General features: G+C 42.7%; 1 protein-coding gene across 1 annotated transcript; it reads left to right on the forward strand.

Annotated features, from left to right (window-relative positions):
- Positions 1-729: 729 nt before the first annotated feature.
- Positions 730-32,753, forward strand: LOC126284424 (flexible cuticle protein 12-like). The gene is made up of 3 exons (XM_049983342.1): positions 730-770; positions 15,630-15,748; positions 32,355-32,753. The coding sequence occupies exons 1-3, from the start codon at positions 756-758 to the stop codon at positions 32,614-32,616; spliced, it is 396 nt and encodes a 131-aa protein (XP_049839299.1). The 5' UTR covers positions 730-755; the 3' UTR covers positions 32,617-32,753.
- Positions 32,754-72,089: the final 39,336 nt, after the last annotated feature.

A 72,089-nucleotide genomic window follows, 5' to 3' on the forward strand; every position in this document is an offset into this window, starting at 1 on the left:
AGTTAGTCCTTGTGTTTCAGCTTACTCTCTCACGATGTACATGTGTATTGGTGTACGTAGGTGACCAGTTGAAGTCAAAGTCTTACAATAAGCCTTTGTATCTGATTACCAAAGAAATGTAAAAAAAAAAAAAAAGTTTATCAAATAAGCTGTTCATACCTAGAAGGGTTTTCTGTAACACAAATAAAAAGTGTAGTAGTGGGTGTTCTTCGGTACTGTTTATCTATTTATTTTTCTCCGAGTACCGATAGGATACGATAATTGCTCTGGTGCGAAATTCAGATACCTAGTCATTCATTTCTCGAGCCACAAACAGGCAGACGCTACCCAGTAGTGACACAGATTGTACCCTCGCATTTATTTTAGGGAAACACTGTGTTTGCTGTTGCTTAAGCAGAATTACACTCTATTGTTTTTTCGAGCTCCATTATCATGACACTTCATCTCTTAGATTTAACATTTGGAAGCAGAAAACTTTTTTTCTGTGCGTGGCAAGATTAGCTGGGTACAGCAGTAAGACCGCAAGAAATTGAAGAGCTCCCTAGTAATGGATACTTATGTTGAGCAATTTCAAACAAGTTTCGAGCACAACGTCTTGTAAGACGACTAGCTCTGCCCATGCCTCCCTACCGGTGAGTTGGTGGGGGAGGAGGGAGGCGGAGAGTACTGGTCGATTCTCTCCGAAGACCTTATATAATACAGCGCGCGCATCGTAGGTCACTAGTCCCCCAGTCCCCTAGAAGGCTCCAGCAGAAATGGATATCGGCAGGGTGAGTCACCCGTATATATGCTGGTTCTTTTGTGATAACCTCGTTAAGCAGTCCATCTGCTACCGTTACTGTCGTAGGTATTAGCACAAGACTGTCGTTTTGCATTTTAAAGGACTGGAGGACTTCGAACACAATTTACATATTCACTTATCACATTTTTACAAGTAACATATGTCACAATCTGCAAGTTGGTTTATATTAACTTCTTTTTATTTTATTTTTGTGACCTGTCCAAGACATTTTACTAAATGAATTGCAGTATTTTGTTTGAAACGCTTTCTCAGATTCATTATGTATCTATCAAATAATTAACGCTCTACTTAACGAAAGGAATAAACAGGTTGTTGTGGCACGTAACTCATAAATGTAGACAGTGGACAACGTTATGAGAGGAGAGATTCATAAATGTATATCGACAAGATACGGTCTTACGTCTACAAATGTCCATCGTATAAGTAAAAGACCAATTTCACTAACATCAAGGAATGCACTTGGTTCATGTGAATGTTCTAACCAGTATCAGTACACGAACAGCAAGAGAAATATCTGTAAAGAAATATGTGTATGAACATTCCCTCCCTGCTCACAAAAATAGCAACCTTAGACCTCACATTATAAATTACAACTCCAGTAATACTTCGTGGACAGTAGTTAATAGCCAGGTGAGTATATTTTGTGCCTAGACAGTAAGGAGAATTCATCTTCGAAAAAAAAAAAAAGCAGCATCCTGAAACGACACTATGAAGTCGATTTCATTTGAACTTCTACAACTCGTGGAGAGAAACTTCTCAGTTTACTCATTTATGTTCTTTTTGTTATTAAGAGTTAGGGGGAAAGCAACACCCCGCTGCACCTACAATCAGTACCATTCTGTAGTATTGTATTCTGGTGTAACTTACTTATCGTTGCAAGAAATTTGCAGTAAGGCTACTGCTTTAAGTTGACTCACGAAGATATTGTACAGCAAAGCTAGTTCGAGCACCTCATCATAGTATATGTATTCTCTGCATCAACTCGCTTTAAACAGTTCGTTAGAATTGAATTCAACCTAGGCATTCGTGAACAATGATGATTTGTTACTAACGGGAAGTTTCTTTTTATTGATGCCGCTTTTTCACCTCTGGAAATTATTTGTTACTGTGAAAAACATCAAGAACCATCGTGGTTCTGAGTTTGCTATAAACTGAAGAATTCCTTGTAATTGGCCACGTAGGTCGTTCCAATAGACAGATGAAAGCAACGTAATGCAACCTGCAATAAGAGCATGTCTAGTGCAGCTCTCCACTAGAGGATAACTTTATTTTACAGTTCACTAAACTGAACATTTAGCTCTGCCCTGTAATTAGTTTGATTTAATGTGGCTGTCCATGCTACTCTTTCCTCTGCGAGCCTCTTCATCTCGCAATAACTTTTGCAACCCATCTCCGCTTACTGTATTCATCTCTTGCTCTCCCTCTACGATTTCTAACAACCACACTTTCCTCCAGTACTAAGTTAGTGATGTCTTGAAGTCCCAGAAGTGTGCTATCAACCGATCGCTTCTTTAGGTCAAGTGGCACCACAAATTTCTTGTCTCCCCAGTTGTTATTCAGTACCTCTTCATTAGTTACGTGACCTACCGACCCAATTTTCAGCATTCTTTTGTGGCAGCACATTTCTAAAACTTCTATTCTCTTTTTGTCTAAACTGTTTGTCGTCCATGTTTCACCTCTATAGATGGCTACACTCGATAGAAATACTTTTAGAAATGAATTTCTAACATTTAAATCTATTTTAATTGTTAACAAATTTCTCTTCTTCAGGAAAGCTCTTCATGCCATTGTTAGTCTTCATTTTACATCCCGTTTACTTCGGCCATCATCAGTTCTTTTGCTGCTGTAATAGCAAAACTCGTCTTTTAATTCGACTGCATTCCATTATCCTTGTTTTGGTTTTGTCAATTTTCCCCTTATATCCTCCTTTCAAAACAACGTCCGTTCCATTCAAATGCTCTTCCAACTGCTTTGCTGTCTCTGGCCGAATTACAATGTTATCTGCAAACCTCAAAGTTTTTCTTTCTTTTCCCTTTCTTATGTCTTTCCCCTGAACTTTAATTCCTACTGCTTGTTCAACGTACAGGTTGGATAACATCAGGGACAGGCTACGAACCTGTCTCACTCCCTGCTCAGTCACTGCTCCCTTTCATGTCCGTCGACTGGAGTAGTATTTATTCATTTATTGCTTACTTAGCCCTACCTGATTAGGGCCTAAGGCCATCTCTTACAGTTAACCCGGAACAGCACATACCAAGGAAATTACAACAATAAATTCGCCAAACCGAAATACTACCATTGGATTGCCATAGGGTACAGTCTGACTCATCACTCCATATCACTCGTTTGCAGTCAGCCTCCGTCCAATGGCTTCGCTCTTTACACCACTTCAAGTGTCGCATAACAATGACTACAGAAATTCGTGGAGTATGAAGAGATGCTCGAACACTGTGTCCCAGTCTTTTTAACTTGTAACGAACAGTCATCGTGTCGATTGCTGGAAGCACTTTGGAACTCATGGGTCATTCTTTCCAGTGATTTCATACGATTTCTTACAACGACTCTTCACAATGCTCGGCGGTCCCTGTCCGTCACTACGTATGGTCCGCCTGTTTATCGTTTAGCTGTGGCTGATCCTTCGCGTTTCCACTTCACAGTCACACCACCAGCAGTCGACATTCAAAAACCCAGTAGTTCACACGCTTTCAAATCTAAACTGAAGAGCATCCTCGCGGGCCACTCCTTCTAGTCTATGATGATGATGTTTGGTTTGTCGGGCGCTCAACTGCGCGGTTATCAGCGCCCGTACAAATTCCGAACCTTTGCTCAGTCCAAACTCGCCACTTTCATGAATGATGATGAAATGAGGAGAACAACACAAACACCCAGTCATCTCGAGGCAGGTGAAAATCTCAGACCCCGCCGGGAAACGAACCCGGGACCCCGTACTCGGGAAACGAGAAAGAGACCGCGAAACCACGAGCTGCGGACTCTAGTCTGTCGAGCAGCCTCTTGAAAAGTTAAAGTGATCCCTACGTTATAATGTTGACTGCGTTTTCATAAACTTGTAGTCTGTCGTCCTTTTAGGATTTATAAACAATTTATTTTATCTATTAATACTTTTCTGTTGTAATTTCATGTACTGACACGTTCTGTGGCTATGGAGATTTGTTCCTTACTTTGGTCATGCGCAACTAGACATGTAAAATAAAATTAATAAAATATTAGCAGCTGTGGAAGGGTTTTAGATCACACTTACGACTTCTTACTCATGTTATATCGAATGACTAGTCCACATACGAAGTCAGTGAGCTCTCTTGACAGACACATTCTGCTGTTACTGGTGCTCTACTGATAACATAACAGCGTCCGCCTCCTTTTATAGTGACTGTCCCACATCTAATAGTTAGTTCTGCATTACGTAGGGGCGCCCAGATTAATTTGATCGGGGAGTGTATGAGCGGTAAATTTCATGTGCACTAGAATTCTGCCATCATATCCGGGTGATGTGTGGGCTGTGGTGTACTATAATCAAGCACAACACGTGTACTGTAGGTCGCGACTGAATGCGAGCTGGAAATGATGGGTACTCCGTGGGTAATGGGAGGCCGCTCTGACTTCCCGTCCACCACTGACGGCTCATATGTTGTCACCATCAGCGGCAGCTGAAGAGATGTTCTGACATTCCCAAACAGCGTTCTTTTTCATAGGTTTCTTTTAGTGAGTGTTTTATAGAGTCAAGTATTTCATCCCTAGTACAATGTGTTCACGAGCTGTGTCTAACAAGGGGAAACAGTCGCTTTTGACTGTTGACTGCAATGCATACAGCTTCTTCGCCGCTAAAGACTCTGGGGTTCCTCCGTCGTGAAGCTGCTGATCACCAAGCGTTTGCCATCAGGGTTTTCGTCCGCTGAATTGGTATTTGTACGATTTTCATATTCTATTTCTCCGGTACTTACATTTCTGGAAAATATTCCCCTAGCTGAGACCTAGCGAACCGACGGTTGAAAAGCTAACAGTCCGCTAGTTGTTACTATATTGTACTAAAATAATTATCATTACACTACTACACTACTACAGAACCAAGAATGATAGCAAAAGTTTAAATATTACTTATGAGTGTATTAGGAATAATCGGTGATTAAATTGGCAGATGACTTGGAGACATACAGTGAGAAAAATTTAATACAGTGATTTACCTTTTCTAGCAGCAGCAACGATTCTAAAGAGGCAGGCCATAGATTCGGAATGAGCTCGGATGACAGATACTGGTATCTGGGAATCGTCTTACGGGACCAGCACCTGACGTTATGAGCTGAAGTATCGCTGGGTAAACGATGAACTTTCGCACGTTGCCGATGCTGTCGTTACCTCCCTCGCTACAAAGATTGTTCGACTCTTGCTGTGGTCGTCAAATCCGTCAGATCCCTCAATCATTGCAAACACCTGGGATGCCCAGAAATTGGCATGGTTGAGTAGAAGCAGCACCCCATGACCCGATGTTTGCAATGGTTGAGGGATCTGACAGATGTGACGATCACAGCAAGAGTCGAACACACTTTGTAGCAAGGTAGGTAGCGACAGCATCGGCAACGTGCGAAAGTTCATCGTTTACCCAGTGATACTTCAGCTCATAACGTCAGGTGCTGGTCCCGTACGACGATGACGGCTGTATCCTGCTACCGTTCGTTATCCACGTAGCGTCCGTTTCACTGTACAAGTGATCGGAATACTGACTAATCCTGTGTCCAGTATTGCCGTCGGATCGACCGCTGTTCACGTGCCTGTCCCTGCTGTCACGTCACGTGAAACTACAGGGGTAATTGCCGTGCTAACAGTCTTCGGTGTTCCACATGCCATCGTGCTGTCCATTTGGATGAACACACATCAAAAAATGCGTTGCATCACCTCGGTTCCGAGAATTCCGGAACCGGTACAGAAAATTGGAATAGAGATCAACATAAACATCATATCTGCCCTTTTTTTGCTCGTGAAACCACATACTGCACTTGTACCACCTTACAGCGTGACCTTCAGAGGTTTATGGTCCAGATTTCTGTACACACCGCTACCTCTAATACCCAGTAGTACGTACTCCTGTACTGATGCATTCGTTGTGAAATACTATCCACATGTTCATCAAGGCACTGTTGGTCCAGATTGTCCCAGTGTGCAACGGCGATTCCACGTGGATCCCTCAGAGTGGTTGGTGGGTCACGTCGTCCATAATATTTTTAATCTATCCCAGTCATGTTCGATAGGGTTCATGTCTAGAGAACATGCTGGTTAACTAGTTCAACGATATCGTTATCTTGAAGGAAGTCATTCAGAAGATGTGCACGATGGGGGCACGAATTGTCGTCCATGAAGACGAATGCCTCGTCAGTGTGCTGCCGATATGGTTGCACAATCGCTCGGAGGATGGCATTCACGTATCGTACAGCCGTTACGGAGCCTTCCATGACCACCAGCGGCGTACGTCGGCCCCACACAATGGCATCCGAAACTAGCTGGAAACCTCCCCCTTTCTGCACGCAGTGGAAAGTGTGTCTAAGGCGTTCAAACTGACCGGATTGACGCCAGACACGTTCCCGACAATTGTCTGATTGAAGGCATATGCGACACTCATCGGTGAAGAGAACGTGATGCCACTGATGAGCGATCCATACGGCATTTTATTGGACCCATCTGTACCGCACTACATGGTGTCGTGGTTGCAAAGATGGACCTCTCCATGGACGTCGGGAGTGAATTTGTTCATCATGCAGTCTATTGCGCACAGTTTGAGTCGTAACACAACGTCCTGTGGCTGCACGGAAGGCATTATTTAACATGGTGGCGCTGCTGTCAGGGTTCCTCCGAGGCACAATACGTAGACGTCATCCACTGCAGTTATAGCACTTGGACGGCCTGAGCGAGGCATGTCATCGACAGTTCCTGTATCTCTGTATCTCCTCCATGTCCGAACAACATCGCTTTGGATCACTCCGAAACGCCTGGACATTTTCCTTCTTGAGAGCCCTACCTGGCACAAAGTAACAATGCGGACGCTATCGAACCCCGGTATTGACCGTCTCGGCATGGTTGAACTACAAACAACACGAACGGTGTACCTCCCTCCTAGTGGAATGACTGGAACTGATCAGCTGTCGGACCCCTTCTGTCTATTAGGTGCTGTTCATGCATGGTTGTTCACATGTTTGGGCGGGTTTAGTGACATCTCTGAACAGTCAAAGGCTCTGTGATACTATATCCATAGGCAACGTCTATCTTCAAGAGTTTTGAGCGTATATTTTTCGCTGAGAACGAACCACATGCTTACTTGAAGTACGTGACTTGGCTGCACGCGTAAGCAACAAGTCTGGCCTCCTGCGTGCTATTGGAGTGGGGCTAGGGTCTGAAGGCGCTGATTGTGACCCTCCTTAAAAAAATGCAGTCCATATTCGTATTACAATTGTGGCACATTGATTAACGAGAGCACCAGTATCGAGAAACGATAAAGTGCAATCCTCTTAAGCATTACTCCTGCGACTGGCGATTTCCGATACAAGTTTACAGGCGTCTGCCCTTTTTACGCAAGCCTCTCACAAACAACAATCGTTTCAGTGAAATGTCAGCGCAATATAAAATTTTCTTACGCATAAAATCTACATCTGCTTTCACGGATTAGTTTCGAGGAAGCTTCTTAGCTCCATCGCTTTCTGAACCCACCTATGGTCCTCGCAACTGTAGGGTACATATTGCAGACATTTTTAGTGTATCTGCCATCCTGTTCCTGTTTGCAGGTTTCTCCCATTTATGCTTATATGTGTCGATTTTTTCTCGTATTATAAATATTTTAAGGTCGTTGCTAATGTCTTTGTTTCTTAGTCTACCGCCAATTAGCTTAGGTGCGGTCAAGAATTCGTCCCATGGGCCAGGCATTGACACAAATTCCGTACAACTCAACCTATCTGGCACATTTTCCTCCACCACCACGCCACGCTGTCTGAGCAATGCACTCTTACTGTGGAGGATTTGGTTTTATATTTCACATTCCCCAACAGTAGAGACAAAAACCAAAGCAAAGATTCAATATTATACAATTATTTTTGGCCTGCTGAAAACGTATATATATATATATATATATATATATATATATATATATATATATATATATATATATATATATATATATATATATAAGGAAAGTCGTTCTCACACATGCCACCTCATTATGGAGACATCGAAACTCTGCGTTCGTTAGGAAAGAAATGTGCAATGTGCACGTCCTGGTCAGTCAGCTACATTCAACTGAAACGTCTAACGGTCTCTAAAACAGCTGAGAGATTGGCAGTGCCCTCAAAGCGTGTAAAAAGCAAAACTTGTAATTTTTGCAAGACCGCAATGAATTCTTCAAACCTCGCTTTTTCCTTAACGCCAGTGAGCTTAGGGAATTAGCCTCTGTCAGAATGTGTCCACGCTACAACGCGATTTCCTCTTTAAATGCAACCCCGCCGGCCGCTGTGGCCAAGCGGTTCTAGGCGCTTCAGTCCGGAACCGCGCTGCCGCTACGGTCGCAGGTTCGAATCCTGCCTCGGGCATGGATGCGTGTGATGTCCTTAGTTAGGTTTAAGGTTCTAAGTCTAGGGGACTGATGGCCTCAGATGTTAAGTCCCATAATGCTTAGAGCCCTTTTTGAAGCCATCCCCAACAAAATCAGAAATAAGTTGTTTGTCCGCTTGCAATGCCCTGATGTCGGCAGGGCTAGCGAAGCACACTTGAAATACGAGGTCAGCAATACATTCTGAGTGTTCTAATTTTTCTTCCACACCTCATCTTTTCTTTAAAAATTGAACAATAACGAGTTTTAAATTTAAAAATCGGTCTACGCATGCCGCTTGATTTAGGCAACGCACTTTACAGTAATATATAAAGCCTCTATAGTCTTTGCTCAGCTTCATCGAAAACTGTAAGAAATATGGGCGACCATCAGCTCTAAAATGGAACGAAGACAATGGAAATTTGAGCAGGACCGGGACTCGAACACTGATATCCGCTTAGCGCTGCTTACTGCTCACGATAAGCGGAAAATTGTGTGTTGCTAGTGAATTAGTACGAAGGACTGAGAGTGTATCAACAGAACCTTCGATTAGCCTTGTTTGTACCTGAGCTGGCTACAATGCCATACATTAACACTGATGATGATTATGTTTGGTTTGTGGGGAGCTCACCTGCGCAGTCATCAGCGCCCACACAAAGTCGTAATTTTTACAGATTACAATCTTTACACAGTCCAATCCTAGTGACAGTCACGAATGATGACGATGAAATGATGAGGACAACAAAAATACCCAGCCATCGGGTGAAGAATATGCGCGTATGGTGTATGTTTACGGCTTCTGCAGAAAGTAGTGCTCCTCCTGCTATCAACGAATACCATCGATGCTTTCAGACTCGTCGAGTTCCTGATCGTAGATGGTCTGCCACAGTTTTCAACACGATATGTGAAAGAGGTATTCTTACAGTTTCCCATTTTTCTTTTGAACGTGTAGTTCAATAACCTGTTCGACAACTGCAACATGTTGTTGAAATGGTGCAGCGTAGTCCTACTGCCGGCACAAGGCGACTTACCGCACATACCGCTGTCCAACAAACACGTGTATGGCGAACATTACATGCAGAAACTAGTAGCCGTTTCACAAACAGCGTCTCCACAGTCTTCACACTGGTGACAATGTCACAGACTTGACTTATGTGACTAGTTAAACGAAAATCGTCATTTGCTTCCATTAATACCATTCGCTGCTGAAGTCACGTTTACACGGTATGCCGCCAACAACTCACGTAATAATCGTTGACGGTAGCAGGAAAATCCACGGGCTACAGTGGAAACCAGTTTCCAAGTTCACTTTTGAATTTGTATTTGGCGCAGCTTGATCATAACATGTTAACAAACCCAGCCATTTTAGATGAGCGAATGACTGGACAGAATGCTAGCTTTTTTTGTTTTGTTTTTTCTTTGGCTCTTCGAGAACGATCCGTTGGCCCCACTGACTGCAATGACGAAGCTTGTCCACGTTTTACGAGGCGTGTTGGGGAACATGTCAGCCGCACTTATTCTGATCGTTTGGTTGGTCATAGTAATTCAATTAACTGGCCACGAAGACCACCGTACCTTACGCCATTAGATTTTTGTTTATGTCAAAGGATGCAGGTTGAGGAGTACAAACGAGAGGTCAATAAGCGACATGAACTGCTTGGTCGCATCAAGGGCTCTTCTGTCGTCGTTATGGAACGTGCAGAGGCACTCAGACGAGCAACACAACATCGTCTCCCACAAATTCACAAATATATTGAAAATGACGGTGAAATATTAATGACGGTGAAATATTAATGACGGTGAAATATTCGAACATTTATTCTGAACCGTGCTGCATGTGTAATGTGACATCTGCTATCACGCTTGGAGACGGATTTACTTGTTATATATACGTATTGTATAATTGTACTTCGTGAAACGCATGCTATAATGTTTACTTACTGTTGTGCATGTGTACATGTTTAAACCTGAGAATGTACTGAATAACACAGAAACTAAATAACAGTTTACATTAAAAATTGTTAAGGCTCTCGTGGCCACTTGTTGACAAACTGCCTATTGGCTTTTGTCTCGGGTTCTTCGGTCGACGTTATCTAAAGATTTTACTGACGTTGTCAAAGCAAACAAGAAAGAAGAAAGCCTTAAGGTAAACGGATCCTAGCCTCCCGTACTGCAGCGAACGACCGTCGCAGGTAGAAAGAGGAGAACCGCACCGGAATTGACCGCGGAGAAGCCCTCGGACGTTGGCGCACCAGGTACATATAGACTGCGGCCGCGAGCTCGGCTCCAGTTCGTCACCAGCAATGGAGGATGAAGCTTCCACAATTCCAGCCACTCGTGCTGGCGAGACATGAGTAAAATCATTAGATGAACGTCGGCCAAAGAACCCGAGACAGAAGCCAATAGGCAGTTCGTCAGTACACATTAAATTCGGAATAGGGCATATGCCCATATGCAGTTTATTGCTCCAAGTAATAGTTTGTCACACCTCTGAATCTTGTGCATTGCTCCTCACACACGCTATACCGGGTGATTCAGCTGCCCCTACTGCTGACTTTCATGCAAGTTGTAATGCGTTCAAATACCCATGTGCAAGACTTACATATTCATCGATTGCTACGTGTAAACTATCAGTCATACAAAAGAAAATGAATGAGACGCTTTTGTAGGATACTGGGATGAGTTTTCACTAGAGACCGTAGTTTTAGAATTATTCAAGCAAAACGTACGAAAGTAACCTTCAAACGCGTTTTCTTTTTATTAATTTTAAAACCTTGGTCTCCAGCGAAAACGTATTCTAGTACAAAATTTAATTACGTTAACTTTCCTGCAAAAAGGGCATTTCCATTTTTTTTTTTCGTTATGGCTTTCACCTTAGCGAAAAAGATAATATGAAAATCTTGCACGTGGGTAGCTGAAGACATTACACGTTGAAGATTGAAGGCGTTGCGGGCTGCAGGAAACACAGTGCTAGGAGCAGCTGAATCACCCTGTGTAATAAATTCAACAGACTTGTGAAAGACTCAAGCTTGTTTAACTCCTTGGTTAGTTATCATGTCATACTTACTTCATTTGTTTCCTGTTCTCCTGTTTTCCTGTATCAAGTGTCACAGAATTCCCAATTCTTCTAGTATTTTAAATCCATATTGTATTTAATTAAATTTTGTGTTCTATTATGTAAACCAACCTTTACTTCATATATCATATAACTGAGCCATGGAACACATACTAAGCTGCACTATGTCGCTGTACACCATTTCTCAATTTTTACTAGTGTTATCAGTTGCGATAAAGGTTTTTCATGTTTAGGCAGATTCTTGAGTCATTTAAATAGTTTCATCTGCGCTAATAAATTATGTGGATTTTTCGTCTTACATAGCGTCTTACTGTCGATCGGTTTTGGCCTTGCTGTGTGCTTCAGGTGCCACTGGATAGCACTTTGGACAGGCATGTATTTCGTGCACAACTTTTTGCTAATGAACTTTCATATCAGCAACATGTAATTCTCTTCATACTTTCCCTGTGTGATTTCATTTGGAGTAATGTGAAAAAGGGTTAATGGTGTTAGGTGAACTTGAGCCCACAGTCATTTGGTGACTGACACAAACAAACAAACAAACAAACACACATACACACACACACACACACACACACACACACACACACACACAGACAGACAAGGGCGCGCTCGCGCGCACTGTTCAGTCACGGAGACTCAGCCGCCTGGTGTGGCCGAGCGGTTCTAGGTGCTACAGTTCGGAACCGCTCGACAGCTACGGTCGCACGTTCGAATCCTGCCTCGAGCATGAATGTGTGTGATGTCCTTAGGTTAGTTATGTTTCAGTAGTTCAAAGTTCTAGGGGACTGATGACCTCCGAAGTTAAGTCCCATAGAGGTCATAGCCATTTGAGCCACGGAGAATCATGTAATATGAGACCGACTGTCTCTAATAGCATGAACAGCTGCAGTAGTGAGGGTAATGGAATTCCTAATATTCCTAAAGATTGTTGGAAGGCAATTTCTACTTTGACATGCTGGAGGAGAGGCAGCTATTGATAGTGGCTTTCTTGGAGAAATCTCCCTATCACTTAGCAAATGCTTTGTACAGCGGTATCGTGAATTGTGTTAAATCTCTTACAGTATGTGCAAGTAGGTGTTCTTTTGTTTCCTTCTGACGTGTAGGATAACCCAGCATCTCGTCTCCCTTTTTGATAAATTGTTTTCTCGTCGCGAGAGCCGACGAGGTTCATGCCCCCACAGGGCAGCTTCGGTTGAACTACATCGCTGGCCATTAAAATTTCTACACCACGAAGTTGACGTGTTACGGACGCGAAATTTAACCGACAGGAAGACGATGCTGTGATATGCAAATGATTGGCTTTTCAGAGCATTTACACAGGGTTGGCGCCGGTCACGACACCTACAACGTGCTGACATGAGGAAATTTTCCAACCGATTTCTCATACACAAACAGAAGTTGACCGGCGTTGCCTGTTGAAACGTTGTTGTGATGCCTCGTGTAAGGAGGAGAAATGAGTAACGTCGCGTTTCCGACTTTGATAAAGGTCGGATTGTAGCCTATCACGAATCTGGTTTATCTTATCGCGACATTGCTGCTTCAATGACTGTTAGCAGAATATGGAATCGGTGGGTCCAGGAGGGTAATATGGAACGCCGTGGTGGATCCCAACGGCCTCGTATCACTAGCAGTCGAGATGACAGACATCCGCATGTCTGTAACGGATCGTGCAGCCACGTCTCGATCCCTGAGTCAACAGATGGGGACGTTTGCAGGACAACAACCATCTACACGAACAATTCGACGACGTTTGCAGCAGCATGGACTATTAGCTCGGAGACCACGGCTGCGGTTATCCTCGACGCTGCATCACAGACAGGAGCGCCTGCAGTGGTGTATTCAACGACGAACCTGGGTGGACGAATGGCAAAACGTCATTTTTTTCGGATGAATCCAGGTTCTGTTTTCAGCATCATGATGGTCGCGTCCGTGTTTGGCGACATCGCGGTGAACGCACATTGGAAGCGTGTATTCGTCATCGCCATACTGGCGTATCACCCGGAGTGATGGTATTGGGTGCTATTCGTTACACGTCTCGGTCACCTCTTGTTCACATTGACGGAACTCTGAACAGTGGACGTTACACTTCAGATGTGTTATGACCCGTGGCTCTACCCTTCATTCGATCCCTGCGAAACCCTACATTTCAGCAGGGGAATGCATGACCTCATGTTGCAGTTCCTGTTCGGTCCTTTATGGATACAATAAATGTTCGACTGCTGCCCTCGCCAGGACATTCTTCAGATCTCTCACCAATTGAAAACGTCTGGTCAATGGTGGCCAAGCAACTGGCTCGTCACAAGACGCGAGTCACTTCTCTCGATGAACTGTGGCATCGTGTTGAAGCTGCATGGGCAGCTGTACCTGTATACGCCATCCAAGCTCTGACTCAATGCCCAGGCGTATCATGGCCGTTATTACGGCCAGAGGTGGTTGCTCTATGTACTGATTTCTGAGGATCTATGCACCCAAACTACGTGCAAATGTAATCACATGTCAGTTCTAGTATAATATATTTGTCCAATGAATACCCGTTTATCATCTGCATTTCTTCTTGGTGTAGCAGTTTTAATTGCCAGTAGTGTATACACTCAAGAAGGGGAGGCAGGTGTTGAGAATGCGAGTTTAACAGCCCTTCAGAATCATATAAAAATAAATCTTACATCATTTCGTAATCCATTTAGCTGCAGAGCACAACCAACATATGTATGAAGTTTCATACATACCTTGATTCTCATTTCCTTTTAAAGGCTTCTATGGTTTGTAGAACGGACTTTCTAGGTAAAGTTTTGATCAGGAAATCATCTCCGAAAATGTTTCGTTTCGATGTAAAATAACGTGAAACAGGAGATCCCATTTTCAAACTCATTTCATATATAGTCGATACCTCCCAGATACGGGTCTTCATCAACACGTTACCTACAAAGTCTTCTCTACAAAACCTAGAAACCTGTGACAGGAATTGTGAAATATCCTGTAATGACCGAAAACAATTGCAACCTATGTTTCATTTCTGGAGAAATGCTCACCTAATTTAACGTCTTAGATATACTGGTACGGTGTTAAAATATGCTTCTCCCTTTCTACACATTAAACTTCACGTCTGCGTTATTTGTGCCCGTGTCAACTATGATACTGTTGAATTCTTACTGAGGAAGTTTCATCCGTTTTCCTTTCCATATTCCTGCATGTATTACGAAATGCCATAACCTGAACACGATTTTCAGTTCGGTACACCTTAATAATACCCAAGAAGGCCCATTTCGATAATAGGTAGTGATGAGTCATGCATATAAGTTTGAACCAAGGGTAAAAATTTGTCACCTGATTGAGCACCAAGAGAATCTGTAAGAAACAGAGGTCTTATTGCCATTGCATTTTCCGTGAAGATTAACTTTTCGCTCAATTAAGAAATAAATAAATTTGTACATAAAGCCAAATTATGCAGTCCTTTTCAAGGATGAGTAACTGGTTGCCCCACATCAACAAGTTCCTCCTCTGCTGTCGCTAAAACTACGAACATAAAGAGACTGATAGAGGAAATCTTGTCATGTTCTTGCGTTCTGAAGAACAGTTGCATATGATAAATAATTGCTGTTCGAAAGTCTTGCACGCCGTTACGAATTATTTGTTATTGTTGCAACGGACAAAAACATTATTTCCAGTCAAGTTTTAAGAACAGCAGAATCAGTTAACGATACACACAAAGTGAACTGTATTTGCGGTGCTGATTTGCTTTGTGTTAGTTCTAGATTTGTTATAGCTCACTGACATATACACCCACAAAAAACGTTCTGAACAAAGTATGGCGCTCCTTTGAAATTTACAGATGGACATTCGATTTTAGAATTCCATTTCTTATTGATATCAGTCGCAAAAGTAACCGTATTAAAGTAAGTACAAATGATGTCAATGTGTTTTAGTAACTTGTTACAGCACTAAAGGTGAACAAGAAAGGAAAACCGTAGAACTGGGTCACCCTGTCACTCATTTACCACATTTGTGTCATTGTCACGAAAAACTAGATTTCACGTGAATGTACACCCTCGAGTAAGTGTGACTATGACTGTACTTGTACTTTTTGTATGTACGTTCTTAGTGTTTGTGTTAGAGAGAGGTCTAGTGTTTCACATGCAGGTATCTTTTATGTTGTACATATTTTTCAGATTTTCCTGGTTGGTGCGTTTCTGAACGCTGTTCTAACAGCACCGCAATTTAGCCCGGGAGACGCTACCATTCGTGTGCTGGAGAATGACTTCAATGGAATTGACCCGTGGCACTGGAAGTATGTCACTAATGTATTATGATTAACAGACACGCTATCACACTTAATGTTAGTAGATTTAACTAAAACGTTTCCTAAGATTTCTCATTAAACATGGAAACTTTGCCCAGTATAGTAAAGTAGAGAAATAATGACAGTCTCTCAACTATTCACACTGTACATAGATCTTAAAATAAAGTACGGGACACTGGTGTAGTCCCTGCACCAGCATCTGTCCCCCCATTCCCAGTGACTCTGTTGTGAGGAAACGTTTTTCCAGGGCTACAGAGGTCGAGAAATGCAAGTGTGGTTAAACTTCCCATCGAAGACAAGGTTACTTTATTATTGGGGACAGAGTACAGACTCACGTTTGACAGATATAACGGTTCTGTGCTGTTGGAAGAAAAGCATGGAAAATCCAAACGTAAATGGTCGGTTAGAGATGTGATTCTCGCAGCCACAGAATGCGAGCGCAACGCCTCAAACATTATACAGTTTACCATTGTTCCATTGAACTAGTAACCTCCTAGATTTCTTAGTCCTTTCCGATTTTTTGAACCTATGTCTCGCCATGATGTAATTCAGCCTGTATCCTCCCGTATCTCTTTGTCTTTCCTAAGTAAACCTCATTTTCTTGTATTTTGACTAGTGTATTTCCCATTACTAGCTCAACTTAGATTGCCATCTCGGTTTCCAAACTGAGTTAGCTAATAAATACCCTCATATACTCTAACTTTTCATCGTCTATTTTTGACGTTGAAATGTATACCATAACTGTTGTTAAAGTACAAATTACTGTCGGCGTTGGTTTCCTGCCGATTCTGATGAGAATATATTTGTCACTGAATTGTTCGCAATTCCTATTCGCAACGAATCCTACTCCCGTTTTCCTGAGACAATTATGCACTCCGAACTGTCTCTTGTAACATTCACGTAAATAATGTAACCTCCCTGACAGACAAATACTTTAGCGCTGGTTTGCCTTTGTAAGTCAATGTCATTGTACGTAAACTTCCATGTGAGTATGCGTTTTCAAAAAAGTGTTGAATCTAGATCAATTTTGTGTAGTAGCATGGGTATTTGAAAGGAAAAATGTCATAAAATAAGATACGATTTTTAATGTAAGTAAAACAAAACTAACTCAGTTCTTGTCTTAGAAAATTATTTGCCTTGTTTTAGAACATTTTTGGCTCAAGTTACAGTAACGAAGTAGTTTTCAGCAGCAGAGAGGGGTATAAGAGGAAGAGGATTTTTTACCAATAAGAAAATAGAACAGAAGGTGAGCTACTGTGAACTGTTCAGTCGTAGGTAGTTCTCATGAGATTCGACAGCAGATCAAAGCGTAATGCAATAGCTTAGTTATACCTGCTGAAGTCACAATCAGAAGATGAAGAGATAGGTATAGTATATCAGAAAACTGAACGGGTAACGCCGTATGTAAGGACAGATGAAAGCCTAATGATAATAGCGATTGGACCGCAGTTGTATGGGAAGGAACAGAATTAAGGGTTAATATGTGCTTGGCAGTACGAATGAGAAAAGAGAAACACTACTTAAATTCTGAAATAAATTTCAGATGGTACTGACGAATACTTTTTCAAGAATCATAAGAGGAAGAGGTATACTTGGAAAATACCTGGAGATGCTGGAAGATTTCAGCTGGTTTACATATTTGGCAGACATAGGCTCCGAAATTAGGTACTGGATTCTATACCGTATCCACGAGCAGATATAGACTCAAACAACAATTTAGTAGTAATCAATGTGGAAGGAAGCGGGATACTGACTTACCAAGTGTAACATTACAGGACATATTGGGACATATTGAAGTATTCGATACTGTAGATTTTTAGGGGGATGTCGATACAGATATGCAAAATGTAAAGGGAAACTTTGGTGATGTTTAAATATTGTACTGAGTCAATATTAGGACATTTTGCACAGAAAGAACAAAAATAGAATTAATGTAAATATATATTAGTGTTAGTAACCTATTTTCATTCAATTTTGTAATTATATTTCATTTTGTAAAAGAAAGACTCACTGTTTGCTGTAGCTCTGATTAATTGTATAAATTATCAGTTTTGAGCTAAATTATTTCGTATAATATGGACGAGATACTTTTAAAAACTCACCAGCTAAAGAGAAAGTCTGTAAACGAACGTTTAATGCACACTTCTGGAACTTTCTATGGAGAAATTCTATATTATGATCGCAAAAATACGAAAACTTGTGGAAACTGTTTTATAACCTAATTTCGAAAGACGATTTGTTTCAAGAAATATTGCTAAAAAGATTTATTTACGTTTTGAAACACGATTTAAATCATTTTACATGTGAATGGTTGTTCTAAATCACTCGAGAAGTGTCCAGAGTCGGATGTCGGGATGTTTCTGGAAGCATCGGTAGAAATCTGGTGAAGGTTATCCAGAAACTGGTAGAAAAATGTTATAAAATCTATTTGGAAATTATGCTTGTAAGAATTTATATGTACTGATCCTTTTACTTACTTTAATCTGTACTAAAATTCTGTAATATCTAATTTAGTTTTAAGTCGTGAATTTCTATCGTATTGTAAACAAAACATTGTCAAAGACTCTCATTGTTTGGAAAGATATTAATACACTTAGGAGTTGTCAGTTGCCAGTTCGGATATGCAGTGCGGTTAGCTCTGGGAGTCAGTTGTGGAGTCTGTGAAGTCTGTCAGTTCTGTTTGTAAATAAACGTCTGTAATGAAAAATTACTTGTTGTCGTCAATGTGAACATCTCCTAATGCAACGTTTTAATTTGGTTGAGGGAGCTGGGATCGCTATAAGTGCAAACAAATTGAAGTGGAACGTTTTAATTTGGTGTTGAGGAGCTGAAATGTTATAATTTGGTGGACAAGCTGGGATGTTATACAAGGAATGATAAGACGTTTTTGAAGTTCGCTAAGGATGTGGATTCTACGAAAAGGAACGACACGATAGGCAGTTCAGCCGAAGAGGAATGAATGTTTATACAAAGGACGTCACAGGTGTTGGAAGGTCAAACACAGATACAAGGAATGTAAGATAACACAAGAAATACTTGAAGTGATCGACGAAAGAAGAAAGTGCAAAAATGTTCAGAGAAAGACAGGTGCACAGCAATATAAAACACTTAGGAATGAAATAAGTAGGAAAAGCAGGGCAGCCAAGTCGAAATGGCACAGGAAAAATATGTAGAAAGACAAAATAGCAATGGCAGATCCGTGCGAGAACTACAGCACAAGCCGCTCAACAGCCATGGATCCAAAGTGCTGGGAAGTAAAGTTATCGAAGAATGAAAACGAAATAAAAGGATCTCTTAGAAGACGATCTGATAGGCTTTAGGAAAGGTAAATGCACCCAAGAGGCAGTTCTGACATTGTGCTTGATAATGGAAATAAGACTGAAGAAAAATTAAGGAACCTTAATGGAGTTTGTTTAAATAGAAAAAGCATTCAACAATGTGAAATGGCGCAAGATCGAATTCCTGAAAAAAAATGGGGGTAAGCTATGGTGAGCGGCGGGTAATAGACAATTGACCGCCATATAACTGATACAGACACGTGTATTCAAATACAGGAACATCTAAACAGGCAGAATACAGTGCTGCGGTCGGCAAGGCCTTTATAACGCAACACGAGTATGCTGCAGTTGTTAGATCGGTTACTGCTGCTACAATGGCAGGTTATCAAGATTTAAGTGAGTTTGAACACGGTGTTAGTGTCGATGCAAGAGCGATGGGTCACAGCATCTCCGAAGTAGCGATGAAGTGGGGAGTTTGCCGTACAACCATTTCACGAGTGTACCGTGGACATCAGGAATCCGGTAAAACATCAAATCTCCGACATCACTGTGGCCGGAAAAAGATCCTGCAAGAATGGGAAGAAGACAACTAAAGAGAAACGTTCAGCGTGACAGAAGTGCCACCCTTCCGCAGAATGCTGCAGATTTCAATGTTGGGCCATCAATAAGTGTCAGCGTTGGAACCATTCAACAAACATAATCGATATAGGCTTACGGAGCCGAAGACCCAATCGTGTACCCTTCATGACTGCACGACACAGAGGTTTACGCCCGCCATCACCGATGTTGTATTATTGATGACTGGAAACATGTTGCCTGCATGTCAACAGGGGACTGTTCAAGCTAGTGGAGGCTTTGTAGTGATGTGGGACGTGGCCAGTTAGAGTGGTATGGGACAGCTGATACATCTAGATAGAACTCTGACATGTGACACACCACGTAAGCATACTGTCTGATCACCACCAATTATTCAGGTAAATTGTGCATTCCGACGGACTTGGGCAATTCCAACAAGACAATGCGGCATCCCACACGTTCATAATTGCTACAGAGTGGCTCCAGGAACACTCTTTTGAGTTTAAACACTTCCTCTGGCCACCAAACTCCCCAGACATGAACATCATTAGGCATATCTGGGATGCCTTGCAACGTACTGTTCAGAAAAGATCTCTAAACCCTCGTACTCTTACGGATTTAGCCCTGCAAGGTCCATTGTGTCAATTTCCTCCAGGTTACTTCAGACATTAGACAAGTTCATGCCACGTCGTGTTGCGACACTTCTGCGTGCTCGAGGTGGCCCTACACGATATTAGCCAGTGTACAATATGTGCAAGAAATTAGAGGGAATAATAAGACTGGACCAAGAATGAAGTTCTCGGTTTAAAGGCGATATAAGGCAGGGATGCCTCTAATGTTGAAGCTGTAGATCGAAGAAGCAAGGACGGAAATGAAAGTGAGATTAAAATCTAGGGAGAGAAAGTAGTTTGATGACATTGCCATTGTCAGTGAAAGTGAAGAAGAAACGAAGAAGAATTACAGGATGTGTTCAATAGAACAAATGTCTAATGAGTACGAAATATGGATTTAGTGTACACCGAGAAAGATCTAAGTAATGAGAAGCAGCAAAAATGGGAGCAGTGAGAAACTTAACATCAAAATTTATAGTCACGTAGAGAGAAACTTAGGAATTCTGCTACCTTGAAGGAAAATTACACAATACGAATGAACCAAGAAGGATATAAAAAGCCAACTAGCACTGGAAAACATGACAGTCTGGCCAAGAGAACTTCACTGGAATCAAAAGTAAGCCTGATTATGGATAGTGGAAAACTTGAAAAGAAGAGGACGTAAGGGTTTGAGATGTGGTCCTGCAGAAGAATGCTGAATGTCAGGTGGATGCAATATAAGGAATGGGGAGGTTCTCTGTGGCATCGGCGAAACCAGGAAAATATGGAAAACACTGACCAGAAGAAAGAGTAGAGTTATAGGTCATAAGACAACTGGGAGTAACCACCATGGTGCTAGAGGGAACTGTAGACGGTAAAAACTATAGGGGCTGACAGAGTCTGGAATTCCTCTAGCAAGTAATTAAGGAAGTAGCGTGCAGGTAATGTTCTGAGTTGAAGAGGTTTCTGTAGGAGAAGAATTCGTAGCGGGCCGCACCGAATCAGTCAGACTGCTGGCTCAAGGAGGAAATTATATTCTTTAAATCGTTTCTTGCTATTTATCAGCACCAGCACAAGGTACTTCCACCACAACGAAAATCACCCAACGTTACATGTGGCTCAAACATAATTAACCTTCGTAATACCAAGGGGAATGATGGGGCTACTTCTGAACACCTTTGGAAATATGGTAATCTAGTCAGTTTATTATATTTTAAAATTTTGAAAAATCTTGTACTTAATGAATCCTGGTACCTCATTCTAGAAATGTTTTAAATTTTCCAGTTAAACTTAATCCAAAAATTTAAGTGTTGATATTAGATGCCACTCTTGCCAGTGAATGACGTATTCAATATTTTCAGTTTCAGGACCTTACTTACACTTCAATATTTCTTAATTCAACAATAATTAACGAATTTTGAATTTTTTAGGTTGGTCTCAAGTTATCCCTCTCGACCCCTACCATCTCGTATAGCGCGATAAGCGATATGCATTGGTCTTGCTGGTGTTAATAGTGGCTGGTTATTATTTAAACTGTGTTTTACGCAACCACGGCTTTAGAATGTCAATTTTCGACATGACTGCGTGTTAGACTTTCATTAAACATTTTCATGATTGCCATTACTCGCACGTGAGTTCCGTGTTTAGTGACTCGTGCGTTACTTCGCGGTGGCTGGAGGACTCGCACGAGCAGGTGGTCGGCTGCAGCAGTGCGACCTTTCGCACCGCGACCCACATTCTTACTGCTGTTGAGTAAACCCTACCCGCAAAGATCGCTACACGCAATTGGATTCGTCATTAACGCGCATCCGCCTTGTGTGCAGCGTGAAACATAAGAGAAAGAAAATGCTAGGCTGACGTGAAAAATGTGAGTGCTCGTTACGAATCACCTTTAGGCCTCTTTCAAAACATAGGCTTACGTTATACCTTAAAATAACCCTACATCGATTTTGAGAGCCATTTGTGAATAATTAAAATGAATACGTCGCTCAATTGTGTTCTATTTTTCAAAAAGCAAAATTAGGGGTAACGCCCTTTGGACGACAAGGTAATTAGAAACGGGAAGAAACTATGGTTAGTGAAGTATAGGGAAACAAATCGGTCGTGTTCTTTCAAACGAACCATCTGGACATCTTCCTTAATCAACTTAAGGAGGTAGTACGTAAACCGTAGTCTGGATGGCCACCCGGAGGTATGAACAGCTGATCTCAAAGAACTACTCCAGTGTCCACTATCTGACTATAACGCCAGGTCCCTCAACTTTTTCTTTTTTTCTTTCAAATCGGGCTTCTCGTCACACCGTCCGTCCATTCGCTTTTCTTTTTTGCCTTCTTCGGCTAGCTTCTTGATTGTGATTCTTTTTTTTTACCTTTTTTGCTTTACGTTATAAGGAAAAATATTTATGCGTTGCTAAACATTATATTGATTGGCGACTCCATGGAGTGTTCTGTGCACCACGACCAGATAATGGATATAATTGCAAGGAGAAACAGCACTGGTCGTATTTTTTTTGTTTTATTATCCACAAAATCGATTTTCGGTCACTTAGCTACCATCCTCAGTGCTGTAATATACAATTAAAATTGGTAGGCACTGGTATCAATAAGCTTGTTGATTCCAGTGCCTACCAATTTTAATTGTACATTACAGCACTGAGGATGGTCACAAAGTGACCGAAAATCGATTTTGCGGAATAATAAAACAAAAAAATACGACCAATGCTGCTTCTCCTTACAAATTATAAACATTATATCTCTGTTACTGATCAAGCAGAGTTGATTTGGATGTAAGTTAAACTACGTGCAACACAAGGTATCCTCTTGCATAACATCTCAAGGCAATTCTCGTTCTGAACAAAGTATACTTCTGGGGCAAAGTTTACGAAATCATAGTACTGGAACACTATTGTTTAATGTGCCACACAGCGTTTCCGAGACATCAGTATACATCCAAATATCCAGTCGACACTCTACAAGCCACTGTCCAGTGCATGGTAAAAGGGCACTGTAATTAATCTTTTCCTCGAAATCCACATGCTAGCGATTGTAGAGAGTTGTAGTACAATAAATTCCTAGATTTTTCCCTTGAAGCTGGTCCATGAAATTTTGTAAGTGTGGTTTCTAGGGATACTTTACGTCTACGTTCAAAACTCTCACAAGTAATTTCAGTATCTTCGTGCCACTCTCCCATTGGTCAAGGAACATGTGTCCTCCGCATACGTTCAGTGTCTCTCATTCTAATTGTTATGGGTCCCACACATTTTCGAAGACGGTTCGCAGAAATGTTTTGCATTCACACGCCTTTGTAGACCCATTGCATTCCGTAGTACGAGGCGCGTTCAGAAAGTAATGTAACAATTTTTTTCTCTCCCAGTTTCAATTGAAAAAAAAAGCGGAATTTGTTTTGGGACATATTGAAATATTCCCGCTTCAGCGCCTATAGTTTCATGAAATACCTAAAGGTGGCGGCGCTGAACATAGTCTGCAAAATGGCGTGTGTAAGGCAGGTGCGTTCTAAGCAGAGGGCTGTCACTGAATTTCTTTTGGCGGAAAATTAGAGCAACGCAAATATTCATAGGCGCTTGAAGAATCTCTACGGAGACCTGACAGTGAACTATAGCACCGTGAGCCGTCAGCAACGCAACAAGGTCGTTCAAACCTGTCCGATCTCCCGCGTGCCGGTCGGTCGCACATAGCTGTGACTTCTGCAGTGTTGGAATGTGCGGACACTCTCAACCGAAGTGGTGGAAGGATCACAATCAAACACCTCGCTGCACAATTGGACGCCTCTCTTTGCTAGTGTTGTCACACTCGTACACCACCTGGGATACTCAAAGGTGTGTGTTCGCTGGGTTCCTCGCCACCTAACAGTAGACCATCAATAGCAACTAAGGACCAGCTGTGCGATGAAGGACGCACTCCACAGGAAGTAGTGTGTGGATGCTGGGGATGGTACTCGCGCAGCGAGACGTTGGCCTCTGGATCGATCAGTAGAGCGGTAACATGAGCCTCCCAGTAAGGTGGCGTAAGACCGTCGCATTATGATGAGAAACAGCATTGTGTAGCCAGAAGAGTGGGGAATAATATGACGTATTGCAATCCTGAATAAAATCAGAAAAAGTGTATTATTTATTGAAAGCCCTCGCATTCTATCAGTAAACCAAGACATTTACCTACCATTAATTGTAAGAGTTGATCGATTCTACGCGCGACTCGTATATATTATAGTCATAGAATACAATGTTGCTTCATTTTCTGAACATTTCAAACAAGCTGCCAATCTTCGCACCAATTTGATGTCTTTTCAAGATCCAACTCAATATTTCTTCAAATGGTTCAAATGGCTCTGTGCATTATGGGACTTAACATCTGAGGCCATCAGTCCCCTAGAACGTAGAACTACATAATCCTAACCTAACCTAAGGGCATTACACACATCCATCCCCGAGGCAGGATTCGAACCTATGACCGTAGTGGTCGCGCGGTTCCAGACTGAAGCGCCTAGAACCACTCGGCCACGCAGGGCGACAATATTTGTTCAGTTTCTCTCAAAACGTGCTTCATTATAGACATTCTCATTATCAGCGAATAGGCTGACGATATATTTAAAGTCGAACAATACGAAAAGTATGTGTTCTTACCCCTTGAAACAAGTTCTACATCTGTCAATGGCTCTCCATCGAACATAACATTTTGCATTCTCTCTACCAAGAAATTCTGAATCCAGCCACAAATTTCGTTTGGTACCGCAGACATTCGTACTATCAAAAATAAGTATACATATACTAGTGAGTCAAATACACGATTATTCGGAAAGTAAGGAACGATCGGTCGCGAAATAGAAATCACAGTGAAACTCCAATGAAGTTTTGCGCAGGTGTGTTGGGCATTATCTCTAGTATGCCTGTCGATCGCACTACGTCGTTCTTTTTAGTTTCGATCACACAGGGAGCACATAGAGATACCTAGAACAATAGTGTCTCCTACCAAGTACGAGGGCCTGGTGAGAAATTTCGCCTGAAGCTATGCAACCAACGTTACATAATTCTCAGCCGCATTCTGCAGGGGCAATGAAGATTCTCCTGCGTCGTTTTCTATTGGAAATGTTTGATTACCCACAAAACAGCCCGTAATTGTCTCCTTCTGAGTTTCGTCTCTGTTCATATAGCCGCTGGCTATGGAGACAACATTTGGGCACAGACAACGAGCTGTAGGTCAGCGCAGAGAATTGGCGGAAAGCACTGGCGGCTGCCTTCTATAACAAGGGTATTGGAAAGTTGGTACAAAGCTACATCAAACGTCTAAGTCGGATCGGCGACTATGGAGGTAGCTCGCTGGAAGTTGTAGCTAACGGTCGCAAATAAAACAGTTTTTCTTTTCACTGTGGCTTCCATTTCGCGACCTATCGCTCCTTACTTTTCGAATAGCCCTCGTACTCTGTGAAAAAAAAGAAACGTACATCTCCACGACAGTCTTGGTTCGTGGGTTTCAGGATGTCATGTGAGAGAATTGCTAGATGATCATCAGATGATCATTGTTTTCGGAACCCAGTCTGTGTAGTATGCAGAAGCTTACTCTGTTTGAGATACTTCATTTTATTTGAGCTCAAAATATTTTCTAATACTTTAAAATAAATAGTTGTCATGGATAGTGGACGGTTCTTGTAGATCACTTCTGTACCATTCTTGCGGACGGGTGTCACCGGTACTTTCTTCCAATAATATGGCCCTTTTTCTGGTTCCAGGGATGTTCTGTATATTACAGCTATAGAAGGATATAAGTGAGCCGCGAATTCGGTTTGGAGTCTGGCAGTGAGCGTCAGGCCCTAGACCTTTGTTCAGTTTTGAAGCGATCAGTTGTTTTTCAATGTCACTGACCCTGATATCCTTACCATTCATATTTGGTGTGAGCATTAATTTGTGATAATACTGATATATTTGGCTTTGTAAAGGGAACATTTAGAAACTTAGTTTAACAGTTCCGCTTTTGCTTTGATACCTTCAGTTTTAGTTCCTGTTTCACCCATGACTGTCCGAACATTAACTTTGGTACCAGTAACAGCCTTTACGTGTGGATAGAATTCTTTTGGGTTTAGTGAGAGATTTTTTTCCGTAATATTGTGCTAAGGTAGCCATCGTGAATGGTCCATTCGTAAATGTGTCAATCCTCACCTTACAGCAAATGCGCTGCTCACGAAGAGTTTTCGTTCCAAAGTAGATATTTAATGTGTTGAGTTGTAGAAACTGGCTTTAACTTGGAGATGAAGTATTTTAAAAATCATGTTCATATGACATATTCTCTTTTTCTACGTGTGAGGGACATGAAGAATCCGCCGTAGGTAACACAGAGTCATAGATTCTTCGAAAAGTTTGTTAACAAAACCAAGAAACACTGTCCGTCTACTCCGACGAATAATAATACAAGACTGACACGATGATATTCATTAGCTGAAGGCCGTATTTTAGAAACAGACAAACTGGCCTCAGAGAATGAAAACGGCAGGCCTCATTGAGACTGTCTTGAAGCATAGTTAAATTAAACGTTCTGTTCTTCTGTTATGCACGGAATTGCACGAAATAGTTAAGTTCATCTCTCTCTCCAGAGAGTTCAAGTTCCTTTGGAACAGTTTACAGTGCATGTACTACAAGAATAATTTAAGCAAAGTTTTACCACGTTCACAATCACGAAGACAGATCTGTCTTCTGCGTCGTGGCGAATCAGGGCGTTATCCCGTGCCGGTGGCGGCTCGTTGGGGCGAAGATATGGTTGGACGTCTGAGTGCGTCCTGTCCCGCATCAGAATCTCTTGGGACCTATTTTCGGTCACGCGTATTGTGGAAGCAAGTAGGTTTCTGCGACCCGCGCGCTCTGGTGGCGTTACTACGACAGCCCTCTGGAAAACAGCTAATAGTGGAAACTTTATTTACAACTCGTACAAAATAGATACGTGTTTCAGAGTCTTACTGACCTTCAAAGTAGTCACCAGCAAGTGTGTAACCAGCTGCCAGCGATGTGGAAGTCGTAAGATAGTCTTACCAGACCCGGTTGCGTTGACAGCACGAGCAGCGCGGTCTGTTGCCCGACGAATATGTAGCAGTTAACTCTTTTCTTCAGTTTAGCAATCAAGTTTCACTCACGAGAGCTTTAGTCAAGGGAGTGCAGTAGGTGTATAGCACTTAGCACCTCCATCAGTCAAATCAGTAACATTTTGCGCTGTACGTGTTTCAGCATTTTCCTGCAAAATAATGGTCAGATCCTGCAGAAAGTGTCATCACTTCTGTCTCTAAGCTGGTCGTAGGTTGTGTTCCAAAAATTAACAGCATAGAGACGGAAGTAATGACACTTTCTGCAGGACCTAACCATCATTTTCCAGGACAATGCTCAATCACGTACAGTGCAGGCTGTTAGTGATTTGTTTGAGTGATAGGGCTGCTAATTGCAGTCTCCTGACTTAAGCCCTCGTGAGTAATACTGGATTGCTAAACTGAAGGAAACACTTCATGGCATTCGCTTCAGAACTGCAACAAATTCGTCGGGCAATAGACCGCGCAGCTCGAACTGTCATCGCAATTGGCACTGCTAAGAGTATCCTACGACTTCCACATCGCTGGCAGCGGGTTGTACACAATGCTGGTGACTACTTTGAAGGTTAGTAAAACTTTGAAAGACGTATCTGAAAGACGAGCTGTAAATAAATAGTTGTCACTATTAAAGTTCCAAACCTCGTACTTTTCGGCGAAAATTTGTCACCTGGCTAGTGAGCAACCTCTGACCGTGGGAAGTATGGTGTGTTGTCGACCGTGCAGGCGTAACTTCGCGACATGTAAGAATACTTCCTGACAGTTTGGCCATGACTTTTTCTAACACCATGTATAGAAAACAGGTCACTTCTCAATGTAATTGTCCTGGTTCCCGGGTTCGATTCCCGGCGGGGTCAGGGATTTTCTCTGCCCCGTGATGGCTGGGTGTTGTGTGATGTCCTTAGTTTAGTTAGGTTTAAGTAGTTCTAACTTCTAGGGGACTGATGACCATAGATGTTAAGTCCCATAGCGCTCAGAGCCATTTGAAACATTCAATGTAATTTGGACCTTCCCCGTATTTTCAGGCGCCCTTAAATTGTTAAGGTAGATATGAGCACTCAATAAAGAGTCTTGAGTCTGAACACTGTTGTGCATCGTACTCAAACATACCTGCAATAGAAGATAGTCCACTGAATGACTATTGTGCCCTTCCTTGTATTTCCATTCGTTTACTGTTATCTCCAGCAAGTGGATGAGTTACGGTACGGCGGGTATCTGTACTGTGCTAGTACGGGATGTTCAAAATCAGTTTTTTGTCACGTTTTTAATAACGTCTTACAGTACATTACAACATATTTTTCAACAGATCTTGAGGAGACAAAACGGACTGCCGAATAAAAATATCTGGTGCCAATAAAAAAAGACGAACTGTTGTTCACATCCTCGTAATGAACGATGTTATAAGTAAAACGATCATGCTGCCTAATGTCCCACTGTTAGGCATACAACATTTGCTTGAGACTTTTTTTTATTTTGCTTCTGGGCAATGAGTTATTCACAGTGGCCAAGATAAATAGAGCACCCTTTAGAAGGTGTCCCAAAATTAACGATTCATTTTCATGAAAGAATTAGTGTAATCAATGCATCCATACGTCTCTACGTACAGGAAAGGAGAGCCATTAATTACTAGGAACTTGGTAATGAAACATTCTAAGAGGTGAGTGGGCTGTGCAGTGGAAGATAGAGAAAAGAGGGAAAGAAACAAGAAAGAAAATCCGGCCTCATGTCAACAAATTCCGGCAAAGAGGTATGCTTGATAAGGAACCTGCTGAACGGGAATCTATACATGACGAATAAGCCGGGGGCACTCAAGAGGTCGCTGGAAGGTGCCCATGAGCTTCCGTTTTCCACCAGAGCAGCGAGTTGAATATCCCATCACTCACGTTCGGTGTACTCCTTTTTGTGCTGAGAAGGACGGCGTATCGCATCTTGGTATTATATTACCCAGAGAAGGAAGACTACGCCGTCTATATCTATGTATGTACTGACCATTGAAATACTGTTAGATAACCTCGTAAGCTCAGTCGGCCACATTGCGTACATGTAGTTTTGCGAACCATCACAATTGCCATATATCAGCCGGCAACAGTCCTCATCTGATGCAACGAGGTAACAGAAATACACTGAAACAAAACTTATTCCTAGTGATAACCAAGACTAAGATTTATGAACCATTCATTTTGGCAAAGCAAACGGCAACATGTACGACTTACCTTGTGTTTAAGCTACTCCTGGAACTGCAGTTACAGCCTGACTGAATTCTGAATTCCTTTGTTTAGCACCAAGACAGGGCACCTCCCCGTTTTGCCCACGTCTCACCCACGTGTTCACTGGGGGCGTGGCCTCCTCTGCGTTGACATGTGCGGCAGACTGGTTAAACTTTAATGATTTCCAATACTTCATACAGTATGTGATCAAAACTATCCGGACACCACCCCCCAAAACATCCGTTTTTCATATTAGATGCACTGTGCTGCCACATACTGCCATGTACACCATATCAGCGACCTCAGTGGTCATTAGACTCAAGGACGTCCAATGTCGTCAGGCGATTGGGTGTCACTTGTCTCATACGTCTATACGCGAGATTTCCACATTCCTAAACATCCCTAGGTCCACGACGCCTCGCTTGGTGTAAGGAGCGTAAACATTGGCTGAATTTAACAGTGGAAAACGTTGTGTGGAGTGACGAATCACGGTACACAATGTGGCGATCCGATGGCAAGGGGTGGGTATGGAGAATGCCCGGTGAACGTTATCTGCCAGTGTGTGCAGTGCCAATAGTAAAAATCGGAGACGGTGCTGATATTACGTGGTCGTTCTTTTATGGAGGGGGCTAGCACCCTTTGTTGTTTTGTGTGGCAATATCACAGCGCAGGCCTACGTTGATGTTTTAAGCACCTTCTTGCTTCCCGCTGTTTAAGAACAATTCGGGGATGGCGATTGCATCCTTCAAAACAATCGAGCACCTGTTCATAATGCACGGCCTGTGGCAGAGTGGTGACACCACAATAACATCTCTGTAATGGACTGGCATGCACAGAGTCCTGACCTGTATCCTATAGAACACCTTTGGTACGTTTCGGAACGCCGACTTCATGCCAGGCCTCACCGACCGACCCACATCGATACCTCTCCTCAGTGCAGCACTCCATGGAGAATGGTGTGCCATTCCTCGAGTAACCTTCGAGCACTTGATTGAACGTATGCCTGCCGGAGTGGAAGCTGTCATCAAGGGTAAGAGTGGGCCCACACCATACTGAATTTCAGCATTGCCTATAGAGGGCACCAAAAACTTAAAAGTCATTTTGAGCCAGGTGTCCGGATATATTAGATCACATAGTGTATGGCCTCTTGTTGTACACATATTTTTAATTAACCCTTAAGTACATTTTTGAGGTATTTTATTGCTCCACGTGTCACTCGTCTATTTACGATTCCGGTGCGATTGCAACGTTCCAACTTCGATTTTATGCTATGTCTGTACTGGCGGTGCTTCTACACTATGCAACTGTGTTCTAACCAACGATCGTTATTTCCGTAGATACGTACCAGTTGAGGTGGAAATATACCTCACAAAGCTATAAACGCTACTTCTTTTGTTATCATAAATCACTTTTGACTGTTTCAGACAGAATGGAGCGGTGTTAGAACAATGATCAAATTTTTAATTATTATTAGCTAGTGAAGACTGACTCATCGAATACATCAGTTTATTTTCAAGAGGCAGACAAGTGTTGTGACAATGAAACAGAAATATCTGATCATGACAATGACAGCAAAATAGGGAAGTTTTACACAGAAAAACAAAAAAATAGTAAGAGAATCTGGTTATTTTTATGTATAAAACGTGTAGGTGTTGACTGTGATGACTGAAAATAAATTCGTTGAGAATGTGGGTTTCGCGGGAGGCGTGCCAGAGATAAATCCCTGCAGTCGCGCTATCCTCTGTGTCCACGGTGGCTCAGATGGATAGAGCGTCTGCCATGTAAGCAGGAGATCAGGGGCTCGAGTCCCGGTCGGGGCACACATTTTCATCTGTCCCCGTTGACGTATGTCAACGCCTGTAAGCAGCTAAGGGTGTTCGTTTCATTGTAATTTCATTCTAACGAGCTGCTTGATCACCGATAGTATCTGTTCTTTCGGACATGTCCGAAGAAAGATACCATCTTAGTGAAAATAAATTCCATGATTTAGACTAGGATACTTTTTGTTGTTTTAGATGATTCGTCCATGCACCTACCGTTATTTTTTATGGAAAATCATTGTTTATTTTTCTTTATAATTACCTTAATTAATCATTATTTAATCTCCGAACGTATTTGTAAACTTAAGTGGATTTCTTTATATTTGAAGTAAATTCCAAAAACTCTATTTAAGAGGACAGTGGTAATTTAAGAGCCTTAACTGTGTGGAAGATTATGTTTCTTTTTTGTAAAGACAGGTTTTTCATAAACAGAAGCCTTCCTCTTACTGATTTATTAACAATAAAAATAGTTCAAATGGCTCTGAGCACTATGTGACTTAACTTCTGAGGTCATCAGTCGTCTAGAACTCAGAACTAATTAAACCTAATTAACCTAAGGACATCACACACATCCATGCCCGAGGCAGGATTCGAACCTGCGACCGTAGCGGTCTCTCGGTTCCAGACTGTTGCGCCTAGAAACGCACGGCCTCTCCGGTCGGCTCTAGATAATACTCTAGGGAAATGTAGAAGTACATAGATTTGACGTGGTTTTTGTTTTTGCAGTTGAAAACTACTTCACGAAGCTATTAATATCAGTCTACATCGCGAACGTAGCTAGTGGCTGAATATGTGAACATTAGTAACGTTAGTTGGGGATACCCTGGGTATATATTATTAAACCCTGAATTTTAATACCAGTTCTTGGTCTTAACCCCACAGCAAGCGTTTGATAGTACTAATCCATACATTTAACAGCTGTGGTCGTAATGGTCCCTGGCGTTTTGGAGCCACACACCCACACATACTCAAGATCTTCTTACTCTATAGATAGCTTCGCACTGCGCCCTCTGCAGTAATGATTGCTGGATGTAATGCCTGTGCAGGTACGAGACGAGCAACGGCATCCGGCAGGAGCAGTTCGGCTCGGAGGGTGACGGCTTGCGCCTGCGGGGCAGCTTCTCGTGGCAGCCGCCGGATACTGGAGGCGCCACCTACAGCGTCACCTACGAGGCCGACGAGAACGGCTACCGGCCCAAAGTCTCTTTCGGCAGCGGACCCGTCAAGGCGCGCCCCACACCACAGCAGCCGCTGCTACGATCCTTCGCGTATATTGGAAGCAGCACTGCACTTACACTTGTCGGCTAAGTGGAATGTTACTGCTTACCTCACGATCATTCAAATGTACAATATCTTAACACAAGTTTCTGAACTAACAGCTTAAAATCTGAAACGTCCCCTTAGAAAAATTATTGAATTACTGTGCTAATAAATCTCTTACATTATTTGATTTTCAAACAGCTGAGCAAAACTGAACGTACTCAGACATTTCGCTCTTTACCTATTCTGATCAACACTAAACTGTCACACAATATTTTTAGTGCAACGCAAAAGAATGACCCTGACTAACATTTACCTATACCTTGCACAAATCACTTACAAAAATCTTCGTTACTCGAACTACTGCAATACAGCGAGCGCCACTACTGCCAGCTAAATAAAAGATTCAAACTACGGAAGGCACTAACTACTGATAGCCATAGTTAGCAAATGAAATATTTTGATAGAGAACAAACAATGTATTTACCTTAATAGTGTTCAAAAGTCATAATATATATAGCAGATCATGACATCCATTCTTACAAATGTAGTGTTTCTGATGGACACACGTCCATCCGCTCTCAAAAATCCGCCATGTCACTTCCCCACATCCACCACTGCTGGCGCCTCACCTCCAACTGCGCACCACTACGCGCTGTTAACAGCCAACAGCCCAACACTAAAATAGCAAATATTACAACAATGCTACCCAGCCACAGCACAGCCAATGATTTTCATACAGAGCGCTACGTGGCGTTACCATTATAAAAACCCAAACAGCCTACTTTTGGACTCGCCATAGGGTAGAAATTTCCGACGATTTTCTGCACTGGTCAGCAGGTCCTTGTCTGTGCCAATACTTCGCCTTCATACCCAACTGTTTTCAAGCGAGCAGAGATGAAACTCAGAGGAGAAACAAATCCGACCTGCATGATGGGTGATCAAACACTGCCCATCGGAAATGCTGTTGGGGCGTCTTCATTGCCCCTGAAGTGTGCGAAGGAGAATTGTTGTGAAGAAGGAAATGCGTGACAGTTATGTGGGCTGCATAAAATCAGGAAAAATGTCACGGCATTAACTATTGCTTGGCATTCAAGACTATTTACTATGCATCTTTATGTCCTCGCGGTGCGCTGAGAACTGAAAAGACAGAAGTGACACTTTAGACGGACATACTAGAGACACTACCCATCACATGTGTGAAAAGTTACATTGAATTTTTGCTGTGGTTTTCATTTCATGAACAATCTGACATTAATAAGCGAACACCCCTCGTATTTCTGTTCATAAACCCTGTTTTATTTACAATGCCACGATAGCTGTATTACTGTCACAGTAAGACACATATGCGTGTCTTTTTGTAACGAAGGCAATACACTAAATTCTTCTGAGCACCATACCTTACTGCTAAAGATGATCAATGACAATTTTCGCAAAATACTTATCCATTCTTCAATAATTTATTTACCCTCTCATCGACATGCTTTTAAATAATTCCTCTACAGACAGTCAGTCCAGTCTAAAATAAAACAAATTTATCTTTAAACATTTACAGCTTTTCATAAACTAAATATTGGTGGCCGTATATATTTACGTGTCTGATGGTCTATAAACTAGAGCAAAGGTATCGGGCCCCGAAGATTCCAATTTCAGTGTCAGATATGGGTGTTAATTTTTCTTCGTTCTGGCCCTAGTTCCAATCAGCCTGCCATCAAATGAGTACTGGGATCCAAAATGAGATTTTCACTCTGCAGCGGAGTGTGCGCTGATATCAAACATCCTGGGAGATTAAAACTATGTGCCGGACCCAGACTCGAACTCAGAACCTTTGCCTTTCGCAGGCAAAGGGTAGAGCACTTGCCCACGAAAGGCAAAGGTCTCAAGTTCGAGTCTCGGTCCGGCACACAGTTTTAATCTACCAGGAAGTTTGAGTGCCGGGGTCTCTCTCGGAGGAGAGCGGCTGGGGCGCTGGGCTTGCTACTCTCCGCCTCCTAGTGATGTGCTGAAGAAAGGCAGACCAATAGGGCGGTGGCGGGTTTGTGCCCCATCTCTGCCTTTTTATACAGTAGTTTGTGATGATGATATGACTCAAAAAGGAAAATACTTTGCCTGTGAGTTATCACTAAGGCAGGTCGATTAGCAGTAAAACTGAATTTCGTGTGTTCCTTCCTCCAATAACATCCTAAAAGTAATGATACTAATATGTAAGTCTGTTCTTCGTCGTAGGTCTGTCCACTATATTTTGCAATAGATCACATGAACGTAAATATAAAAGCACGATACTCCATGTTCTTTCAGAATTTTAAGAGAGGCAAAATGTCCTGCGAGCTCTGTAACTGCCTTAATCCTCGTTAAAAAGTTTTGCTGAATAATTATCAGAATAAAGTTTCACATAAGGCTCTAAGAAATCAACTCATCTAGGAAAGGAACAGATACGTACCATGTGACAACTTTTATGGGAAAGCGAACGTACGGTAGTAAAATTAAGCAACCAGTACAGAAGCTTAGAAAATCAAGATTATATCTGCACAGAAGAAAGCGACTTTTTTTTAGCATTGTGTCGAATGAATAACCACGCACTGTTGCACTTAATTATGTTTATTTTAAACCTTTTCCATGGTTTCATCTATAATAATATAGCCTTCCTCAGATGTCATACACAATAATAAATGAAAAATGTCTTAGCCCAGCGGCACTGGCTATGAAGAAGGTTATATTATTACAGCTGAAACCATGGTCAAGATTTAAAATAAACATAATTTAGTGCAACTGTGGGCTCTTTTTCATTCGAAACAATTTCGTAACGGTTGCTGTGGTCGCTGCCATGGTGAAATTAATTTTCTTTGCACATGTACGTAGTCATACTACAAATTCAAATGTTCGATGTTTAGTGATCCGCTTGTACTAGGATTTGTTATCTCATTTGTAAGTTCTGCGAACCCAGACAATTATTGACATATGCAAAGCAAATGCAAGGTGCACCACGATTCCAAGTCCACATTAAACGTTAAATCTCCCGTAAACGGATGGAAAAGGAAGTTCAGTCGAAAGAACAGAACCATATGTTGTAACGTAGTAGTGGAGTGGTAATCCTGGGGTTTCCAGGCATACGTATTAACATTAAGATGAACAATGTTCCATCTTCTTAGACGGAAAATTTTAAACGGGAAATTAATTTAAGAGGTGAAACCCCAGTTCGATTTACAAGAGAATCGATAAAACAATTTTTATAAAACAATGTTCTGAACGCTAAACAAAGAAAGAGTCTTTTTTAAAATAATACTTTCAAGATCAATGAGCAGGGAAGATTCCTATTTAAACTTTCATTCCTTCTTTATCTTTAAGAAAAAAATTAATATGCTGGGCTCGCCTTCCTAAATTTAGAATAAACATTTTTAAAGCGCCCCCAGAATCTTTAGATAAAGAACAAATTACATCAACTAACATGGCAGACAGAAGTCCCACAAATCTCAGTAGCAATGAACAAGTTCACCATCCCGTATTTGAGAATAGATACCAAAATGACCACACGTAATCCTTATACAACAGACAAGTCCAATGCTACATTCAATTGATAACTCACATGTTTTTAATGCCTATATACAGCCCTCTTCCCAAAACCTTTTTCAACAATGATCAGATGAATTACAGGGCACTCAGCACTCATATGACTAGCACATAATGTCATGAACGTGACTCTCGTCAAAACCACGTGGACTCACTACAATAACCACGATGAGCAGCATTAACGTACATCGCTCCAGCCAACTAAGTCACTCAAGCGTCTGGTCAGTGATTACGCATTTACAAGCTGTAGCGGCCACTCGAATCCACATAGGCTAAACAGTTGCAAACGGCCGTATCGACGAACATCACGTTTTATGTGACAGCTTAACGTCGCTCAGAGTCCACAATTCGTCAAACGGCGACATGCAGCAGTTTGCCAGCGGGACCCTTCGTAAAACTCTTCATGCCCACTGGATCCAACAACGGCCTGCTGCATCAGATTGACCGACCATGTATCCCGACTAGTCCAACGGATCACCAGGGTGAAGACTGCAGCCACTCTTCATGAGCTGTCGCTGTTGCAGAGTTTACGTCGTCCACCTCCGGACGGTTCTGCCCGACCCAGAGGCGCCACTCGGCGGAAATTCAAAGTGAAAGCCTTTGGCGCCGGAATCTAACCATCACATACGGGGTAGAACCTTTCAGTTTTACCTTTACTAAACCAGAAAGCAAACTATGCTGTGGGTATGAGAAATACACTCCTGGAAATTGAAATAAGAACACCGTGAATTCATTGTCCCAGGAAGGGGAAACTTTATTGACACATTCCTGGGGTCAGATACATCACATGATCACACTGACAGAACCACAGGCACATAGACACAGGCAACAGAGCACGCACAATGTCGGCACTAGTACAGTGTATATCCATCTTTCGTAGCAATGCAGGCTGCTATTCTCCCATGGAGACGATCGTAGACATGCTGGATGTAGTCCTGTGGAACGGCTTGCCATGCCATTTCCACCTGGCGCCTCAGTTGGACCAGCGTTCGTGCTGGACGTGGAGACCGCGTGCGACGACGCTTCATCCAGTCCCAAACATGCTCAATGGGGGACAGATCCGCAGATCTTGCTGGCCAGGGTAGTTGACTTACACCTTCTACAGCACGTTGGGTGGCACGGGATACATGCGGACGTGCATTGTCCTGTTGGAACAGCAAGTTCCCTTGCCGGTCTAGGAATGGTAGAACGATGGGTTCGATGACGGTTTGGATGTACCGTGTACTATTCAGTGTCCCCTCGACGATCACCAGAGGTGTACGGCCAGTGTAGGAGATCGCTCCCCACACCATGATGCCGGGTGTTGGCCCTGTGTGCCTCGGTTGTATGCAGTCCTGATTGTGGCGCTCACCTGCACGGCGCCAAACACGCATACGACCATCATTGGCACCAAGGCAGAAGCGACTCTCATCGCTGAAGACGACACGTCTCCATTCGTCCCTCCATTCACGCCTGTCGCGACACCACTGGAGGCGGGCTGCACGATGTTGGGGCGTGAGCGGAAGACGGCCTAACGGTGTGCGGGACCGTAGCCCAGTTTCATGGAGACGGTTGCGAATGGTCCTCGCCGATACCCCAGGAGCAACAGTGTCCCTAATTTGCTGGGAAGTGGCGGTGCGGTCCCCTACGGCACTGCGTAGGATCCTACGGTCTTGGCGTGCATCCGTGCGTCGCTGCGGTCCGGTCCCAGGTCGACGGGCACGTGCACCTTCCGCCGACCACTGGCGACAACATCGATGTACTGTGGAGACCTCACGCCCCACGTGTTGAGCAATTCGGCGGTACGTCCACCCGGCCTCCCGCATGCCCAATATACGCCCTCGTTCAAAGTCCGTCAACTGCACATGCGGTTCACGTCCACGCTGTCTCGGCATGCTACCAGTGTTAAAGACTGCGATGGAGCTCCGTATGCCACGGCAAACTGGCTGACTCTGACGGCGGCGGTGCACAAATGCTGCGCAGCTAGCGCCATTCGACGGCCAACACCGCGGTTCCTGGTGTGTCCGCTGTGCCGTGCGTGTGATCATTGCTTGTACAGCCCTCTCGCAGTGTCCGGAGCAAGTATGGTGAGTCTGACACATCGGTGTCAATGTGTTCTTTTTTTCCATTTCCAGGAGTGTATAAAAGAAAAGAAAAGAAAACGAGATTCTATTACAAAAAAGGTGAGAGCTAATTTAAAACGATGACACAGACGTGGCAGGACATTATGAGCTATAAAAATCTGATAATACATTAGCTGAAAACTTCAAGAAAAATAGTTAAACGAAACAGAACGGTATTTGATGAAAATTTGATGGTTATCAGTTAAAAATTATGATCGCTCAGTATTAACAATGAGAAAAACTGCAAGAAACAGTATATTTTTACAACTTTTTGCGTAACTCGAGAGATGAAACACAATAGCTGCTAACAGGAAGTAATCTCTAATAAGGTGGGTACGAGGTTCGAGTAAAGGCACCTGAAGTTCCTGGTGTTAAAATATATTCGTTAAAACGTGGACTAAAATAATAAAATAGTTACTTGGTAAATTATTTGCAGAATCTATATATAAGATGATAGCGGTTTCCAAACTGGTAGAGTGTTATAATTTGTCATAAAAAAGGAGAGATACAAAACACAGCAACAACTATAAACCGAGTAGCCTGTCACTAAAACGGAAAGATTACCAACTACTTATAAAAACCCATAGTAATTTGTCGCGCAATATGACAAACACGCTTTAAAAGTGGAGTTGCACAGAGCACTATTTGGAAATCACCAAGGAATATAGTGAAACGAGGAAATAAAATTGATTAGGACATAGACTCGGATGCATAGATTTTAAGAACCTTGAACTAAATTTTTGCTACATAATTACGAATGGAACCAGTGAACAACACTGTCGAAGCTCTTTGGTAATTAGGGATTCGTCTGAAAATACATTACCCTCTTTCAGTAATCTGGTACGTCTACAATATAAGGCTCTGGCAGCAGTAACGTAGATTATTAAAACGCTGTTATTCCTCATTGTCAGTCACAATTTTTTAACGGTTCTGTATAAGACCCTCTCTAGGTCCAAAAACATTAAATTGTTCCTCCGCTTTCAAATATTGTTTTCTGTTATTTCTTTAGTAATGGCAATATCATTTTCCTATGACTTTTCATTTTCCTATGACTTTCCCAAGCCTTAAAAGTTTCTCAGTTTTGTTTTCTAACTCTCGTCCATAGCGCCTAGCCACCGAAAAAATTATGCTAATACGGATGAGAATGTCGGCGTACGGTGATAAACCATACGTTCTGTTTACCAACGATAAGTTGATAACGCCAGATACAGTTACGACTTTCGCTCTATGATAACTAACTTGCTTTAATAACGTGATAAGTGTGGAGTTTAAAAACAAACACTAAGAATAATCTGTATAAGACAGTAGTTAGTGATCAACAAAAGCAGTTAGGTTGTGCGAACCTTTTGTTAAACGTTGTTCTTCTTTAATGTTGAAAATGAGACTGGACAACAGGAATGTGTTATTGGACAACTGAACTCAATCACTTAGTGTAATAAGATCACGGACAATACATAATATACAAAACGGTATCAGTAAGCATGTGCATTGGTTGAGAAATAACGCTGGAGAAAAACTATTTGCCATGGAACTGATTACTGAGAGCGAAGTGATGGAGTCTCGAGATTAGACATCATCAGAAACGAAGAAATCAGAAAAGTATGGAAATGGAAAGGTACGTCCATTTAGAAGGAATGGGCAAGGTAATTACAAAGAAAAAAAAATACAGACTGACGTGGCACATCGAGCATAGAACAAGGATCAATTATCACGTGGGAACTGGCCCGGTCGCAAACCCCATACAGTGATACTAAGCGGCGTTGCCGTTGTTAAGTCACATGCTACAAACGTATGCCCACTAAAGAAAATGCTCAAAGTTTTGTCCAGATTCATCGATACACGCCTTACATCGACACTGCATTGAACAGCGCACCCTCTCAAAAGTACCTGCCGCAAAAATCCTGCCCACTACATACTTCAACTATATAACCGGTGTTTCATACACAAAGTTTCATATACAAAGCTCTTCAGTACACTCACAGGAAAAAATCCAATGGGTCAAGTCGCGTGATAGTGGTGGCCATGTGACTGGCCCACCGCAACCATCCCATCAGTCAGGGAAGGCTGCCTGCATATGTATGCTGAAATGCGAGGGGCACAGTCGTACTCAAATCGAACGCGGCAACAAATAGGCACTGAACATCATTCGTCAAGTCCGGCCTCACGTGTCGTAGGAATACGACATGTGAGACCGCCAAGTCGGTCCAGGAGAATGTGCAGCCCAATTAAACAGTCTCTAACGATGCCAGTCTACACCTTATGGATAAATTTGCGTTATGGGGCACGTGTACGTATAGCAATAGCCTCACGGGTGGAGAGGACACTCGCTGTGAAGCTTCGGTCTTCAGCGGATTCCTGCAGAAACCACCACCAGAATCGAATGCGCTCGTTGTAGTCCCCCGGTTGCAATGCCTGGACGTGGTGGAAATAAAACGAATGTAGTCCTTCGTAGAGTACACTGCGCCAGGTACAGGGTTGGGGGACATCAATGGCGCGGGCTACACCTTGTTGATGAGGCATGCCACGTCTTTTCGATAAAAATTGCTTCCACCTGAACTGCTAGTGTTGTTCGTTGACAACCAGAATCTGGCTAGTGCGCTTGGAACGAGACGACTTAGCACAATCGGCGATGCACGATGACGGATATTGTATGGCACGACACCTTTCTATTGCATTATTTCGCAGAATATAACCGCACGGCTACTCGTCTATTGTTGTTGGCCGCACCATAAATCAAATTCATCTGAGTCATTTCGTGGTACATGTGTTGTTGTTGTTGTTGTTGTTGTTGTTGTTGTGGTCTTCAGTCCAGAGACTGGTTTGAATCAGCTCTCCATGCTACTCTATCCTGCGCAAGCTTCTTCATCTCCCAGTATCTACTGCAACCTGCAACCTTCTGAATCTGTTTAGTATATTCATCTCTTGGGCTCCCTTTAAGATTGTTACCCTCCACGCTGCCCTCCAATACGAAACTGGTGATCCCTTGATGCCTCAGAATATGCCCTACTTCTAGTCAAGTAGTGCCACAAATTTCTCTTCTCCACAATTCTATTCACTCCTCATTAGTTATGTGATCTACCCATCTAATCTTCGGCATTCTTCTGGAGCACCAAATTTCGAAACCTTCTATTCCCTTCTTGTCTAAACTATTTATCGCCCACGCCTCACTTCCATACATGGCTACACTCCATACATATACTTTGAGACTTGACTTCCTGAGACTTAAATCTATACTCGATGCTAACAAATTTCTCTTCTTCAGAAACGCTTTCCTTGCCATTGCAGGTCTACATTTTATATCCTCTCTACTACGACCGTCATCAGTAACTTTGCTCATTTACTACATCAAGCGTCTCAGTTCCTAATCTAATACCCACAGCATCACCCAACGTAATTCGACTACATTCCATTATCCAGCGTTTTGCTTTTGTTGATGTTCATCTTATATCCTCCTTTCAAGACACTGTCCATTCCGTTCAGCTGCTCTTCGAGGTCCTTTGCTGTCTCTGACAGAATTACGATGTCATCGGCGAACCTCAAAGTTTTTATTTCTTCTCCATGGATTTTAATACCTACTCCGAATTTTTCTTTTGTTTCCTTTACTGCTTGCTCAATATAGAGATTGAATAACATCGGAAATAGGCAACAACCCTGTGTAACTCCCTTCCCAACCACTGTTTCCCTTTCATGCCCCTCGTCTCTTATAACTGTCATCTGGTTTCTGTACAAATTGGAAATAGCCTTTCGCTCCCTGTATTTTACCCCTGCCACCTTCAGAATTGGAAAGAGAGTATTCCAATCAACATTGTTAAAAACTATCTCTAAGTCTACAAATGCTAGAAATGTGGTTTGCCTATCCTTAATCTATTTTCTAAGATACGTCGTAGGGTCAGTAGGGTCTCACGTGTTCGAACATTTCTACGGAATCCAAAATGATCTTCCCCGAGGTCGACTTCTACCAGTTTTTCCATTCGTCTGTAAAGAATTCGTGTTAGTATTTTGCAACCGCGCCTTATTAAACTGATAGTTCGGTAATTTTCCCATCTGTCGGCACCTGCTTCCTTTGGGATTGGAATTATCATATTCTTCTTGAAGTCTGAGGGTATTTCGTCTGTCTCATACATCTTGCTCACCAGATGGTAGAGTTTTGTCAGGACTGGCTCTCCCATGGCCATCAGTAGTTCTAATGGAATGTTGTCTACTCCCGGTGCCTTGTTTCGACTTCGGTATTTCAGTGCTCTGTCAAACTCTTCACGCAGTATCGTATCTCCCATTTCATCTTCATCTGCATCCTCTTCCATTTCCATAACATTGTCCTCGAGAACATCGCCCCTGGATAGACCCTATATATATCCCTTCCACCTTTCTCCTTTCCCTTCTTTGCTTATAACTGGCTTTCCATCTGAGTTCTTGATATTCATGCAAGTGGTTCTTTTTTCTCCAAAGGTCTGTTTAATTTTCCGGTAGGCAGTATCTATCTTACCCTTAGGAATACATGGTTCTACCTCCTTACATTTGTCCTCTAGCCAACCCGGCTTAGCCATTTTGCACTTCCTGTCGATCTCATTTTTGAGACGTTTGTATTCTTTTTTGCGTGCTTCATTTACTGCATTTTTGTATTTTATCATTTCATCAATTAAATTCAGTATCTCTTCTGCTACCCAAGGATTTCTATTAGCCCTCGTCTTTTTACCTACTTGATCCTCTACTACTTTCACTATTTCATCTCTCTCGTACCCATTCCTCTTCTATTGTATTTCTTTCCTCCATTCTTGTCAATCGTTCCCTAAAGCTCTCCCTGAAACTCTCTACAACATCTGGTCCTTTAAATTTATCCAGGCCCCATCTCCTTAAATTCCCACCTTCTTTTAGTTTCTTCAGTTTTCATTTACAGTTTATAGCCAATAGATCGTAGTCAGAGTCCACATCTGCTCCTGGAAATGTCTTACAATTTAAAACCTGGTTCCTAAATTTCTATCTTACCATTATATAATATCTGACACCTTCCAGTGTCTCCAGGCTTCTTTCATGTATACAGCCTACTTTTGTGGTACATGTAGACATCCATTTTGGTCTCAAGGATTCCAGGGCATGAATGGCGACGGTTTCCGTGTGATCCTCCCTTGTATGTCGGGCACCGGCCTCTCCTGACCCCAGCCCCCTCTCCAGGAGTTTGCGACCCCCCGGTTCCTATGTGATTACTGATCTCTGTGTTATGACCGACTTGCTATGTCTGTATGCAAACTTTTTTATCCACCATTTACGTATAATGAAACTCACGTGTTATGCCTTAAGTGATTGCTGTCTCAAAAATCTACAGGTACCAGTCTTTGTATGCAGAAACTACGAAAAAAAAATGCCAAATTTAAACAGACGCAAATTCCCCAAGATTGGCGATCCTTTACAGAAGCTCGAAATTTAGTGTCGACTCCAATGAGAGATGCGTATAACAGTTTCCATAATGAAACTTTGTCTCCAAACCTGGCAGAAAATTCAAAGAGATTCTGGTCGTATGTGAAATATGTTAGCGCCAAGAAACAATCAATGCCTGCTCTGAGCAATAGCAATGGAGATACTATCGAAGACACTGCTCCCAAAGCAGAGTTACTAAACACAGCCTTCCGAAACGCCTTCACAAAAGAAGATGAACTAATTATTCCAGAATTCGAATCGAGAAGAGCTGCCAACATGAGTAACGTAGAAGTAAATATCCACGGAGTAGTGAAGCATCTCAAATGACTTAACAAAAGCAAGTCTTCTGGGCCAGACAATATACCAATTAGGTTCCTTTCAGAGTATGCTGATGCATTAGCTCCATGCTTATCAATCATATACAACCGTTCACTCGACGAAAGATCTGTACCCAAAGACTGGAAAATTGCACAGGTCTAGAAAGGTAGTAGGAGTAATCCACTAAATTACAGGCCCATATCGTTAAAGTCGATATGCAGCAGGATTTTGGAACATATATTGTGTTCCAACATTATGAATTAACTCGAAGAAAACGGTCTATTGACACACAGTCAACATGGGTTTAGAAAACAGCTGAGTGCTATTGACAAGGGATTTCAAATCAATTTCGTATTCCTGGATTTCCGGAAGGCTTTTGACACTGTACGACACAAGCGGCTCGTAGTAAAATTGCGTGCTTATGGAATATCGTCTCAGTTATGTGACTGAATTAGCGATTTCCTGTCAGAGACGTCACAGTTCGTAGTAATTAACGGAAAGCCATGGACTAAAACAGAAGTGATTTCTGGCGTTTCCCAAAGTAGTGTTATAGACGCTTTACTGTTCCTTATCTATATAAAAGATTTGGGAGACAATCTGAGCACCCACCTTCGGTTGTTTGCAGATGACGCTGTCGTTTATCGACTAATAAAGCCATCAGAAGATCAAAACAAACTGAAAAACGATTTAGAAAAAATGTCTGAATGGTGCGAAAAGTGGAAGTTGATCCTAAATAACAAAAAGTGTGAAGTCATCCACATGAGTGCTAAAAGGAACTCGTTAAACTTCGGTTACACGATAAATCAGCCTAATCTAAAAGCCGTAAATTCAACTAAATACCTACATATTACATTTACGAACAACTTAAATTGAAAGGAACACACAGAAAATCTTGTGGGGAAGGCTAACCAAAGACTGCATTTTACTGGAAGGAAACTTACAAAATGTAACAGACCTACTAAGGAGACTAACTACACTACCCTTGTCCGACCTCTTTTAGAATACTTCTGCGCGGTGTGGGAACCTTACCAGATAGGACTGGCGGAGTACATTGAAAAAGTTCAAAGAAGGGCATCACGTTTTGTATTATCGCGAAATATGGGAGAGAGTGTCACAGAAATGATACAGGCTTTGGGCTCGAAGTCATTAAAAGAAAGGCGTTTTTCGTTGCGACGGAATATTCTCACGAAATTCCAATCATTTACTTTCTCCTCCGAATGCGAAAATATTTTGTTCACACCGACCTACATAGGGAGGAACGATCACCACGATAAAATATGGGAAATCAGAGCTCGTATGGAAAGATATAGGTGTTCATCCTTTCCGCGCGCTATACGAGAATGGAATAATAGAGAATTGTGAAGGAGGTTCGATGAAACCCTCTGCCAGGCACTTAAATGCGATTTGCAGAGTATCCACGCAGATGTAGAAGTAGATGAAGGTTACAGCTGCTGCAGCGCGCCGCTCTTCGCTATCAGCGTGCCGTTCTCTGCCTCCAGCTGAATCGAGGTGAAAGAGCAAAATACTGCTGCACCGACGTAGGAATGTTGAATGATATTCACAGCTTTCTTTTATATGGTGAACCATAGTTGTGGTATATTTGGTCGTAGTTGATGCCAATCTATTTTATATTCCGGGCAACCACACCTGTTGAATGGCATGATGTAAGGAAGAATTTGGCTCACAGCTGGTAAAATTGTTGTTTATTAGAACACGACCGGTTTCGTTGCTTTGAGCCGCATCATCAGGTGATCAATGTTAGACGGTCATAGGCATGCCCATCTATTCTAGTCTCTGAATAGTAACTTTTGACTAGGAGCGTTGGGTATGCCTATGACGTTTTGACGTTGTTCACCTGATGTTGCAGCTTAGAGCCGCGAAATCTTCTGTCGTGTTTTAATAAACAAATATTTCACCAGCTGTGAGCGGTGTTCTTCCTTACATCAATGTAGTTGATTCCACTTGAAAGGAGTTTGTCCTAAAAGTGGATTCATGTAAACAAAGTCGGATTGCGTTGTCAAAGGGATTACTTCAGGGAAGAATTTGTGTAGCTTCCATCCCAAGGAATGCTTTGTCAATTGCACACAACTTATTTTCTGATTTGTGTTTATCATTTTTGTATAAGATTCTTCTCACACGTTTTACAGACTAGCCTTACTGTTGCCAATGAGAAGAAAGCGGACTTGGTACGTGTGGACTGGCACAAACACACCAGTAATTCACAATGCTACATCAAGTAAACAAATCACAGTAATCTACTTGTGACTTCTTCGGTATTGTATTACATGAAACAGGTAGTCTACTAAACCACATAAAACTAACAGCACCGTTGTATATCTAAACAAGGGAAGGCCTGACGGTGAGAAATGTATGCGTTGCACCAGAAAGTGACATCCGAGACCTTCTCGTGAACACCAGTGTAGTTGACGCAGGGACTTCACAGACGTCTATGGTCAACATGTCAACGATACTGCACAGAGGATGAGAGAGCTATCTTCATTGGTCATACAACTTGGAACCCTAAAAAAAAACATGGACCTTGTAGAATCTTCAAGAGATGTAAGAAAATTAAGCATTACTTTCGAATGGCTAAAGAACGTTTTTAAGCAAGTGTTTCGTTATTAGTCTGAGAAAAGCGTTAGATGCCTAAGAGTATACAGACTTGTTAACAAACAATTAGATTCGTTAGATTACAATCTCAAGCGTGAAATCAAAATCAAGGGCACTACCAGGGTGATTTTGCAGCACGTCATTGGAGGACAGATTTGGTACACTCCTAACATGACAGACTTTGCAGTTATTTCCAGTGTGACGTTATTCAGCTTGTACTAGAAAGGTATCGAAGACTTGACTAGTCAATCCTGTTAAACGCATGAGGAGCCACACTTAAGCAACACACAGTATTCGAAGGTGCCATCATGACGTTGTTCGTTTCCCTGAGAATGGCCATGACAATATGCTAACGAAATGAACTAAATCACCCTACAAACATTCAACTTGATAACGTTTGTACCAAAGTCCTCAAAGATAACGGCCAAGAAAGTGACAATGAAATTATCTTTTAAGTCTTGGTTTGTGTTGGAAGTTTATTAGTACTTCGGATTAATATTTCGTATTTGGTAAGGAATAAACGCCAATAATATAGTCTTTATCCAAAATGAACAATTTGTATAGTGATGTACTTTCATTACATCCTCGTTACTATCACACGTAATTTTTTTTATAAATTGCAAATTCCATTCCGAGGCTTAATGTTTCTAATTAACATGACTGGATTTATCTGTACGACACGTAAGTGCATTATTTGCAGATGAGAAGTGCTCTTAGCGAAAAAATCCGAAAGAACGGGATAGTACAATAAATCCACCGCCAATAAACTGCTTGCCCAAGATAGTCACTCACGTTCAGAACAAAATTGTTTTCTTCACAAAAAACATGGTAGCCAATGCCTACGGTATCACAGAGTCACAGTTGGAATGTGTCAACTCAAATACAGTTTGTAGCGATATGAAATACAACGATTACACATTATGTGTTAGGCAAGGCTGGCAGCAGAGAGCGGTTCATTGGCAGAGTACTAGGGATGTGCAGTCAGTCTATAAAGGAGATTGCATACAAAAATACTTGTGAGATTCGGTGTGGAACATTGCTCAATTGTATGAGGCCCGTGCCAAACAGGACAAGAAGGGGATACTGAATGGATACGAAGAAGGGCAACACGAGTGATCGCAAACTTATTCAACGCTTGGCAGAGCTCCACGATGATGCTGACACAACTGAACTGGCAGACTCTTGAAGGCGCACACAAAGTGGCCCGTGCAAGGCGACGTAGAAAGTTTCTAGTATCAACTTTAAGTGATGACTCTATGAATACACTACAGTTCCCTCTGAATAGTTCCCATACGCAGACTCTTGAAGAAGGACACAAACTAGCCAGGGAAAGGAGACTTTGAATGTTTCTAGAAGCAACTTTAGGCGATGACTCTAGGAATGTACTACAACTCCCTTCTAATCGTTCCCATACGCACCACTAAGACAAGATTAGACTAATTCTAGTGTGCACAGGGCACATTCATCCTTTTCCCGCTCCATAATGAATTGAACGGGTAAACACTAATAACTGACACAGTGGGAAGTAACATCGCCACACACATCACAGTCATTTCCAAAGTACGGATGAAAATGTAGATATAGATACACTACGCTAATAAAGATAAATATTGTGTCCAGTCATTCTACTGTGGTTGTCTGTCTACTGGACAACCATTTGCAGCTTGGACCACTGCGAGTGGTGCAAGAAGAGCCATGCCAGCTCCAGTGCCATGAAACGTGCACTGTGCTTCTCTGTTGAAGACGAATAGCGCGAACAGACCGATCGAGGTGATCCAGAGGTTTTCGACTGGGTTTTAATTCGGGTAGTTTTATGGTCAGGGAAGTGTGGTGAACATATACTGGTGCTCTTCGAGCCACGCACTTACACTGGAAGCTGAGACACGTTACACTATGTTGATGATAGATGCCATCGTATCGAGGAAAAACAAACTGCATGTAGGAGTGGACATGGTTCTCAACGCCAGATGCAATCCATTGTTACTTCCTAAATGGCGTGAGCACCAAGGGAATGCCCTCCCGCCTGGACCCTTACGGCGATTGTTCGAGAGTGTTTGCTTTCAGACGTTTCATGCAGTAAACGCAAATGACCATCTGTTTGAGGGAGTATGAAACGTGCTCCTTTTGAAACGGCCACCTGTGGTCGCTCAGTGGACGTCAAGCAGTGTAACGTACGTGCAAATCCCAGTCTACGTCGTCGATGAACAGCAGACAGCACTGTTGTATGAACGAGGGCCTGCTGCGGAGGCCCGTACGCAGCAACGTTCGCAGAACGGACTGTTGCGGTGATACCGGTAGTAGTACGTTCGTTCATCTGGATGGTAAGTTACTCAACAGGTCCGTGACTATTCGGTCGTACACATCGCATTCACCCCCTGTCATCTATAGCCCATGGTGCACCACACTGTTTTGGATAGCACCATTGTGGTATCTACAGTACACTTTAATGACGGCGGTAAGTGAACAGTTCACAGGCTAAGGTGTTTCGGAAAAGCGTCTCCCCTTTGGCTTAAATCCATTGGTCATGCCCTTTTGTACTCCAGATAAATCGCTGTTTTCTTATTAGAACGACTCCACTGTTCCCGCGCACGCCCAACACGATTAGTATTCCCTCCATTGTTAGTGCTGCCACCTGCCGTTTGTGATTTGTTACTACACGTTGATGTCGAACATAGGTGGTGTCACATTAATATGACTTGACTTCGTATGATCAAGGAATTAATGATTGCGCAATTGAATTACGGTAACAAAGAAATGGTTCATATGACTCTGAGCACTATGGGACTTAACATCTATGGTCATCAGTCCCCTAGAACTTAGAACTGCTTTAACCTAACTAACCTAAGGACATTACACGACACCCAGTCATCACGGAATACAAAGAAGATCGTGGTGTTTGTGCCGTTAGTATTGGGTGGCATACAGGTTTTCACAGTTCTCCTCAGAAAGTACGTTATTTCTGTCAGACAGGAACTGTCTGCATATCATCGAACAGCTCCCTGAAGTCCTATTCACCACTGTGAGATTCTTTCTTCCAATTTCCTTCGGTCCCAACAAAAAAAAAAGAGGGACATCCATTGTGCTGATAGCGAGTGTTCTGAAGTATGATTAAATCGTGCAGGCTGTTGGGGTACATATGGCTGGTAAGTGTCCTCTCAATAATATGTTGTGAAATTATGAAATCATTGAGAGTTCTACATTACACAATTGCTGCACTGTCGCCGGACTTCAGCTTGAGCCATTGAGGTTTTCTACTTATCAGAAATGCGTATTGATTATATATACGTGCCCATGGTTTGGAAGCACAACTTCCTCAACAAATACTCCCAAGAATTTTCTTTGTCTTTCACAGACATTATCATAAAATTAGAAAACATGATACGTTGCTAGAACTCTCATTTATACAACTACTGATGAATGAAAATGTCTAAAGGATAGAATTTGTATTGCTACTGTGTTTAAAGTACATTTGACTGGTAAATATTTTAGTGAAGAAATCTTCCAGCTGCTTTGAGGGTACCTGAAAAGTATTCTGGAACTTTTATCTAAATCGTTCGGCACACAGAAGTTTTTTCTTTACTCGTAGCTTATCAAGGAAATTACATTTTTCCAACAGATTTTTGAGAATCCTGACTATCGCGTGTCACTTGCGATCATAACTCTTTTCCGAGCTCCGCTTTCGTGCTACACTTACCATTATGCAAAAGAACGTCATTTTTCAGACAATGTCACAAAAGGAAAGACAATACGATCCGTACGTGGCCAAAATGACTGTTGGTGCCACCGTTTATCGAGATCATACCTAACCCTGCTCAAGAACATTTCCGCCTTCGGGAGAGAAGAGCCAAATCTTGGCGCCTACATTGAATTTTTATATAGAAGCAACGACAATTTCGTTAGAAGCCTAAACAAATTTTACGTCACTAAACTCCGTTTAAAAGAAAATTAAAATCTCGTTAAAATATAGTGGCATCAATATCTCGATACCGTAATTAAAAGATGCAAGCATTACCAGCACGCCAAATTAATTGCCATTTATCTGTCAGAAACTTCTGTTACCTTCAGTAGATTACGAAATATTTGTGGCATTCAGTTTTCGTGATACAGCCTGTACATAACGATTCCGTGTTAAATCGTGTCTACCAATGAGATTTGTGTCTGTCACAGTTAACACCATAGTGAGTAACAAAGAGGCACGGTGAGAAATATAAAGAATAGAAAAAGGTTTAATATTTTAAAAAGAATTCCTTCTAGGCTGACAATGTCGCAGCCTCGTTTGCGGATGAGACTCACAAGGAATACTATACAAGAGCCACTCGAAAATTCCGATACATTTCGAATATTTTGTAGTTTAGATCAAAAGATGACACGTATTTTTTATACGTGCTCATGCGACCGTTGGAGTGATGAAAACGAAAAAAAATTGAACAAAGATTATGAGAAAATAACGCCACATTCGCGTTGGTTATTCCCTGACTAGACAGCTATAAAAAAACCTTGTAACATAATTTCCATGATTACTACCATACTTTACAACTACGCAATCACTTCTTTAAACATTTTGATATATTTAGAAACCCTTCCATCACCTCACAAATTTTGAAACTGTAATAATTTTATGTATAGTAAATCTAATAGCATTTTTAACAAAAGATTCAAACATAAAGAACAAAGCTACATCCCAAAGTCGCATTAGTCAGACATAAATTGCAAGTACCCCTACACACCGCTATAGGCGCGCTCTGTCCATCGTATGACACTAGTCATACATGGCGATAGTGTTGTTTGCAATTTCACAGTGCAGCCATAAAAGACGAGGTCCTAAAGGATTTAACTGAAACAATAAGGTCTCGCATTCTGTCGAGTCCGGTAATAACCAGCACGGAAGTGGAGAGAGGCTATTCCGGTTTTTGTTTTTTTTTTTTGTTTATGATCTTTGTTTTGTTTGATTCCTTTCGTTTCGTTCCATTTCTTTGGTTATTTGGTTTTAGACATTACATTTGTTATTTTACAACATTCAGGTTGTGTTACATTATCTTTGATAGCGCAATAATGAGGGAATGTTTTATTATCCATTGTAAAAAGGTGTTAACATTTTGGACACATACACAATGTGCACTATGCACTACGCACATCCGATTATTGCAGTATATCGCACAATTTGTTACCTCCCACTTACTAATCGTCATATTCTGCTTGCGATATAAAATATGATCATGGATCGCATGTATGCCTAATGGATTTTTACTAATTGGATAAGGCTATCTTTCCCGAAGAAATAATACCAATAAGTAGGAACAAAGTGTACAACAGACCCTTCTGATGGAAAAGTCTAGCAACAATAAAAAGTAATTCAACTGAACAGCGTTATAATTTGGAAAAATGAAAGTTATTTTGTGCATTCACTCACAAACAACACTGGACAGAAAATGGGTCCCACTGATCATGAATCCGAAAGTTACACTAATGAACGAAAAGGAAATAATTAACGGTCGCCAGCCCACTAGGGCAATTTACTTCCGAAATCCTGTACAAGATAATGGGAAAGAACAACATGTATTATTAAACACAGACGAGGCAACTGAACGTTGTCACGTTTTTTGACACTTATTTTAAGTGAGTATGTAATGATAAAGAAAACTGAGAAGTTACTCTTACGTCATGTTTGTCATTAAATTTTAAAAAAATCCAGAAATGATTTGAAAATATGCAATTAAACTGTATGTTAGTATTAATCTTCGTTACGTGAACAATGTCTTTCAGTGACCTCAACGTAACGTCATCAAAAAATTTAAAAAAAAGTAAGCGCTTTTTCCACTTTGCAGCTACTTATTTTGTAAATTGGATTTCAAATTATTGTCTGAACAAATGAGCCATTTTTTACTGACTTGAACAGAAACAAATGCTAGAATACGTACCAAACAGCTATGTGTTCCAAGCTGTATGTAAAATAAATAAAACATTCGCACTCTTAATTTGTGCATTTCTTTAGATTTTGATTTTTTCCAGTGATTGATTCTCAAACTTGTATAATTAAATTGCTTCCAGATGAGATTTTCACTCTGCAGCGGAGTGTGCGCTGATATGAAACTTCCTGGCAGATTAAAACTGTGTGCCCGACCGAGACTCGAACTCTGGACCTTTGCCTTTCGCGGACAAGTGCTCTACCAGGTGAGCTACCGAAGCACGACTCACGCCCGGTACTCACAGCTTTACTTCCGCCAGTATCCGTCTCCTATCTTCCAAACTTTACAGAAGCTCTCCTGCGAACCTTGCAGAACTAGCACTCCTGAAAGAAAGGATATTGTGGAGACATGGCTTAGCCACAGCCTGGGGGATGTTTCCAGAACATGTCTCCGCTCCCATTTCACCTTCTCCCATCTTGACACCCTCATCTAAATCCCTGTCATGGCGCGACAACACTGTATCCATTTCAACAATATCTGCTCCCTTCCTGCCAACAAGAATCTCTTCCAGCACACCCTTGCCACCCACCGCGTGGATGCCTTCCTCTTCAATGAATTCTTCCTCCAACCCCACCACACCATCCACACTTCGCCCTACCTCCTTCACCGCTCCAATAATCCCCTCCCGATTGTGCGTGGCGGAGTTGCCATTGGTCACCTCCGCCAGATCTCCGTTTGGCTCCAACCTCTCCTTCCTGACCTTAGTCTCTTCTTCCCCGGCCTTAGCATTACTTGGGCCACCATCCATGGCCGCCCTAACGCCCCTATTCCCTTCGACTTCTTCTCCCACATTGACTGTACCTTCTCCTCCTACGTGATCGCCGCCGACCTCAACATCCATAGTCGTTCCCCCGCCCAGTTATGGCGGTCGCATCAGTTCCTCTCCTTCCTTCAAGGCGACCTGATCCCCATGCCTCAGCACACCCGTCCCGAATCCAACTCCACTCCCGATGTTATCCTTCCCTCCCCCAACCTCTTGGCAGCATAATGGTGGATGTCCTGGAGCGTATTGGTAGCGACCATCTCCCTGTCCTCCTCACCGTTTCAGACAGTCGTCGCCCCCGCCCTGACCCTCGTAATGACCCTCCCCCTAAGTACGCCCATGACTATTCCTGTGCCAACTGGAATGCCTACCGGGATACTCTCTCCACCCAGGTCGATAGCCATCCCTTCACCTAACACCACCCTGACGATGTAACCCATGGCGCCTCCTTTCTCCAGCAGAACTTGTCTGAGGCCGTGGAGGCCCACGTCCCTACTGTCGCCATCCCCCAACCATCCTACTTTACCCCCACTGGCCGACCTCCTCCTCCGTGAATCCCGCTGTCTCTACCGTGCAATCCTGCACACGCGTGACCTGGACAAACTACGATGCCACCGGCAACTCCAGCGACACATTTGTAATTTGCTCGCGGCTAAGAAACGCTGGGACTGGCGACAGACATGCACCTGTTTAAATGCTACCCTACGTATCAGCTCATCCAAGTTCTGGTCAGCCTTCCGGTGCCTTACTGGAACTAAACCCTCCCCCTAGTATCCTCTTCTCTATGCTGATCACCCTTTCCCTGACACCCTTAGTAAGGCCAATCACTTTGCCTCCTACCTATCCGATGTATTTTCCATCCCCAATGATTCCCAGTTCGATTACTCCCTCTTTCCGGATGTCCACGATGGAACTGACACCTCTGTCCCTCCCCTCGCACCTGGTTTCCAGAACATGGCCAAATTGCACACATTGCAATGCCCCTACCACTACACAGGATCTCATTGCTACACTCTGCACAAAACGCAACACCGCTCCTGGTCACCTACCGTCACCTTCGTAAAGATCCTGTCTCTTTCCTCTCCACCCTGGCCAGGCTCTACAATGTAGTCCTGTGAACCGGTTGCTACATCGACCTGTGGAAGACCTCTGGTATCCCAGTTATTCCTTAAACCTGGCAAACCGCTGTCCACCATCTCCTCCTATCATCCCGTCAGCCTTACCTCGGCCTTCACCAAGGACCTGGAATCCATCCTCACCCGACGCATCCACCAGCATCTCCGCCAGCAACGCCTCCTTCCTGTTACCCAGTGTGGCTTTCAGCCATCCTTCTCTTCCGAGGATCTTCTCCTTCACCTCACTCATCTGCTTTCCAACCAGCTTGATTGCCGTCTCTCCAGTATCTTCCTCTCCCTGGACCTCGAACGAGCTTATGATCGTGTATGGCATTCCAGTCACCTCTTCAAGCTCCAAACATTCGCCCTTCCCATTAACTATGTCCGTCTGATCGGCTCCCATAAAACGGATTCCTACACCTTTCTTCCCTCCGCCGGTGTACCCCAAGGCTCCGTCCTCTCCCTCCTTCTGTACCTTTTGTATACGGCGGACATGCCGCCGCCATAATCCCCGTCAACCTTCTCCAGTATGCCGATGACACCGTCTTCTTTGCTCTTACCCCCACCCTGCAGCGCTCCCAACACCTTCTCCAATTCCATCTTGACCGGTTCACCGCTTGGTGCAACCAGTGGTTGCTCAAGGTCAATCCTTCCAAACCCCAGGCGATCATTGTAGGCAAAACCACCCCTTCCTTACGCCTTCTTAATTTCTAACTCACTGTCTATGGCCGTCCTGTCGCCCTCACCCCCACCCTCAAGTACCTTGGCGTCACCCTCGACCGTCGCCTCTCCTGGACCCATCTCCAGACAATCCAAGCCAAGGCACGCTCCCGACTCCGTCTCCTCAAGCTCCGTTCCGGCTGTATGTGGGGTCTGGACCCTTCCACCATCCTCCACATCTATAAATCCCTCATCCGTCCTATCCTTTATTACGCCCATCCAGCCTGGATCTCCGCCCCCCTACCTTTTATAAATCCCTTCAAATCCTTGAACGCCATGCTCTCCCCCTCGCCTATTGCATCTGTCTCCCCTCCCCCACGCGGATCCTGTACGATCTCATTCCGTTCCCCCACCTCCTGCTTTTCCTTGAAAGGATACGCATTCTGTACACCTCCCGCAAACTCGATCCTCCTCACCCGCTTGTCTCGCCCATCCTCTCCCACACCCACCTGTTGCTGTGCCTGTATTCCCATGTCCCACCCGGTCTCCATCTCTCCACCCTCTTTACTCTCTCCCAAGGTGGCTTCTGCCAGCTCCCCCTGCCTGATGATGTCCTCCTCCCATCCATCTATCCCTCTTATGAACTAAGATCCTCCCCCCACACTTTCTGTGTCCTTTCCTTTACGCACCCTCCCCCATCCCCTTCCTCCACCCCTCTTCCCCGGGGCTTCTCCTCCCCTTCTTCCCTTCCCCCTATCTTCCCTGTCCATGACATCTGCTCTCTCCTCTCCCTCTCCCACCCCCTCCTCCTTTCTTGGCGTGTCCTCAGACTCGTACATGGTTAGTGAACTTTCGCGCGCCGGAGATCAATGCCTCATGTTTTGGTGTGTGCCGTCATTTTGTGCTTAAGTGGTTCAGTGTCATTCGTTTTGTGCACCTACATTCACGTATGTGTCCAGGTGTCTGAACAAATTTTATCTTGGACTCTACGCCCATGAACGGCTCCATGCATTTTAAAAAGTGTTTGTCTCCATTTATATGTCCACCATACTTTTACTCTAAATATCTTCATTTGTATCTTTTGTGTTTCTCTGAGGCCAAAGGGCGGCGTAGTACGCTGGTGGTGGTCTGCATGTAAACAGGTTTAAAAATAACAATAAAGAAAAAAATAAAAGCAGATCCACACCTTCTACCCCTCTGCAGGTGTGCCCTAGGGCTCTCTCCTCTCCTCTCTCCTCTGACTACTTTACACGGCAGATATGCCCCAACCCCCCCTCCAGCAGTATGCCGATCACACCGCATTCCTTGCCCTCGCTCCTATGCACCAATGGTCCCAACGCCTTCTCCAGCATCACCTTGACCTTTTTGATACATGGTGTAACCAGTGGCTCCTGAAAATCAATCCCTCCAAGACCCAGGCAATCGTCTGGAACCACACGACCATAATGGTCGCAGGTTCGAATCCTGCCTTGGGCATGGAGGTTAGTTAGGTTTAAGTAGTTCTAAGTTCTAGGGGACTGATGACCTCAGCAGTTAAGTCCCATAGTGCTCAGATTCATTTGAACCCAGCAATCATCATAGGTCGTACCACTCACTCCTTCTGGCTCCTTCATTTCTTCCTTACCATCTGCACTCATCCTGTCCACCTCTCTCCCACCCTCACCTACCTTGGCCTCACCATTCACCGTCACTACACTTGGATCCCTCATCTCTGCTCTATCCAAACCAAAGCCCACAACCACCTCCGACTCCTCAAACTCCTCTCTGGCCAGACATTTGGGTTGATCCTCTCTACAATCCTCCAAACCTACAAATCCTTAATCTGTCCCAACCTCTGTTATGGCAGTCCCACCTGGATATCTGTCTCCCCCCCTCCAAATTCCCAGATTCTTGAGCGCCATGCACTCCACCGCGCCCTCCGTATACACCTTCTGTTCCCCATATGGATCCTCTACGACCTGTTTCCTTTCCACCATCTGCTCCTATGCCTCAAACATATCCACATACTCTACACCTCCCGCCACATTGATCCCCTGGTTGCTCCTCTCCTCTGCAACCCCCACCCTCTGGTGCGCCTTCACTCTTGTGTCCATCCCTCATCTCCTTTCCCAAATTTGTGTCAACTGCCCCTTCTGGATGATGCCCTCTCTCCTTGCATTTATCCCTTCTATCAACTCTGATCCTTAACTCATCCTCCTTTCCTCTGTCCTTTCCTAGGCTCCCTCTTCCCCCCCCTTCCATCCTGTTTTTCCCCCACCTCCCATCTCTCTGCCTCCCTTCTCTCCTCTGATTCCTTTCTGCTCTCCCCTCCACGGCTTTTCCCACTCCTTCTCAAGTCCGCCGAGCCCCTCTTTTCCCTCTTTTCTATGTCCCATCCCTCCTTGGCTCCCCCCTTTTTCTTTTCCTCTCCTCCCGCCTTTCCCCCATCATAGATCTGGGTTCTCTCCCCCCCCCCCCCACAACGCAATATGCCGCCGTGCCACCTGTATAGTGATGTTATAAGATAGTGTTCAGTGATGTGCGTCCCCTGTCAATGTTGCGACCAGCCACCATACTGTCGCTAGGTGTGTTTTTAACTGTTGCGAACAGAAAACAGACTGTCGCCGTGTTTTTCAATTGTGCCTGTATACTTACTATGTGTTTTAACCAGCATCACCGATCTCTTGTTTTTATATTATCTTCGCAACTTTTTCGCTTTTTTTAAAGTTTTTGACAGTCGCTGTTTTGTTGCCTGCTTTTATTGTTATATCTCCTTATTCTGTTTTTTTTTTTAACTTTTCTATAGGCTGCAGAGAGGTGTACTGTGCTGCTGCCAGCCCGCCCTCTCTGGGGGGCGGGGGGTGGAGGGCCATTCGAAATCCAATAAGGGAAAAAAACAAATAAATAAATATATCCTCTGCAAAAGTACAATATTACTCTATAAATCTTAAAAATATCATAAAATACATTTGTCTGTGAGGGGCAGAATGCTACGACACTACACTATTAAATACACACTCAAAAACCACACAGTTGTGGTGAATTTGCGTACAGGGCAATAAAACCTCAACAGTTGAGTGCCTACATGGTGACCATGCGGTTAAAACATGTTATACACCGTACAGAAGACGGTTAAATAGAAGGTCTAGAACCAATGGTACACACTGATTAGGTCTTAGGTGAGATTACGAGAACACGACGATAAAACAAATTATTGTAATAATAATGCTAAGTCTGTGAAGGGACATTATGGTAGGTGTCATTAAACCCACAAAATATTTGCCGCTTGCTGCCCATCTGATAACTAAGAGGAGTACCACTACGTTCACATGACTATATTGCAACTTCTATCTCTTCTAAGATCAGCTTTTTTCCCCTTCTAATGAGCGTCGGTTGCTGATGACCAGTAGATTTTAGGTCCTTTGCAAACGGTGAGTGATGTTAAAGCTCCCGTTTCCTATTCAATAAATGAGAACGAAATTTAAAGGCCCTAGCCGCTTGTTTTATATATGAAACAACACATTCACTACAGTTGATCTTGTACACGACTGAGCCAGCAAATTTATCTCTTAGGTGCTGTTCATTGTGGATATAAAGGTTTTGTAGGTTGTTGGCCTATGCTAAAATAAATTCCATATCCTGCTTTTTAAAAAATTTTACTGACTTGTGCAAAAGATTTCTTCAAAAGGGATTCTCACGAAATTCTGATTAGTTGTCGGTGAAGCGAGTGAGATGTACTCATTTTACCAAGTCTTCTGTTCCATATAGATTCTCAACTGTCACTGTGTTACAACCGTTACGAACAGCAATGTACTATGAGTAGACAATCGTTTTTCTGTGGGTGACGGTCTTAACGGGATTCCACTAATACGGTGCGTCATCGCCTAGTAATTTTAATTTCGTCAGAATCCTCTTGCTTATACTACGTCACTTACACACTGTTAATCAAGCTCTATCTCTACTATTCATTTCTTGCAGTTGTATGTTTTATCAGCTTTTCTCGAAAATTTTCCCTATCCTCTGTAAGAAGATCTTCAGAATGTGCCTTTCACTTAGAGATGGCAGAATGAAATGCAGATTCATCCTGTGATAGAGGTAACTAACAATGAAGTTAATCAATAAATATAAAAAAAAGGAATTTTAACCGTCCTATGGGTATAGTAAAGGGATTATTAAAGTACGGAAGACCAAAAGTAGTAGCAGAACTACCTACTATTTTTAATAAAGCGGTTCAAGGAGATAAAGTAACTCAAGAATGGCTGTTTTCATACATTACCGCAGTGTACAACAAAAGGAGCAGGAAAGAGGTGACTAATTACATGGGAATAAGTGGATGGCTTCGGTAAGTAGGTTTCTAAGTAGTACAACAGATTCGGAAAGGTTGTGCACGTTGTTGTACCACAGAAACAGTCGAGTTTCACTACTGACAGTTGCTGTGTCGATGGCAACTTTTGTGTCCTCGAAATATGTCAGCAAATAATCGCAAAATTAAGATTTCCATTTAGTGTTTCTTGATTTAGACGAGACCTACGGTTCTGTGACAAGGAGGTTATTATGGACAGCATTTGAAAAGGACGGAATTGATGGTCCACTAATGGGAATAGTGGAAAGGATGTACCTCCAATAAGGAGTAGTCGTGAAAGTTGGTTGTAAGATATAGGAAAGTTCTGAAAGAAGTAAAGGCTTAAGTCAAGTGTGTTCTATGGCACCAGCGCTATTTATGTTATATTTAGAAATTCTTCTTGGTCACTGGGATAAACAGTGCAGAGGTTTGGGTGCGACAGTACAAAAAAATGGTTCAAATGGCTCTAAGCACAATGGGACTTAACATCTGAGGTCATTAGTTCTCTAGACTTCTTAAACCTAACTAACCTAAGGACACCACACACATCCATGGCCGAGGCAGGATTCGAACCTGCGACCGTAGCAGCAGCCCGGTTCCGGACTGAAGCGCCTAGAAGCGCTGGGCCACAGCGGCCGGCTGTGACAGTACAACATCAAAGTTTACATTCCTTACTGTTTGCTGATGATCAAGTACTTATGAATAATAATGATGCCTTATATCAAATAGAAAGTTAATGGATGCTTGTAAACAATGGGGAGAAAGAGTAGATATGGATGAAACAGAATATCTTGTAATTAGAAGTGAGCAATGTGAGGATTTGGATTTTGATTTTGACCGGGTAAGAAATGTGGAAGTGTTCATGTATCTGTGCTCAGTAATCGATAAGACTGGTGTGGCTTGGTACCCCACAGGATAATTCAAACTAGGGTGGTTGTTAGTTGATTATATGGTTTCTTTTGGAGACGGCACATATCCGGGATAACAAAGAACGTAGTGTGGTTTAAGGCATTCTGACACAGGGCTCGGGTGTTGGATACTGAATGAGAGGCAAAAGGGGAAAATTGAGGCTGTCGAAATGGGCGGGTTACAGCGAAGCATGAGAGCGACCCTCCTGGATCAACTGAAGAATGAGTGTTTAAGAATGGAGATGGATGCTGTGAAACCAGTCACAGATAGAACTGATCCTCATGTGCTGAGATGTTATGGACACTTTTGTCAGACGAAAGAACAACAGTGACTGCAGCATTTGCTCAACTAGTCTCCGGACGAAGATGAAGCCGAGTGTGACGCGGGGGGCAAATACAGCAGAACCATGGCGGCTCTAATTTTGGCGGGCTTTCCACTCCACTGGCACCACTAACTAACCAGCCATGTGGCTGGTGAGAGTGTCTTTGTTATGGTAAGCATACTGTGTTAACGTTGAATTAGACTCATCATGTTCATTAGGCCTCCGATTGATTGTGTGGAATGTCGCCAGTCAGTGTAACTGATTTTAATCAGGTTTTTTCTTCAGTCATATTCCTTACAACAGTATGAATACTCCCTGTTGCGAATTGAGTTGATGTAATTGGGACTACAATATAGTCTGTGTCGGAGACAATGCACTGTTAAACGTGAATGTGCTTTGGTATTTAGATTTTCAGTTGGTTGTAGATCACGTCACCAGTTTTCATGTAATATTAAGGAGCGGAAAGCTCATGACTTGTATGGGTAGCAACTTCCGCAATAAGTTCATATTTCCTACATCTTAGGTATTGTCGTTTGTAGCCTTATTTGGGCAGATTACTGTTTCCTTTCTGATGCATATTGGCGGGGTAATTCTGGCACCTGACGATGAGTTCCTTTTTCCTGGTCCCGGAGCAGAGACGTGTTTTCTTACCCCTACGGCGACACTTGCGTTGCCGCACGACGTCTAGGAATGCCTACAACCCAGCACCTCTGTCAGCTGCCTTGTGTTAGCTCCAGTAAACTTGATCGTTTTGTACGTGCTACGGAGGAGTATCGCCCAATTAATTTTGGAACCTTTGATCTATTCAAATATTTAGAGTTGAGCAAGCACACAAGTCTTAACGTATGTTATACAAGTCTGAACTTTCTAAATTTGCCCTTTAACAATTTGTTTAAATCTTGCAAACCCTATTCGGTAGTTCTGGAGCATGTTAAGTTTTAAAGGCTTTTGCTTATGGGTTTAGATTTGTTGACTTTTAGTTGCGTAATTGCTACTAGTTTGCTGGGATAAATGTTTGTTTTCAATTGCCAAATTTATTGTATTTTTCAAAGATTGTGTATTAAGTTAAGGGACATTGTTAATGTATCTGCTACTGTGTACCATCTGAGAGTCACATTTAAATTGAATGCCTTCCCAGATTTTCTTATATTTTGGGAGATTATTATTTTATTGCTTAAGGGATTTTATTAAGGTTTATAAATTTTAAGGGCTTTCCAACAGCCACAATCAGTGGCGTGAATTGTTATCTTTTCTGTATTTTGGGTGGGCGTATTCTATTTGTTTAAAGTTTTATCCATGCTTGGGAATTGTTAGTGCTTTTAATGGCAATCATTTGTAATTCATTTTACTGGTAAAACTCAGTTTGTTGAACCAGCTTGCCGTGGATTTACGTTTATTCCTGATTTTAAGCCCTCTTCTTAAAGGTATAAATTGTTACAGTTTCTTTGTAATGGACTGATTCTCTTCAAGTTCTTATTTTATAGTGAACGCTGATGTTCATTTTTTGACATGGTTTTTAATTTTTAAACATAATAATTTCTCATTTTCTAGGCGTTGCACTCATTCATTGTCATTGGTTTCAGGGGACCGATACCATGAATTCTAGGGAGTGCCCTTAAATTTCGCATCTGAAAATGGTGTTCTTGCAGTATGATCTGGAAGTCTGTCAACTTACAGTCGACGGTAGTGTCCTGGAGTTGGCGACCACATTGCATGCGGCGTTGGACAGCTCGCTTTGTCTTTCGGCGTACATCATCAGGGAGATAGGTGCCTTTCTTCATAACATTACAGCTGTGTTACATGAGGTACAGCGAACTCTCTCCTTCGTGGATAACTGCCAACCCACAACTAGGTAGGTGGGTATTATTCAAGTGCATCGACGCATTTACAGAGCCACTTAATGGACTTGAGCTGTGTTGAGCTTAACAATTCTGAGGACTGAGAGTTAAGCAATTGACTGATCGGGCAATGGACTTTCAAATTAGAGCGGCATTCCTAGTTTAAAAAGTGGTGATGTACGTTCAGGGCTGGAAATTTTAAGACATAATCAACTGAGTGACGATAAGTGCTCCGAGACCCAAGGTCTAGGTAGTCTTCCCTCAAATACTTTGCTATAGTACCCACTCCAATTATCTACCTCTTTACTGGTATTGTATAATTCTCTGTTGATAATTTGAAATAAGTGATGCAAATTTTGTGGTTGCTTGTATAGTTTGTGTTTTATGCAATACACACATCACACCACGTGATGCTATCCCCGCTTTTTCTTTTAGCTAAAGGGAAAGTAAGTATTTTGGTCTCCGAAAGCTTGAGATGTCAGAAATCTATGGGGCACCTCAGGCCTCTTAAAATAATCAAAAAGATATCGGTGCATATGACCAATGAGATTTATCATAAGTATTGTTGTCAGGTACTGGCATCGTCGGAGCCAATACATGGAGCGAATGCACACGGCTTTATTAGCCCTTGGTATGCCTGTTACCGAATTTAATAGCATTTGTAACATGGGCACTGAGTATCGATCACGTTTAGTGTTTGCTCGGCGCCCCACCATCTTTGGTGAATTGCAAGAATTAGTAGAATCTGTTGAGGGATGATGAGCGGGGTAGGGTAGATGGATGTTTGACACCGAGGCCTTCAGTCTCTGGTGGTGACAAACCTACTCTCAAATTTGATTCATTCGCGCGCAGAGATTGTTTTGGTTGTGGATCGGAGGACCATTTTGTATGTGAGTGTCCTATTGTGCAGGACCCGCAGCCTAGCAGCTGACGCCGTGGGGGAGGGAAGGTTCGTACGTGTCAGAGAAGGTTGTGAAGGCATTGCTAATTACGCATACAAAATTTTTTTCTTGATTTTCTTTAGATTTGTATTCTTTTTCTTTTGTTCATATGGGCATTTCTAATTGTGATTATGTAACATTCTACTGTGGTTTTTAAATGTAAAGATGTAATTGTGATTATTTCGTTTGCCAATGGATAAATATGTTTCTTGCTTTGTACCTGTGGTAAAGTTTGTAAAGTTCTCTTTTGGAATATTATTAATTGTGAAAAATGCAGTCAATAACATTTATATAGATTTATGTAATTTACGATAACGATATAACATCTATAGACAGGGGACAGCGATAGTGATATCGAGAGTCGAAAGGTTGTTGCGTAGTAGAGGGGATGGTGGAGGGCGTGTCTGTGAAGCATGCGCGGGAAAAAATAGTACTGTGTTTCATGAAAAGCGTACGTAATTGTATTGACAGTGATACCGGACTACCTCTTTACCACTGCGGTAGGTAATGCCATCGCCAGTGAACTTTAAGTGCAAATAAACAGGACTGTAAAAGTGCCGCTAACATTACTTTGTTGTGACAAACACGAACTCTGCTTTTATGCGAATGAACTTTGCTGGTGGAACTGTTGTATATCACATTCTATCAAGCCGTCAAAGTGAAAACTAATTAACTGTGCAATATAAATGGCTTTCAGTGACGTTGTCGAAGTTTGAAATGCAAGAACAGAGTGGACATTGTTTACGGTGTGCTTCACACACAAGAACAATTCTATGAACTGTGTATTTGTGGCTAAGACTGTATGAATGTTACGAACCGTGCAACTATGGACGATAGCGTTACGAAGTGTAAAATCGAAAGATGTCTACGTCATGTCTTTTGAAAGAGAGGACATGTCAACAACGTTCGTACACTGCCGTCTTGTGGTTTGTTAATCACCACGGGGTCAATGATACGGCTGTGCCGGAACTTTATTTGCGTTTTGCCGGAGAACATTAACCAGCAGAACTGCCTGTATCCTGCTCTCATCATCATAACCCTCCGACATCGTGCTGTCTACCGCAACGTTTCGTATGCAACAAAAAGTTAAGCGATTTCACCGAACGCTATCCCCTGACCTAGAAACTTTCTTCATCTATTAAAAGTATAAGAATTACAGACTCTATTTAATTAAATTCTTTGTTTAGTTTGTTTGCTTTCTGCTAACGAAAATAAAATACGTCCAATGTTCAAAGTGCCGTCAATGCGAACAAGAGGTGACTGAGACGTGTAACCAATGCTACACCATACCAACAAGTCGGGTGATATGCTAGTATGGCGTTGACGAACACACGCTTTCAATGTGCGTTCACTGCGATGTCGCCAAAGACGGATGCGACAATCACGATGCTGCAAACAGAACCTGGTTTCATCCGAAAAAATGACGTTTTGCCATTAGTGCACCCCGCTTCGTCGTCGAGTACACCATCGCAGGCGCTCCTGTCTGTAACCGCAGCCATGGTCTCCGAGTTGATAGTCCATGCTCCTGCAAACGTCGTCGAACTGTTTGTGCAGATGGTTTTTGTCTTACAAACGTCCCCATCTGTTGACTCAGAGATCGAGACGTGACTGCACGATCCGTTAGAGCCATGCTGATAAGATGCCTGTCATCTCGACTGCTAGTAATACGAAGCCGTTGGGATCTACCACGGCGTTCCGTATTACCCTCCCGAACCCATCGATTCCATATTCTGCTAACAGTCATTTGATCTCGACCAACGCGAGCAGCAATGCCGCGATACGATAAACCGCAATCGCGATAGGCTACAATCCGACCTTTATCAAAGTCGAAACGTGGCGGTACGTCCTTGCACGATGCATCACAACAACGTTTCACCAGGCAACGCCGGTCAACTGCTGTTTGTGTATGAGAATTCGGTTGGAAATTTTTCTCATGCTACCAGAGCCAACCTTGTGTGAATGCTCTGAAAAACTAATCATTTGCATATAACAGCATCTTGTTCCTGTCGGTTAAATTTCGCGTCTGTAGCACGTCATCTTCGTGGTGTAGCAATTTTAATGGCCAGTAGTGTAGTATTTGGAGTTCGGCCATTTTTGTACCTCACGTGCGCCCCTGTCCTCAGAGATATCATGTGGCCAATGGGCAAGAGTTGTGGGGGAGATGCATGGTATCTTATCCACTTGTAACTTCTCGTCGCCGGTAACTCTTCTGTTAATTTGTTGTTCGGCTGTGATTTTATCCAAAGAACCAGGTTGGTATTTGATTTTGCAAGTCGTATCTTCTTCTTCAATTTCTCGCCAGTCTTCTGTTCTTGTCACCATCCTAGAGTGATTGATTCTATAAGCTGGGAGACTGGGGAGTTCGACAAGGCTCTTCTTCAATCAGAGAAGATCACGCATTTGTTGGGTCTTCCGGGGGAGTTTGTTGATGTTTTCTCTAATAATCGAGGAGTGACTATTGTGATCCAATTTGATATAGATCTGACTGATGATTTCCGTATTCGGCAGTCTCCTTATCGACTTTCTCTCCCCCCCCCCCCCCCCAACCAAGATGAAAATCTGGATGTGGAAGCTGGCTAATGTGCTCCAAGATGGGATGATTAGGCCTTCTATTTCTGCTTATGCCTCCCCGATTTTTCTTGTCCTAAGGGCTCAGAATCAGGACTATAAGCCGGTAGTGGATGACACGCTGCTGAATAAAAAGGTTGTTAGAGAGACAATTCCCCTGCCCAATCTTCACAACTGTTACACGTAGTCCTCTGGGGCTAAGTGGTTGACTGTGCTTTGCTTGAATCAAGAATATTACCAAATCCCTCTCACCGAGGAATCTAACCACGTCGCGGCTTTTTGCACTACCTGGAATCTCTATGAGTTCAGTAGGCAGCCGCTGTTCTATCTTGTTTGTTGGATCATATCTTGGGTAATTTGAAATACGTTTATATATTTAACTACCAAGATCATTTCGTCATTTATTGTTGTTCGTTGAAGGAACGTCTTTCCCATTTTGGACAGGTGTTGTTCAAAGTTTCGCGATGCTGGTTTAATTGTCAAGCCGTCTATGATTACTCTCGCCAGGCGCCAGGTTTCATTTTCAGGTCATCTGTTTCCTCGAGTTGGCATAGGTATCGACCAAGAGCGAACGAAGGACTTGAAGAGTTTCCCCCATCCTAGAAATAGGAAGGACATAGCTAGGTTTATCGGAATGGCCACCTATTTCCACAGGTTTTTTCCCAGTTTTACTCTGCTTGTTGTCCCTCACAATAATCCGCGCAGAAAGGGAGAATGTACGGGGCGAAAGCCAACAGTGGGCCATTGAAGCTATTAAGACCGCCATCACCAACCCTCCCGTCTTGGTTGTGATCTACTTCGGCATGAGATTTATTGTGCAGACTGACGCATCCAGTGCAGGGACTGCAGCGCCTCTCCTCCAGAAGAATCAAGGCCAAAGACTTCTTTTAGCTTTTACGTCAAGGATGCTGTTCAACTCTGACTTAAACTATTCTGCGCACCAATGTGAGGCATTTGTCATTCTGTTCGTCCTAGGAAACTTAGGGAGTTTGATTTAGAAATGGATAATCAGGTATTAAGTTGGGTCCTAGCGAAACCCTGGAATACCGGTAAAGTCGCTAGGTGGGTGGTCCAGATTTTTGTGTTTGATTTCAAGATGCACCACATTAAAGGCTCCAACAACCAGGTAGCCAATGCGCTCAGTCGCATGTTTGAGCGGGGAAGATACCACTGTGGGAAATCAAACGCGTGGCTTCTATGATGTTACTTGGACAAAGTGCCTCACTTGTTTGTCGATGTTAAAATTAAGCAGGACCTGTTGTAAGGACCAAGTAACAGACAACTGTTGTCTTGGAAGGAGGGGCTTAGATATTCACTAAAAATGGTATATTCTGTAATTAATTGAGTGAATCTAGGGAATAAGGAATTTCCCTGTCTCTTGAGTTAGTCCTCTCCATCTTTCACTACTTCCACAGTTCGTTGGTGAGTGGGTATTTAGACCTGGACAAGATCTTGGCGAAGAAACATCACCTGGCCGTAGTTGTACAGGGATCTCCGGCAATTGGTTAGTGACTGCGACTCTTATAGAATCAGTAACAACCTGCCAAGTGGGTTATTGCAACAATATTCTCTGGATAAACCATTTATTGATTTTGTGGGACCACTTGCCCTACTAAGAAAGGAAACCATTATATTCTTGTGAACGTTGACACCTTTTCGCCATTTGCTTGGCTCATTCCTAGCCATTACTACCGGACACCTGACCAACATTTACTCGTGTTCTAGCTTTCCTAAGGCTGTGGTGAGAGACATAAACAGTTTTGTTTTCGTAATGGCTTTAAGCATATCACTACCACTGCATATTATCCTCAGGAATATTTATCCAAAAGAATGAACTGTAATCTTAAGTCTGCCTTGATTGTATAGCATGATAAGTCCCCGACTAAATGCGGTACTACTTACCCTTGGATCAACTTTACGTTTAACTCCGTTCAACATGAAGAATCCAAGGCTGTACCATCAGCCTTTATGTTGTCATACCCCCTCAGATATCCACATCTAACCTATGGAATATTAATGACCTTCTACAAAGATCTATCGTTACCGATACCCGTAAGTTAAATCGGAAACAAGCTAGGAAAAATAAGGGCTCGTCGCTGGCAGGGAACACGCTATAACCATGGCAGATGCCCTTTCAGGGCGTGGTAGACAACAAGATTTTTGTTAGAAACCATGCCAGGCCATCCCAGTGTCCCGTTAGGCTTGCTAAATTCACGCCCCATTTCACCAGACCGAGTTCGATTGCCAAGGTTCTGGTGCTAGTTAATTTGCTGGTCAAAGATTTACCCACTGGCAAGATCCTCGGAGCCCACCTTAGTCCAGTTAAGCCAGTTGACCTCACTGCCTTTTCCCATGTTGGTGGCGAATATTGGATTAAGGGGGGTGGGGTGTTTGAGCAGTGGCAGCTTTAATTTTGGCTGTCATGCTTTCCCACTGACGCCACTACGTGCTTGTACAGCCGATACAGATGTCATATGCCAAGGCTGGGGTCCTTGGTCGAGGAGTGTGTTGTTGGGTTTCACAGGCCATGGTATGGGCACTTAGCGGGAGGCGACGTTGATGGCGAGTTGGTTTTTACAGCACTTTTGCTGTTGGGGCGTGGAGCTTGTGAAGCTGTGAGTTGTTAAGTTGGTCTTTGACTGCTGGATTAGGTACTGATAGCGATGAGTTAGAAGGAGGGCAGCTGACGCAGCGTGCGACCTGGTCTGCAAGCACCAGGCTTACTCTGCAGGCATAAACGTTACGGCACCTTACGTCACTGCATGCATTGGAGGCAATAACAACCCTGCGTGGAACCCTTGAAGTCATGGCACCTTTACACCTAAGTGGAGTTAAGTGTTGATCTTTTAATTGGTACTTGTTATCGTAGGCCCACATCTGTGTTAATATTGAACTGGACCTGTCATGTTCATTACGCCTCTGAGTGATGGTGTGGGTGGTCACCAGTCAGTGTAACTGACTTTAATCTTTGTTCCAGATCATGTTCCTTCCAAGTATACAAATAATCTCAGTTGTAAATTGAGTTGATGTACTTCGGACTGCAATATAGGCTGTGTCGAAGGCAGTGCACTGTTAAAAGAGAACGTGCTCTGGTATTTGGATTTGCAGTTGCTTGTAGTTTACGTCGTCAGTTTTAATGTAATATTTCGGAGCGTCTAGCTCGTGACTTGCATGCGTAGCCACTTCCGCAATAAGTTAATATTTCCTACATCTCAGAGATTATAGTGCGTAGCCTTATTTTGACAGATTACTGTTTCCTTTGTGCATGTTGGCGGGGTAGTTCTGAGAATGGACGACGCGTTCCTGTATCCCCCGCCAGGGGCAGAGACATGTTTTCCTACACGTATGGCGACGCCAGGCGCAGCCAGGCGCCCCTACCAGCTGCCTCGCGTTAGCTCAAGTTAATTTGATCGTTTTGTACGTGCCATGGCGGAGTGTAGCCCAGTTAATTCCGGAACCCTTCATCTATTCAAATACTGAGAGATGAGCAAACACAGAAGTCTTAAGGTGTGTTCTAAAAGTCTTAAGTTCCTTCTTACTATATTTGCCCCTTAACAACTTCTTTAAATCTGGCAGACCCTGTTCGCTAGTTCTGGAGCGAGTTAAGTTTTAAAGGCTTTCACTTATAACTAGGAACTGTTAAGTTCTCTTACCCACACTCATTAGCTAACTCCATTCATTGTTAAACTTGCATAGCTGCTGCCACTTTTCCGCGATACAGGTAGCTTTAATTTGTCACCTTTCTTGTATAATCAGGGATTGTATATTTATTTTAGGGTCACTGTTGATGTTTCTGCTGGTGTGTAGCACTTGCGAGTCACATTTAAACTGTATGTCATCCCAAGTTCTCTTGTATTTTGTGGGATTGTGTATTTGTTTAAGAGTTTTTTTACAGTTTCTACTGGTGTGCATCAGTTGAGAGACAGACTTAAATTTTATGCCTTCCCAGGATTTCTCATATTTTGGGGATTGTGTATCTGTTTAAAGGTCATTATTAATTTTTCTGCTGGTGTGTACCAGTTATGAGTCACATATAAATTGTATGCTATCCCATCTTTTGTTGTATTTTGGGGGATTGTGTTTGTTTAAGGGTCGTTATTGATATTTCTGCTATTGTGTACCAGCTGGTAGGCATGTTTGAATTGCATGCCTTCCCAGTTTTTCTGGTACTTTATTGCTTAAAGAATTTTAATAAGGTTTCTAAATTGTTAATGGCCTTACAACAGCGTCGACTTTTTACCCATTTTGTATTTTGGGTGGGCGTTGTCTATTTGTTTAAAGTTTTATCCATGGTTGGAAATTGTTAGTGCTTTCAGTGGCAGTGATTTGTAATTCATTTAACTGGTAAAACTCAGTTTTATGAACCAGCTTTCAGTCATACCTAGTGGTGTTAAATCGTTTTATTAATGAATTAATTTTCTTTCAGTTCTTTAAGTTATTGTGAACGTTGTTATTAATTTTTTGACCTGGTTTTTAATTCGTAATCATAATAATTATTGTTTAGCAATAAAGTGCATTCCATGAAATGACAAATGACGAAATATGTGGGTCCGCCTTCCATTTGATATTCTTTAAGATTATCTGAATCTTTCTTGTGAGGTATTAATAGCCAAATCCATAGAAAAGAGAGGTCTATCGGAAGAACACTGGCAGTATGTATGTGTGTGACAGCTGTGAACCGGTAACTGCTGATAAGTGGATTGGTGTGCTAAATCAAAAAATGTAGTAAGTATGAACAGCAGCTCATGTGGTCACCACCTGATAAAACATCTGAAGCACCCAGAAGGGGACAAGGAAAAAAAATAAAACGTTATGAGTTAAAAGGTATGTGATGGTGTTCCAGTGAATATAGCATCGAATCAAATTTACAAAGAACTTTTCAATATGAAACTGCTTATCAGTGTGGCATTGCACCCACTCTGGGCTGGAGTTTTGCACTATTTCAGTTGGGAAGGGAGACAAAAAACTGTTGTATCTTCTCATGGGACCTGATAGCCCACAACTGGTATAACTGGTCGCTGAAGTCCTGAATATTGGCACTGCGGTGTAGTTAACATCTGAGGTGGTTGCACAAATGTTCTGCAGGAAACAGATCTGGAGCATCATACTGGCTTTGAAAGTTCCTCAACATGGCGATGACAGTTTGTAGAAACACATGTCAAGTTTGGACGAGCTTTATACTGGTGAAAAATGATACCAAATAACTGTCGTATGACAGGTACCACATGGCGAAGCATGTGTACGATGTATCGTTGTGCCACCAGGGAGTCCTCAGTCAGTATTAGCCATGAATTGAAGTCATACACAATGACTCCTGACAGCATGACATCAGGCTAACAGCGCTGTGACCCTCCATAGCACTGCAACAATGAGACCTCTACCCATTTCGACGCCACACTCGTAGACTATGACATACCTTATTACTGCAGAATCTTGACTCATCGATGCGCACTATGTGATCCCATTCATCAGCAGTCCACACTTCTTAGTCATGGTGCCAGTCCAAACACAGACATTTGTGCTATGATGTTAACAGAATACTCTGCAATGGCTGGTAATTACAACAATACTGTGGTTGCTTTAATGCGAATCTGTTGTCCTATGGGTTGCCAGTTTTCCCGTTCATTACAGCTTTGTTGCTGTTATGGTGGCACAAATGCCTGCTACAGGGCTGGCTGCTGCTAGTCTCTGATCAATGGCGTGGGATGATACGGTATGTTGCAGGGAGTCAATTACTTCCTCTCGGATGGTAGGCACAGATGTGAATGAGTTGCAATGTGTCTGGCACACAATATGGTGATCCTTCCTTGTGGTAGCAACAGGGGGTTTATCGGGACCTTGATGGAGAGAGTGCATGCCCTCATGTTCCGATGAATCAGGCCACTGACGCATGCCAATGTGCCACAAATCTGGATACTGCACGATTTGTAGAAACACGATGGCCTATCAAATGACGGTAGAACTGTCTCACATGTTCTTCACTGTGATCCGTCAATATCCGACGGCATTGATACCTCTTATATATGCTACCCGGCGCGGTAAGAATATTAAAAACTAAACAACACTAATGCACTCTAAGACATGTGGCTCAGCTGTCTTCGAATTCCTG

The sequence above is a fragment of the Schistocerca gregaria genome, chromosome 8 (genome assembly GCF_023897955.1).
Source record: "Schistocerca gregaria isolate iqSchGreg1 chromosome 8, iqSchGreg1.2, whole genome shotgun sequence".
Classification (NCBI taxonomy): Eukaryota; Metazoa; Arthropoda; class Insecta; order Orthoptera; family Acrididae; genus Schistocerca; species Schistocerca gregaria.

What these genes read in the sequence shown, in the direction of transcription:
- LOC126284424 (XM_049983342.1), top strand. An exon ending in ATTGACCCGTGGCACTGGAA is followed by an intron (nt 15,749 to 32,354) that starts GTATGTCACTAA and finishes ATGCCTGTGCAG; the next exon opens with GTACGAGACGAGCAACGGCA.